General features: G+C 40.5%; 1 protein-coding gene across 3 annotated transcripts; it reads right to left on the reverse strand.

Annotated features, from left to right (window-relative positions):
- Positions 1 to 5216: 5216 nt before the first annotated feature.
- acp1 (acid phosphatase 1) lies at positions 5217 to 46442 on the reverse strand. 3 transcript variants are annotated; one of them, XM_013138442.3, is made up of 6 exons: positions 46340 to 46442; positions 33508 to 33581; positions 30587 to 30700; positions 25621 to 25682; positions 18116 to 18221; positions 5217 to 5593 (listed from the first exon to the last, which is right to left on the reverse strand). In XM_013138442.3, the coding sequence occupies exons 1-6, from the start codon at positions 46377 to 46379 to the stop codon at positions 5516 to 5518; spliced, it is 474 nt and encodes a 157-aa protein (XP_012993896.1). In that variant the 5' UTR covers positions 46380 to 46442; the 3' UTR covers positions 5217 to 5515.
- Between the last annotated feature and the right edge of the window lie 25647 nt (positions 46443 to 72089).

A 72089-nucleotide genomic window follows, 5' to 3' on the forward strand; every position in this document is an offset into this window, starting at 1 on the left:
ACATCCAACCTGAGATGTGTGCACCGGCATGCAGATATGCGTGTTGGAAACTGGGAATCCGAAGGGGTAAATGTGAAGAATAGTTGAGTGTCATCGGCGTAGCAATGATAGGACAGGCCAAAGTGACCTTGTGTAGAGAGAAAAGATGAGTGGGCTAAGGACTGATCCCTGGGGTAGACCAGTAGTGAGAGAGTGTGTGTGGTGCAGACACAGACCTGCTACATGCAACCTGGTAGGAGCGGCCTGCCAGGTAGGATGCAAACCAAGAGTGGGCAGAACCTGAGACCCCCAGCTCTGAGAGTGTGGAGAGGAAGATCTGGTGGTTCACAGTGTCAAAGGCAGCGGAAATATCAAGGATGATAAGAACAGAGGAAAGAGAGTTTGCAGAGAGCCTATATGACACAGAGAAGAGCGGTCTCTGTTGAGTGACCTGTCTTGAAACCTGATTGGTTAGGGTTCAGAAGATTGTTCAGGGACAGATAGGAAGAGAGTTTAGAAAGAAAAGGAAGAAGGGATACCAGTAGTCCTATGGTGGCAATTCATGGCCCAGGCAAGCCTCTTTTTCTTATTTTGCCATCTTAGCAATGGCTCTTTTACTGTCTCTATCAAACCTGCAGCACAATGTCCTGTGTGCCACCTATCATGCAAGGTCTTATCTCTCTGAAACATGTCTTCTGATTCTGTTGTGGCTTTGGGTCTGCCAGACCTCTTCCTGTCAGAGTTTCCTCCAGTTTCCAAGTGCCTTTTGATGGTGTAGGAGACAACTCACTGACACATTGGCTTTCTTTGCACTTTCTTTCATTTAAAGACATTCACTTTTAATGGTTCTAATGGTCTGTCTTCCTTTGTAAATTGCCCCATTCTTACCCTTATGATAGTAATACACTACTTCATGCAGAAAAAAAGTGTCCAAATAATGCTTATTTTCTACATTGCTTTCATATAGACAGAGGATTTGTAAGTAATCAACAAAAGTTGGCACACTTGTTGGAATTGGTCTCCCACGTGAAAGGCAGCCTCATTAACCACTACGCCACTGGGCCGAAAATGTGCCAGCTGTCAGTATAGCCACTTCACATTATATAATTTTGTCACTCATTAAGATTACAACATGTTTGAATATTTTGTTAGACACCATTAACTATTGTGTTAAACGTTTCTTATTAAGTTTACCTCCATCACAAATAGTTTCTATGAACTGTATGACTTTTGCCGCTGGCCATTTTAAAAGCTTATTAGCAAGTAATATGTTGCTAGATGCAATTTAGCATTGTGTTAAACTGAGTAACGTTTCTTATTACATTTACCTCCACCACAAATAGCATCTATGAACTTTATGGCTTTTCCCACTGGCCGTTTTAACAGCTTATTAGCCATTCGTGAATGACACGGATACAATAACTGCTATATATTTATATATTCATCAGGTGAAAAGACCCGAGAATCGTGTAGCCAGCGAAGTGTTTGTCTATCCTGAACAAATCCTGAGACATAATTAAAAAATCCACCAGAAATAGGCACAATATAACAGTAAACAGTTTAATTTTAGACTTCCAATAACGTAGCTCCTCAAGGTTGTAGCCAGCGAGGTTTTTGTTGATCCTGAACAAATCCTAATATCCACCAGAACTGTTTTATTTTAGGCTTCCTATTACGTAGCTACGTAGGGTCGTAGCCAGCAAAGTTTTTTGAACCTCAGGCATAATGCGTTCTGACTGTTACGGAAGCGAACGCGGGACGTGTTGTTTCTGGAGCCAGCGTCTCTAACCACCATGCTGTTTAACAAAGGTTGGTTGATCGGTCGGTCGGTGACATAAAAAAAACTAGCTCCTGATCTATTCATCTATAATTCCGATCATGCATTATGACAATGTAGACGTGTAGGCCACTAGCATGTACATGAAAATTTTCCGCAAGTACATTCAAAACCCTATACTTGATGTCCCAGGCGGGGCGGGGGTGCGGGCTAAGCCACGAATGTATTGTGATCCTAGCGACGCCTCTGAACACAATCATAAATAAAATGCTAATTTTTAATACTTTGTCGAGAATCTTGGATAATGATATGCCTACCTCCTGGAGAGTGTTTTTCACTTGGCTGAATGTTGTGAAGGGGTTTTTCTTTACCATGGAAAGAATCCTACAATCATGTTTTCCATAGACGTCCAGGCCTTTTTGTGTTGCAGAGCTCACCAGTGCATTTACTCCTAATGTTCCTGCTATCTCTCTGGTGGATTTTTATTTTTTTTTGCAGCCTAAGGATGGCCTGCATCACTTGCATTGAGAGCAACTTTGACCGCATGTTGTGGGTTCACAGCAACAGCTTCCAAATGCGACTGGCACACCTGGAATCAACTACAGACCTTTTACCTGCTTAATTGATGAAGAAATAACTTTTTCTTTTGAACCAATTGTACAATTACTTTTGGTCTCTTGAAAATGAGGGGATACATATTAAAGAGCAGTAATTCCTAAATCCTTCCTCCAATTTCGATGTGAATACCCTCAAATTAAAGCGAAGAGACAGAACTTTAAGGCCATATTCATTACTTAACTGTAACTTGAATATATATTGGCCAAAATAACAAAACTTGTGTCAGGGTCCAATTATTTCCAGGCCTAACTGTATGCTCCTTCTAAGGAGCATCTAAGGAGGATCTGAGCCCTAAGATAATGCCTCAAGACTACCTGGCATAACATATACTAGCAGCCCCTAAGTCCAAGTAGTTGAGTTGCTGTTCTACATTCTTTGACTCACTTATACCTATTTAAAATCCACCTGTTGAAGATGCTAAACTAGACTGCATGAAGACTAACCATATTTCAATAAATTAGCTGTTGTCTACAGATAATTTAAGCTAAATAAAAGATGTAAATACTTATTCAACAACTGTATTTAGTTATACATTTATTTATTAATTTGTAAACATCTGTAAAAACGTTTTTCTTAAATGCAATATTGTGTGTAGATCCATCACAAAAAGCACAATTAAATCCACTTAAAATCTGTCCAAGGTGGTAAATCTTTAAGCAATCCATTGTAAATCTTGGAAATCTTTAACCAATCCATTGTACACATTATACAGTGTCTTGAAAAAGTATACCAAACCTTAGACCAATACTTGAATATCACTGAAATTCAAATGGTATGTTGAAACGTATATATTTTTATGATAGGAAATATTTGTAAGTAAGAAACATGGTACCTGTAATATTCAGTCCCCACACATTAATATTTGATAGAGCTGGTTCACTCTCATACTTTTTAGCAAACTCCAGGAGTACTTTTCTTTACCACTCTCATGTACGGGCCAGTGTTATCCAGAGCTCTCCCAGCCACTTAATTCTGTAGCTCCTATGTGATTACATTTCTATTTCCTTGATAAACTGACAATTTATCTATCAAAAGTGGAGTTTTTAATCAAGAAAATGTGCAGGAACTTTAAGGGTAGGTAGGTGGTGTCCAGTGATAAGGTAATTATGTCCTTGTTTGAGAAATGTCTTTAATCTGTGTAAACAAGGAGCTTCCACAACCAAAGGATTGAATATTTATGCAACACATTTATTTAAGAAACACATTTGAGTTTATTATTTTTCTCAAAAGAAATTCCAACAAAACCAATGACAATTTGAGAGAATTGGTTAGGGGTATAAATACTTCTTCAAGGCACAGTATTTCATAAAGGTATGATCATGCAACACGGACCATATTCAGTCATCTCGTGGCTGTATTGGATATACACTAATGCAGGAATTCTCTGATGGCCCTGTACATACGTACAGTGAGGGAAATAAGTATTTGATCCCAAAAGCTGAGCTACTTGAATTATTGTGCCAGGACTGGCATAAAGTCACCCAACAGCAATGTGACAGACTAGTGGAGAGCCAAGGAATATGAGCGCTGTTTGATTAAAAATCAGGGTTATTCCATCAAATATTGATATCTGAATCTGATCTCTTCTGATCTCTTCCTGAGTTAAAACATTTGTTTAGTATTTGTTTATTGAAAAATGAATATGAATTAGCTTTCTTTGCATTATTTGAGGTCTGAAAACAATGCATATTTTTTTGATTAATTTGACCAGTTGCTATTTTCTACAAATGAATACTCTACATGAATATTTTGAATTTGGGTAGTTTATAGAATAAAACTAAGCTGTTCATTTTACTCAAACACATGAATAGTAAAACAAGACAAATTGTATGGGGGGGGGTCATTCTTCTGGTTGATCCACTCAAACAATCTTAATTCATTCCTAATCAACTTGATTGCATGGTTAAGTGGTTGAGAAATCACTTAGTGACTTAAGTCTTAGTGATTTAAGAAGACTTCGTCTTCTCATCCCTGGTCCAGCAATGATGCTCATTTCAGTCATATTTAGTACTTTTGTGGTCTGACTTTTTGGGCTGTACAGAAAGTGCCCTCATTAAAACTTGATAGCTGACATGCACACATTTTCTAGATAGTATAATCAGTGAATTAATTAACAAAATATGGTGCTTGCAGAAGTATTCAATTCAAAAGGATCTATTTTGAGTAAACTATTAATTTAAAAGACAATTACTAATGTAAGAATAGCAACCAATGAAAGCAACCAAACCCTTGGGAAATACACAGCAAGATTAGCATTAGGTTAGCATTAATTTTGGCTCTGATATCAACCTTTAACCTTTCTCTCTGAACTGTGAATTGTCTAGTCAGTCTACTATTACTGCATCTATATTAAACTCAATAATTATCAATGGCTAAATATCAATGGCCTAACCCTTTTTCCCACCTTGCTCACTTGTTGTTTGGAATTGCACTAGGTTGGCAAGTTAATAACAATAATAGTTATAATAGTGAATCAACAATACGGTTGTGATATTCCTAAATAAAACCTCAATATACCTTAATCTATATTTTAGAATAAGATATTAGATCAATTAAGGGGTACTGTCAGTTACTTCTGAAAAGTAAAATTTTGGCTCCATCTTGGCTTTGAAATTTCATTGAGACAAACCAAAGATATTCCCATAAGCATAAGGCTCCGTCTGGAGGCTTGTTTCTAGAACCAAATCGTTGCAGTGTAGCGTGTCATTATATTTTAGCATTTCATACCATACCCAAACAAAAAAAACTAATAATCCTACAATTCAAGGAAGCTTTCCTAGTTCGGGAACCCCTGTGTTAGAATAACATTTTACAAAACTTTAGGAAGTAGAGAGAAAGAGAGAATAGGGCATTATTGTGTTGTATTTATTCAGTTTCCTTCAGGAGGAGAGGACCTGACAGCCAGCAAATACAAATAAAAATGCATTTTAATTACAATATACTGTACAGCAAAGACTTTGTTTTACAGTTACGATTTATTGCAGAGTATACTGTGGTCCACTGACTGCTAAACCATTAATGGAAACTACGGTTAGTGCAACATGGCAGACAAAGTAACTGCACAACTGATAAGAGATGACCGTGTCTTTACAAATGGACTAGTATTTGGGTAGATGTTCAACGGTCAGATCTTGGATCATGTTACGAGTTTCTTTCCAAAAACACTTTGCAGCATCTCACACACTGTTGGTACACATTTTCGAAGTCTTCCTCGTGTCCCTAGAAGACAGAAAAAAAACATTTCATGAATATACACTACTGTTCAGAACATTTGTGAGGTGCAGACGAAAGGAAAATATCATCTGCTAAGCATGATGGAGGCAATGTGATGGTCTGGGGTGCTTTGGTGTTGAAGTGGGAGATTTGTACAGGGTAAAAGGGATCTTGAAGAAGGAAGGCTACCACTCCATTTTGAACGCCATGCCATACCCTGTGTACGGCGCTTGACTGCAGCCAATTTCCTCTTACAACAGAAAAATTACCCAAAACACAGCTCCAAACTACGCAACTATTTAGTGAAGAAGCAGTCAGCTAGTATTCTGTCTATAATGGAGTGGCCAGCAGTCAACGGAACGCAACCTTATTGAGCTATTGCGGGAGGAGCTTGACTATATAGTATGTAAGAGATTCTTTGACGGAAGAAAATGGAAATGTACTATTTACCAAGAAAATAAGGCCATTTCTAAGTGACCCAAAACATTTAAATGGTAAAAAAATATATATATATACGAATGTTTTATTATGGAAGCTGTAAATACCTTTTCTCCATCAGTAAATAGTTTCATAATTCTAGTAACTGTTATAGTTCCAAAAAACCCAATAAAGTTTTCATTTATGAATGGGCAGTTTGTCTTTTAATCAGAAAACCGCTACATACTAGCTAAACATTTTCCCTAGTCAAATGTTCCTAATGAAATATGGCTGATATTGGACTGGGGGTTTCATCAGTGGATTTCTCTTTTAACATACAAGTTGCATGTGATCAGTGCTTCTGCACTCAACCAAATAATCATTGTTTTACAAGGGCCTAGAACCCACACTATTCTGGCTCTCGTGATTCAATTAGCCAATAAAAGAATGAAAAAAAAATGCCACTCCAGACCCAAGTAACACCTATCAGAGGCATGTGAGATTAATCCAAACAGCCAAACAGGCACATACGTTTGAAACCTAGGACACATCGTATCCTTTTCAAATTCTGTCCCACTTGTGGCAAACAAGTTTAAACTGGAAATTTCCACTGTGTGGATGGTAATAGGGGTCAACCGATTAATCATTTGTCCGATTAATCAGTGCTTATAAGAGATTTTACTAACTATTGCTACCGGCAGGACTTGGCTCTGATAGAGGCCAATGGCTGCGTAGCTTCCACTGGTCACTTGCGGCTTACATCACCTTGCGATGAGCCGGAGGCTCCATAAATGAAGTCAAGGTAAGTCACTGTGTACACTACCTGAGATCATTTATATTTAAATGAAAGTTAACTTTAAGTCAGCATTACTCGTTTTTATGTGCATGATAAGGTTACTGGTTATAGACTGACATTATTAATGTATTAGACCGAAGATAACGGCTGCCCTGCCGAAAGCATGCACTCTCTATTTTGCTAGCAAGCATGGTTGTTAGAATTTGGCTAGCCCTAAACACAAGCCTAGCACAACTATGGGCCAATGGCCAACCTTATTCAGATTGGAAACATGATTTTGTAATCCAAATATTGTGCAAAGATAGTTGTCTATAAAATAATTGTGATCTGGCTCAAATTATTGCGACCAGGCAATTGTCATATTTGCAAAAGTCCTAGTTGTAGCCTATATGCACATTTCGCAAAAATTGTGAAGAGTGCATTCTGCTGACTAATTTAAATAGAAAACATTTGTTGGATCATAGCGTTTGTTTTATTACTGTTAAAATGTAGTATATTATATGGCTATCTAAAAAATATGACCGGTAGCTGTTTTATATGGCTGGATTTCTGGAATTTTAACAGCCATATTGGCTGGGGGAAAAAAGACTAACGTAAACTCTCATATAGCTCCCACCACAGTGTTATTTTGCATACTAGATTCAGTTCCAGATGTATTTGTTTATTTAGGTATTTACTTTGACTCAGGTGTTCAGGTCAACAGTAATCCTGTTTCTAATAGATTAATCCTGTTTCTCAAAGATTGTTCATTTCCGACAGTGTGGCATTGGCCAAATAAATCGGCTATTTCCTGCTCCGAATTATCGTTATTACATCGGCCTTTAAAAATCCACTATCGGTCAACCTCTAGATAGTAATACTAAAAAGGGCAACAAGACACTTGGCATTCCAGCTAAATATACTAAAACAAAGTAAGCGGTGCAATTGAGAAAACAGTATTGTCCTAATGCCTTAAAGAAAAACACAGTCCATTGTCAAGGCTAGTTGGGTTCTGCAAAATCAATCATTATACATTCATAAGCAATAATATGAGTAATACAAATATAGAAAAGGTCTGACTGACCAAGAAAGAGGCCATACATGAGAGAGATATGTAATTTCCCCAAAAATCTGTGAAGAAATGGCAATTTTCCAAATGTTTTTTCAGTCACACATTATTTGGATAGTCAAAAAAGAATCTTGATTAGTAAACTAACAAAAACAGTAAATGCTAGCTATGGTTATGATCAAGCTTAGGTTTAGAACAGGTATTAGTGAGAGGGTTAGGGTTAAAGATAGGATGAGGTTTAAGGTTAGACTTAGTATAAGTAGATTGTTAATTGAAATGTTACTGATAGCATGTAGATGGAATGAAAAGCATCTACAGATTGACTATCCAAAAAAAATTTAACCGTTTCTTCTCCTACAAATTATGTAGCAGGTGAGTGCACATTTTACAAAAACAGTTTTGTAATTTGTATGACTTTTTTTACGAGTAATTCAATGTACATGGGGTGGATAAAATTATGAAAATACCACATAGAAAAGACCTGTTACTTTGAAGTAAATGAATAACAATTACAAACGCAGCTGAAAAAGTCTCATTAGGTTCATTGCCAAAAGGCAGGACATACAATGCTTCTAGAAATTGTGAACCCTAGAGGGATGGTCATTATTTTTGTGTAGAATATTAAAATACACTTCTGATCTAAACACCAGTTCATAATAAAGGCATTCCAAATGAAGTACACAAAGAAAAACATATACATCCTGTAAGTTGCGAGGTGGGGCATGCATGGATCGGACGGTTTCGTTCAGCACATCCCACAGATTGGGTCAGCGTCTCCAAAACTGCAGCCTGTTGTCTATCCATCACAATCTGTCCTTTGTCAAAGTCGCCATTAGACGACCAGGTGTTGGGCAAAGCTGAAAATATGACTTGTCAGAGAAGATGACCTTACTCCATTCCTCTATGGTTCCATCCTTATGCCCCCCCCCCGTCATAAAAGCGATGATTAAAAATCAGGTTTATTCCACCAAATATTGATTTCTGAACTCTTCCTAAGTTAAAACATTAGTATTTTGTTGTGAAAAATGAATGTGAATTAGTTTTCTTTGCATTATTTGAGGTGTGAAAACAATGCACAGTTTTTTGGTAATTTGACCAGTTGTTATTTTCTACAAATAAATACTCTAAATGACAGTATTTATATTTGGAATTTGGGAGTAATGTTGTCAGTAGTTTATAGAAGAAAACAAAACTGTTCATTTTACTCAAACACATACCTATGAATAGTATTCATAATAGTAATTTTGCAGTGGTCTCAATTTTTGCTGGACCGTGTAAGTGGAGCCAGCCAAGAAGAGCAAATGTCTTGAGTGACTGACTGAAGAAGCACGCATCCATGCACGCTTTTTGGGTCAGGATAGAGTCTCACTAGCAATTGCTTATTACTATTCCTAGGAGGTTAGTAGACACTGGTAAGCCTATTACTGGTAAATAAGCTGTTAAAACAGCCAGTGGCAAAAGCCATAGTTCATAGACGCTATTTGTGATGGAGGTAAACTTAGTAAGAAACGTTTGTCAGTTTAACATAATGCTGAATGGTGTCTAGCGACTGGTAAAACATGTAGTGCCGTGACATTTGGGAGACCAGAGTTTGAATCTTGTGTGTGTATGTATGTATATACACACGTATATACAGCATCTCACAAAAGTGAGTACACCCCTCACATTTTTGTAAATATTTGATTATATATTTTCATGTGACAACACTGAAGAAATGACACTTTGCTACAATGTATACTTGTGTAAGTGTACATTTGCTGTCCCCTCAAAATAACACAACTCGCAGCCATTAATGTCTAAACCGCTGGCAACAAAAGTGAGTACACCCATAAGTGAAAATGTCCAAATTGGGCCCCAAGTGTCAATATTTTTATGTGGCCACCATTTTTTTCCAGCACTGCCTTAACCATCTTGGGCATGGAGTTCTCTAGAGCTTCACAGGTTGCCACTGGAGTCCTGGTGAATGTTAGAGACCTTGCGCTCCTCCACCTTCCGTTTGAGGATGCCCCATAGATAGCTCAATAGGGTTTAGGTCTGGAGACATGCTTGGCCAGTCCATCACCTTTAGCCTCAGCTTCTTTAGCAAGGCAGTGGTTGTCTTAGAGGTGTGTTTGGGGTCATTATCATGTTGGAATACAGCCCTGCAGCCCAGTCTCCAAATATTGCTCTGCTTCAGTATGTCACAGTACATGTTGGCATTCATGGTTCCCTCAATGAACTGTAGCTTGCCAGTGCCGGCAGCACTCATGGTGCACAAGACCATGACACTCCCACCACCCTGCTTGACTATAGGCAAAACACACTTGTCTTTGTACTCCTCTCCTGGTTGCTGCCACACACGGTTGACACCATCTGAACCAAATAAGTTTCTTGGTCTCATCAGACCACAGGACATGGTTCCAGTAATCTGCTTGTCTTCAGCAAACTGTTTGTGGGCTTCTTCTTCATCTTTAGAAGAGGCTTCCTTCTGGGACGACTGCCATGCAGATCAATTTGATGCAGTGTGCGGCATATGGTCTGAGCACTGACAGGCTGACCACCTACCCCTTCAACTTCTGCAGCAATGCTGGCAACACTCATATAGGTCTGTATCCCAAAGACAACCTCTGGACATGATGCTGAGCATGTGCACTCTTTGGTTGACCATGGCAAGGCCTGTTCTGAGTGGAACCTGCTCAGCCACCGTGCTGCAACTCAGTTTCAGGGTCTTGGCAATCTTCTTATAGCCTAGGCTATCTTTATGTAGAGCAAAAATTATTTTTTTCAGATCCTCAGAGAGTTATTTGCCATGTTTTTCTCCTTGACACTGAAAAACTGCAAAATGTTTAAGTGTCAAGGAGAAGAGAAAAATCACGACAGCATATGTTCAACATGGAGAAAATTGCCCAAGAGGAACAGTGGTTGCAAGTAGTGATGGCCAATCGAGGTTTCATTAGTGTTATTTAAGCAACAGGATATTGTGCTAGCAGTGCTAACTCGAATTGTCTCGAATGGCCATCACTAGTTGCAAGTAAAAGCTGACTGACAGGGTTAGAGGTGCACTTAACAGTACAGTTGGTCAACCCCCCTCAAGAACTTGCTCAAAAATTACAACAGTATTAAATCAGTACCCCAATGACCCAGACTCAACACAAAGTGTACATAGAGAGATGTTAGCTACCAGATTTTTTGCCTTTCGGGGGAAGAGTCACTGGCTTGTTGTTGATTCTCTGTTGCGCACTTGTGCAATGGGACTGTACGCTGCTGGCAATACTCGGCCCTCAGTCAGGGGGGTTGCGGTTGGTGGGTGTCCCTTTGGTTGATGCCTGGCAATGTGGGTGGATTGATATCCTGCCTGTTGGGCCCTGTCCGGGGCCTCCCTCGGGTAGGGCCACAGTGTCGCCGGACCCCCCCGTCTCAGTTCCAAGGTGTTACGCTGCTATATTATTGTGCTGGGGGGTATGAGGAATGCACTTTCTAACTTTTCTCAGTTTCCTCCAGTTTAAAATTTTAGGAGGAGATGAGGTCCTGGTCCACACCTGTGGAGTACCTGGTTTGGGGGGCCCGTTGCTGTCCCTGTCCTATTCCACCTGGTCATACTTTTGACCTAGTATAAAATCAAATAGACTCTGGATTTAGCCCAGAGAAATGTATAAATTATTCCAATTGGACCCTTAATATCTCACCTGGCACAGCCAGAAGAGGACTGGTCACCCCTCTGAGCCTGGGTCCTCTTTAGGTTTCTTCCTAAAATTAGGCATTCTTAGGGAGTTTTTCCTAGCCACTGAAATTCAACACTATTGTTGTTTGCTCCTTGGGGTTTAAGGCCGGGTGTCTCTGTAAATCACTTTGATAACTGCTGTTTTTACAACACAGTGACAACTGCTGTTGTAAAAAGGGCTTTATGAATAAATGTGATTGATTTGATTGAATAAATTACCATTAAAGTATAATTAATATATTTTTCAAGAACATTCAAAAATGTATTATTGATTAAACAAATACATGAAACTTTGGCCTTCGGTGAGTTTTCCTTGCAGTTTAAGTCTGTAGATCACAATTTGAAAAAAGTTAAGGGTCTGAATACTTTCCGAAGTATGTACCAGTCCATTGCTGGGGGCAGCATAATCCATCCCTCAAAAAATATATTTTGTAATCCATGCGCTTAATATGGAGCCTATCAACATTTAGCAACTGTGTGAATCCGGGAAGCCCAGTAGCAGCGAGTCAGTTTAGGAACATGTTTTTACACTTCTGGTTATCTTATCAATGCCCCTCTTCAGTTATCGGTTCTTCCTTAATGCAATAGTGCTTTGGTTTTATTAAAGGGGAATAACATTAATCTAAGGTCATAAACCACTTAAAGTAATTCTTGGACAGTCCCTCTAGAGAAGCACAGTTGAGCTAGTGCATGTGCAGCGTCAACTGATTGTTTCTCTCCCCCACTAATACGATTTGATAAAACTTTGTCTACATGAAACCAGATTAGGAACCAGGCAAGCCTAGTCCAGCCAGCCCGCAATGAAAAGTGATAAATGTTACTGCCATCACTGGATTTAAACCCGGGTCTCCCACGTGAGTGGCTGTGTCTTCAACCACTACACCACAGGGCTATACGTGTGCCCCCTGTCAGTATAGCACCTTGACATTAGATCATTTTGTCACGCATTAACATCACGCCAAATTTGAATATTTCACTAGACAACGTTAAGCATTTTGTGCAGACTAACGTTTCTCATTAAGTTTACCTCCACCACAAATAGCATCAATACAACGTATGGCTTTTGCCACTGGCCGTTTTAACAGCTTATTAACCAGTAATAGGCCTACTATTATCTAACTTACTACTTGAACTTAACACAGCCAAAGCTATTTCATGGAACAACATTTTATTTTATTTAATTCGTGAAATACATTGATACAATAATTATCAATGTAGGTGACGATAACTGAGTTTTTTGTCAAGTGAAAAGACAAGAGAATCGTGGAAACCTCTACTCTTTTACTGCCCATGAGGTTTTTATCTATCCTATTTTACCCCAAAAATCATGCACAGATGCATACTCCGAAAATCCACCAGAAATAGTCGCAACGTAACTGTGAACAGTTTTATTTTAGGGTTACCATAACGCAGCGACTGAAAGATATAGCCAGTGAAGTTTATTTAGATCAGAAACAAATCCTAATGCATTACTTGCTTTGACTGTGATGAGATTCGAACACGGGACCTACTGGTTACAGGTCTGCGTCTCTAACCACTACGCTATTTAATAAGGGGTAGCCAGCCAGTCAGACACTCAGTCAGTAAGAGACATTCGTTTTCTTGTTTTCTTGTTTTGATCAGTCGATCAGTCAGAGAGATCAGTCGAATCTCGGTCAACTACTTGGTCAGAGACAAACCTGCTCTATTCAATAAAGTAAGTCCTGGTACTAAAAGACAAGTGCTCAATGTTTTGAGGTTGAATGCCTTCCAATTTTCCTTTCAATGCAGGAATATAACCAACTATACCTGTCAACTCTTTAAAAAAAAAAAAACACCCGGATCCTCAATCCCACTCCACTCTCATAACCCAGTCTCTTATCCAAAGAAAATGGTCTGAGTCTCTGACACCTCCTCCCCGACTCTTTTGTAATTATCTCCGCAGTTGAACTGAAGAAGTTGCGTCTCCATTCAACAATACAAGAGAGCGCTATCTGGCTCCAGTCTTCTGAGCTGCTTTTCTGGCATACATTGTGGGGAATGGTGTCAAAACACAACCCAGCACAGTCACAGCCCCAAAGTACTTATTTATGAGCCTCAAAGAAAAAATTGCAGTCCCCTGGCTGACACATTCATAGCTGGTGTATACAACAAGTGCTTGCATGTGCGCACGCATACACCGAAGCTAAGTAGATTGAGAAAACATGCTCATGGATATACAGCTTATATATTATTCAACCAGTTTGTCTCTATTCATATTATTACGTAATAAAGAACAATTTAATGTATTTGTTTTATTATGCTTTTTTGCAATTGAAGCATCTGAAATCTAAAAATAAAACTGGATCTACAATAAGGACTAAGAAGAAAAATAAACAAGAAGAGGACCCATTCAAGCCTTGTTCGGCCAGCTTGCGATTAGAAGGGATGAATGTTGTTGCCCTCGCTGGAACCTGAGTCTTCCATGGAACAGGCTGTGTCTTTAACCACTACGCCACTAAGCTATACGTGTGCCGAGAGGCGGTATAGCGTCTCGACATTAGATCATTTTAACACGCATTAACATTAATATTTTGCTAGACACCATGAAGCACTGTGTTAAACTACAGTTTCTTATTAAGTTTACTCACTTTTGTGAGATACTGTATATTTTATATACTGCGCGCACACACACACACACACACACACACACACACACACACACACACACACACACACACACACACACACACACACACACACACACACACACACACACACACACACACACACACACACACACACACACACACACACACACACACACACACACACACACACACACACACACACACACACACACACACACACACACACACACACACACACACACACACACACCTAAAGGATTATTAGGAACACCATACTCATACTGTGTTTGACCCCCTTTCACCTTCAGAACTGCCTTAATTCTACGTGGCATTGATTCAACAAGGTGCTGAAAGCATTCTTTAGAAATGTTGGCCCATATTGATAGGATAGCATCTTGCAGATGGAGATTTGTGGGATGCACATCCAGGGCACGAAGCTCCCGTTCCACCACATCCCAAAGACGCTCTATTGGGTTGAGATCAGTACAGTGAACTCATTGTCATGTTCAAGAAACCAAGTCACATTGGAAAAACACCCTGTCCTTCGCGCATTGTGGTATCGTCGTTTTTTAAAACATGCATTTTGTTTAACTGAAAACTATTCGAATAACAACACATACTATTCGAATAATAAAATATGGTCCAATACAACTATGCAATTATACGATAACTCATTAAATGTCTGCCTTATGGGCATAAGTGACCAACACATGAATATAGTATCAAAGGACTTCAAGTAACTTAATGCCTTACTTTCTACAACAACTAAGTCACGTATCTAGTTCCTTTATGGGAACTGCAGCTACTAACTGTAATTAGTTACTTTAAAAAGTAACGTTACCCAACACTAGTCATAACAAAGGGCATGAATATTTATGCAAGTATGTTTTATATATGTGTCATTTTTTAAAACAATTTCTTGATTATGTTTTTCACTTTGATATAATGAAAGTAGTGTGTTGACTAGTGGCAATAACTGCTAATTTGATCTTACTGGATTTCATGTTATAAAGTAGTCACAGAGGGGTGAATAGGTTTGAGAGTCACCGTAGTTAAGAAATCCACTCTTGGTCTATTACAGTAGAAGATGCATTTTACCAATGCAATACATTTTAAAGGGTTCATTTGTAAAGTGTTTGACATACTACTAGCATAAATGAACAGAAGGTAGATATTTTAAGTTAGTTTTGCAAATTTTCCCAGCCTCTAACTAAAAAAGTGAATCACTTCTCAAAAGTTTTTACATTCAAAGTGATCCCAGATCTCAATGAGAGTACACAAACACATACACACTTTTGGTCAATCACAACACATTCCCCCTACACAAACATCCCAATAATAATACTTAACAGTTACGACATTCTATCAAGAGGGATTTTTTTTTAGGCATCCCTAGTCAAGACAACACAAAACATTTAACAGTGGGAATCTTCATTTTACAAGAACACCAGGCAGGTTGATCTATCTAGCATTCCTCATCAAACCCAAAATGCAATTTGTGTTGTTTTCACATTCCTGAAAGGTTTTTCTGCTATTTCATAATCTCTTCCTGTTAGACTATAGACCAGTTTTTCCCAAACCAGGTCCAGTGGACCCAAAGCTGTACACATTTTTGACCGGTAGTACTAAAAAGCTGATTGGATTGGTAAAAAAAACATGAGTATCGGAATCAGCTATGTACTGCTAGGGCCGAGGGTAAAAAAGCAGTTTGCCCAGAAAACTGCTGCTGTGTAGAGCAACTGAACATCAATTATCAAACCTAACTCACCCAACCACTCCCTCATTCACTCATCACATCTATGTAGAAATCAAATTAATTCTGCACAAACCAACTGATCTACACATCCGATGCCATTTGGCAGGAAGTCCGAAAGCATCACTTAAGGTCAGAAAGAGTTAAGTAAGCTATTAAGCATATTGTGAGAGGGCAAATGAGCCACAAGGGAAATACAGGCCGGAGGACACGGATTGAGAGGAATAGATCTAACTAGTGGTTTCCAATTGGAAAACAAATCGTCCCATGTAGGGGATTTAAGTGGTTTGCCAGGAGACAATGATGAATGACAATGACAATGAATTGGCAGTGTGAACATGGAAACTTACCCAGTAGAGAACAGGACATTATTACACACTGAATGTATTATAGTTTCTCACTAAATGAGTGTCTGGATTTAGGTAGTCTAAAATACCAAAATAATGTTGATGGGTATAGGCCATAAGCAAACAAGTTTATTTTTGATGAACAGTGCAAGCAGTAAAATCTGTTTTCTGTCTTAGCCTAGATGTAATTGGAATGGGCCCCTTCATACTGGTGGAAAAATACTACAGGCTCTTTGTTTTATATATATTTTTAGATATACTACATGATCAGTCATGTTTGTGCTTTAATAAACACAAAACATGACAAAGAAATGTTTTAGCATTTCTATTGCCAAATTTGTACATAATAATAGTAATTTTGCCAGAAATGTCTTGATAAATTGCTATAATTCAGTACAACCGGTAATGCTGCAAAATCCTTGTTGAACGCCCACAAACAAGCAACTGTTGAAGCTAGTGTCGCTGGATGAGCCCATCAGCGGCTAAAGACCAACAACTTGCATTGATTGACATATCCATTGTGATCATGAAATACGTTTTGAAAATAGGGCATTAACTATTGAAACGCCATCAAGTGATTATGTTCAAATTATGAAATATCAAATTATGAAATAGGTCATGATATTATGAAAAAGGCCATGGTTTTATGAAAAACGTAATGATGAAAATAAAAATATATTTCATAATACTTTGCATTTCATTATCATACCATTATTTTAAAAAGGGGCCTTATATAAAGAGTTCCTATTAATGTGCCACTTAAAATAATATATTTAATTACTTATATAGTCAATTATTTAATTTTGACCCCTTTGGTCCTCCATAAATACACAGCCATGGTTCAGTGTTTTGTGCCAGGTTGTAATCATCGCTATGGAGTGAATAATTGCAAATCGTTCAACCAGTTTCCCAACAATGAAGCTAAGAAGCGCTGATCAAACTGATAAGGTAAATAGCTAGGTACCTAGCTAAATGTACAGTAATGTTATACTTCAGTACACGTTACGACAATGCAGCTACGTACCTAACATTATCTACTAGGCTACTGGCTTCTTGTAGCTTGCCATCCTCAAAACCCCCAGATGAAATTAGCTGAAGTATCTGCCACATTGGTTAGCTCTGAAGAAAATTAATAGCTATGGCATTGTGATTAGTGTAGTTTTGGGGCTCTTAGAAAAAGGTAAAACAAATTTCTCAATGAGTTGAAACATTTACAACAGATTGCCACTTCACGGACATTCGAACTGTTACACTATCTTGACAAAAAATGGAACATCTACGTTGCACAGTAATATATGAATCCGTAATATTGAATATCTCTATGGCACAAAACAAAGTATATTTTACTTTCAGACCCCACTTTCCAACTTTTTGCATGTTAAATCATTTGAATACATTAGTTTTTTTATATTTCAGACTAGTTTGGTGGAAGACCTATAATACGATAAAAAAACAATACAATGCATCAGATCCTGTAATAGTAATAAGCAAGCAAAGGGGGTATGATTGAGTTTTATAAGGCAGTATCAATAACTAAACCCTTATTGTTAGGCTTGCCTGTCAATAGCTAAACCCTTTATGTTGTACACATTTTGCAAATCTGGCAAATCTGGCAAAATCCAGTTTTGTTTGGTTTTAAATATCCCCATCTAGCAATGCCTGAAATTGGCACTTTAGCATGCGTTTACAAACACTAAAATATTGACACCCCTTCTCACCTCACAGCAAGAGTGCTCATGAAACAGGAGTCCAAAACTAGCATGATCATTTCGGATTTACATTTTAAACAATTCTGTTGCTTAAAAGAAGCTGAAAATACAGCCCTAGGTGTGGTGCACAGTCAGTGCAATATACTTACATAGTATGGGTCTTTGATAATCAGCTGTTTTTCTGGATCGTAGGAGCCAAGCAACTCAATCTTGGCTTTGCTGTTTTTCACTGAGTTTGCCTTTTTTTTCAGATCACTGTACAGAGAGAAAAGCATCAGATTCAGTTTTTTTCAGATTCAAACTTTGAAGCTGTGACATAAATTCCACAATGTTTATTTTTGTTAAAATACCGTATGACCTAACCACCCATTTGATAGAAAAGCAATTAGAAAGAATCGCTCTAGAGCAAATAGAACTAAATCAAAATGTTCTGATACAAAATATCAATGATTTAGAGGTTATTTTTAACTACATTCAATCATTTCAACAGTAACTAATACATGAGTCAGAGACTACCCAACTTCTTAAAACAAGTCCTGACAATCCAACTGTGGAAGTGAGTTTCCTAAAGAGAGAATCGTACTTTTCAGGGCTTGAGTAATTGTGCAGTTGAATAAAGCACACTAATAAATTCAGACAGTAATGAAATTAGTTAGAAGTAATTCCCTGGTGTTAACCAGACTAAAGGGTTGGAAAACACACATAGCTGATACCAAAAATAATGGAACCCTTGCACTCAAATCAAATAATGCACCATTTAATTTGATATAAACACATAAGATTAAGCAGGTGATTCTCCTTTAGTTTGGTACTGAACTCATTTGTGAGTGCACTGTAATGAATTAGTTGGTTATTTTCAAACGCAATGCTGAAAAGACTATTAAAATTAAACAAGAAACCAGGCAGCCGCCCCGCTATATAAAGCATTGACCATTGTTGCCCTCCTGAGAGTCGAACCTGGGAGTCGAACACTATGCCACCAAGCTATACACCTGCCAAGTGTCGGTATAGCCTCTTGACATTATATAATTCTGTCACGCATTAACATTACATAAAGTTTGAAAAAAATGTGGACACCATTAACCATTGTGTTAAACTGAGTAACATTTCTTATTAAGTTTTCCTCCACCCCAAAAAGGATCTATGAACTGTATGGCTTTCGCCAATGGCCGTTTTAACAGCATATTAGCCATTTGTGAATGACATTGAAAATCCACCAGAAATAGCCACAATATATCAGTAAACAGTTTCATTTTTAGCCAGCGAAATTTTTGTCTATCCTGAACAAATCCTTGTTTGCCACTGGCCGTTATAACAGCTCATTAGCCATTTGTGAATTACATTGATACAGTATCTATCAATATAGGTGACGACAACTAGTGATGGCCATTCAAGGCCTCATTAGCATTATTTTAGCAGCAGGACATTATGGTGGCAGCACTCAGATTTTCTTTATCACAATAAAAGCCATCATTGAAATGTATAAGGCAATATACAGTCCCTGACAAAAGTCTTGTCGCTTATCTATTTTGTAGAAACACCTGCTATTAACCTGACTTCTTCGCCTTGAGGAACTTTGATGTGGAGATGGAAGTATGCGATGGAGCACCATCCTGCTGCAGAATTTGGCCTTTTTCATGGTTGGGAATATAAGAAGTAGCTAAGATTTCTTGGTATCTTAGACTATTGATGTTGCCTTCCACCCTGCAGATCTCTCGCACACCCCCATACTGGATGTAACCCCAGACCATGATTTTTCCGCCACCGAACTTCACTGTTTTCTGGGTGAATCTCAGATCCATGCGGGCTCCGGTAGGTCTCCTGCAATATTTGCAGCGACTGGTGTAATTCAACAGAAGATTCATCTGAAAAATCCACCTTCTTCCACTTTTCCAGCATCCATCCTTTTAGCAGGCTGTGGGCCTTGGCAAATGCCACACGGTTTTTCGCATCGCATCATCTTCCGCTTATCCGGGGCCGGGTCGCGGGGGCAGCAGTCTAAGCAGGGTTTTTCAATTGTCTTTTGTTTAGTGCTGGCTTCTGGGCACTGATTCGACCATGGAGGCCATCCGACAAACTGTTCTGGTTGACACAGGGACTTCAGGTGACCAGGTCTCGTGGAGCTCTGCTGCAGTGGAAAAGGGGCTGGCCTTGGATTTTCGAGCCAACAAACAGTCCTCTCAGTTGTCTTGCGGGGTCTGCCTGACCTGGGCTTGTCAAAAACGTCTCCAGTGTCTTCAAATGTTTTTTTTATCCTCTGTACTTGATGCTGAGACACATTGAAGGTGTCTGCCACATCAGCAGTGGATCTGATCTTCAGCCTCTTGATAATCAGAACTTTGGTCTCAGGGTGAATCTTAGGCATGTTTGCAGAGGTCTAGTTGCAGTTGATGTGAAGGTCTAGTGTACTGGGGTTGTTTTTATACACACCTGAGACCTAATTGATCCATTATTAGTCACAGGTGAAGCTCATATGACAAGGCGACAACACGTCTTTGCAAAAATTTACTCAATGGGCTTTACCAAGCTGTGAATATTAGAATACTTTTTGACAGTCTTGTTTTGCACTGAAACATTATTACAAAAGCTGTTGGGATTAAAATGAGCCATTTCTTGTAAAGACATCTTGATTAGAAATATATTTCAGCTGCACTTCAGGTCAATTTGTACACAAGCGACAAGACTTTTGTCAGGGACTGTAGTTAATCTAGTCTGTGAAAAAGAACAGACAAGAATAACACTGGAACGGACATTAAACATAAAACTAGATTGTTAACTATATTGCCTTATATATTTTAATGATGGCTTTCATTTTGAAAAATAAAAGCTGTGTGAGCACTGTTAACATAATATCCTGCTGCTGGAAGAACGTTAATGAAGCCTCGAATGGCCATCACTAACAATAACTGACTTTTTTGTCAAGTGAAAAAGACAAGAGAATCGTGTAGCCAGCCTAGTGTTGTCTATCCTGAACAAATCCTAATATCCACCAGAACTGTTTTATTTTAGGCTTCCTATTACGTAGCTACGTAGGGTTGTAGCCAGCAACTTTTTTTGAACCTCAGGTATAATGCGTTCTGACTGTTACGGAACTGTTACAATAAAATAGCATGTCCAGCGTTCTATTTCCCCCATATGTTTAGAATAGTGCAATCATACACTCACCTAAAGGATTATTAGGAAAACCTAATAAACCATACTAATACGGTGTTTGACCCCCTTTCGCCTTCAGAACTGCCTTAATTCTATGTGGCATTGATTCAACAAGGTGCTGAAAGCATTCTGAAAGCATGTTCAAGAAACCAATTTGAAATGATTCAAGCTTTGTGACATGGTGCATTATCCTGCTGGAAGTAGCCATCAGAGGATGGGTACATGGTGGTCATAAAGGGATGGACATGGTCAGAAACAATGCTCAGGTAGTCCGTGGCATTTAAACAATGCCCAATTGGCACTAAGGGGCCTAAAGTGTGCCAAGAAAACATCTCCCACACCATTACACCACCACCACCAGCCTGCACAGTGGTAAAAAGGCATGATGGATCCATGTTCTCATTCTGTTTACGCCAAATTCTGACTCTACCATCTGAATGTCTCAACAGAAATCGATACTCATCAGACCAGGCAACATTCTTCCAGTCTTCAACTGTCCAATTATGGTGAGCTCGTGCAAATTGTAGCCTATTTTTCATTTGTAGTTGCTCTTCTATCAGTTTGAATCAGTCAGCCCATTCTCCTCTGACCTCTAGCATCAACAAGGCATTTTTGCCCACAGGACTGCCGCATACTGAATGTTTTTCCCTTTTCACACCATTCTTTGTAAACCCTAGAAATGGTCGTGCGTGAAAATCCCAGTAACTTAGCAGATTGTGAAAAACTCAGACCGGCCCGTCTGGCACCAACAACCATGCCACGCTCAAAATTGCTTCAATCACCTTTTTTTCCCCATTCTGACATTCAGTTTGGAGTTCAGGAGATTGTCTTGACCAGGACCACACCCCTAAATGCATTGAAGCAACTGCCATGTGATTGGTTGATTAGATAATTGCATTAATGAGAAATTGAACAGGTGTTCCTAATAATCCTTTAGGTGAGTGTAGTTTGATGCAATCTACCGTATGTGGATGCAATCTACCTGATCTTACCGTGGTAAGAAAACTCTAGAATTAACTTAGCGACATCTGTAGGTGATGTTACCAGTTAAATTATTCTTTCTTAAGCCGCGTTACCACCAATCAGTCAGGTCAGGTCAGGTCAGTCAGGTCAGTCCAGCCACTCACTCCAGCCAAGTCAGTCCAGCCACTCACTCCAGCCACTCACTCCAGCCAAGTCAGTCCAGCCACTCACTCCAGCCAAGTCAGTCCAGCCAAGTCAGTCCAGCCAAGTCAGTCCAGCCAAGTCAGTCCAGCCAAGTCCCTCCCTCAAGTCCCTCCCTCAAGTCCCTCCCTCAAGTCCCTCCCTCAAGTCCCTCCCTCAAGTCCCTCCCTCAAGTCCCTCCCTCAAGTCCCTCCCTCAAGTCCCTCCCTCAAGTCCCTCCCTCAAGTCCCTCCCTCAAGTCCCTCCCTCAAGTCCCTCCCTCAAGTCCCTCCCTCAAGTCAGTATTGAGAAGAATACATGTTCAAAATCAAATCCAGACACCAAAACATAGTAAGCACTTTAACTGCCTAAATGAGATTGGCAGCCGTACCACTTGGACCAGGAGTCGACTGACTGCTCCACATTGTGGACCAACACTAATACCTCCAATGCTTAACACAGGAGCACCAGATCCTAGTTTTATGTATGTGTGTGTGTGTGTGTGGTGGGGCATAAGAGAGGCATAACACTGCACAGTAAATGTACAAATTTATTCCAGGTTTGTAGTCACTAAAATTAAAGTAAAGTACCATAACTGAATGAACAAAACCCAAACTGGTTACAATAAGATAAATAGTAATAATTGGTGGTGAGGTAAGGGCAATCATTTTCTCTTTCGAGCCAACCAAACACTCACAAGACCGAAAATAAAAAAGGAGAAAAGGGAAAACCTTGCCTCTAAAGAGCAAGGACGAGGCGTCCAAAGAACTCAGTAAGCTGCTTAATGACTGAATACGCCATAGGCATGTGATCTCAAAATGATCCCTGGACATTCAAAGTAGCTAGAAATATCTTCACCCCAGTCTAGGCTGCCTCTGAAAAGAGCTTAAAGGAAAGCTCCAGAAGTTGTCTTCATGACACTGCAGCATGTTTGAAGTGACTCTAGTTATACAAATTGTACAGACATTTTTAAACAAAAAAGGGGTAAAATAAAAACTATTTATTGAACTATGATGAGAAGGGGCTGCACACCTCAAAGCTAAGCTACAGCGAAACTTACACAGATCCACATTCCGCACTCTGCATTTTATTGTGAGGGACAATCAGGCAGAACAGATACACAATTGTAATGCACACATAAGCACTTATATGTTGTATGAATTGATGCCAATATATAAGAAATGCTTGAATTAAATAACTGATTCATTCCACATTTGGAAACACAGTTTTCAAGTCTTCAAAAATCATACCAAAAAGGTGACGTTGAGGTTCAGGTTATGCAGCTCTCTGGGATGTGCATTGGTGGACCTGTATCCCAAAAGCAGCAACCGAATGGTGCTGTCCAAGTCCATTTGTGTAGAACTTTGACCAGTCTCAAGCTCAGAGGACCAGAGAAGTGTGCAAAGAAGCCAGTGCCATGTTGAGAGTAGACCACTAGGAACCTACAATACTGATGACAGGGGAAAACAATCCCTGTCAATTGCACCCCTGGATGAGGCTTGGCTGAAAAAGGGGGATGGTGGCGGTAGGCTTTCCAATCCACAGATCAAGGAGACTGGAGGGAGAGCACACATTGACAACGACCCCGGCCTGAGAACCTGACAAGTATGCCAGATATGACTGGGCGATGGGGTGACCATGGTCTACTGACAATGTTAAACAGCCACCTAACTGACCGACTTTGACGCATATACTTTAACTGATTAGCGCATTCAAACTAAGACCACTATACTACTGTACACATCTCATCCTATAACAGTTGCGCTTAAACACAGTTAACATAGCAAAATGGCATTCAACTATGACAATACACATATTCTCAACTCACCAGGGAAGTAAAAGCCCAAAGTTGGGAAGCACTTAGGATTGAATGAATGGAGTGCTAGATTAACAAATTCTGCAAGCTAGCTATTTATTAACTCTTAAGCATACTTAACTCACGTCACAGTAGAGGACGCTAACATTTCTAATGTTGTTATGTAGCACACATCAAACATTGAAGCCACAGTTACAGCAGAGTTAAAAAAAAAATGGAATCATAACGGAGCAAAAGCAAAGGCAATCCCTGCGTCAATAGGACGATTCATTGCTAAAGGCTCGCAAGCCTTACAGTGTGGCAGAAAATTAGGGATTCCGTGACATGATGCATACATCCGAGCTACGGTACACAATATCCAGCTGACAGTATTTTACTTAGAAATGCATAACTGACATGTACACAAAGGTTAAGAATGAGGTGAAAGAAGGCACTACAAATGTAGTGCATGTTTCAATCACAAGTGTTTGATGGACTTAATGTGCAACTCCTACTTCATGATTACTGCACATTACATACATCCAGAATGGGAGATGAAGAGCCATGTGTCACAAACCTGAGTTCAGAATTATTGAAGGAGGCTTGCATGGAGTGGGACCTCACCAAAAGAGAACCTGCCCTGGTCATGGACAATGCACTTAACATGATTCTTCAGAGCTTTCTACCGTGCCAAATTTCGGGTGTGGGCATCTGAGCCTCGACACCTGCAACAATGTTAATAATGCACAGAGAATACTGGCAAAAGTACAGAAGGTGGTTGGGTTTTGACATCGCAACACAACAGCAGCAACAATCCATTGTGAGAAGCAGAAACAACTCTCCTTGCCACCCCATAAGATGATCCAAGACATCCCCATCCACTAGAACAGCTCCTATGATACGCTTGAAAAATTCCTGGAGAAAGAGCCAGCTGTTTTTGTCACCTGTATAGAGAGCCAGGGGCTCCAATTCCATTCTGTCCTTGACAATGTCCCTTTTGTAGGCAGCTGAGCATGGCGGGGCTGGCCCTGCTGGCATCCCCCAGAAACCTACTGTATGCCATAATTTATATATAAAATATATTTTACCTGTGGTTATGCGCTAATTGGACTGAAGAGGTGACATATATAACATATGAAAAAGTCTAAAAATGCATTTACTAGTTAGTTAGAATATTCTGGGTCATTCCTACACTCTGCATTATGTACTCCTCTGTCAAAGTTGGTGACCGCAATAATCCCATGTGGGTAAGTACCATAGGGTTAAGAATTAAACACCAGAATATTTATATATGTTTATTCTGGGGTTTTTCTACTCCAGAAAATCATTTTGAAAGGCAGCCTAGAATAGAACTGACTTGTGATGCCATGACACAGAACACTGCTCTGTGAGCCAGAGTATCAATACAGATGTTGGAAATTGTATTTTCCCCCTTCCGGAACAAAGGAAGCAGACTGAACACACATTCACACTCACACACACACACACACACACACACACACACACACACACACACACACACACACACACACACACACACACACACACACAGAGAGAACATACCTCAAATTGCTCTCATCCATGCACAGAATGTAGTCAAAAGTCAAAAAATCTTCTTTTGTCACCTAGAACAAAAAAAAGATAAAACAACCAGTGTTAACTTTTCTACTGGTGCGAGTTGAGAACACAAAACCGCATGCTGTACTTCTGATGTTTTACTAACACGAAGCAAAAGATGAGGTCTGTATAGAAAGGGACTTCCATGACAGTAGTGAAGACCTCGCCCTGATTCTCAATGAATAAAATTGACATTTATGAACAGGACACCTATTCTGGGCTCATTGAAAAACTGGAAGGTTTCCAGATGACTCAGAGGAAGAAAAAGTTGCTAAGTGAGAGTAGGATATATATACTCCTTGTTCTTGGTTATGTAACCGATTAAAAGCAGCACCTCTGTGAAGTTTGTTGGGGAAATAGCTGATTTTACTCATCAGTCATGGCTCCCGAGAAAGTGGACAGGCTTTAATCAATGATGGTTTGAAAGGGTTTTTAGGATCTGACTTAGGGGGGGGGTTACTGAATTTAGGGGGGTAACTACAAACAGAAAGAGAAACTTAACCTTAGCTGCGGTATGAACTGGATCATTACAACAGGCAAATATATAAAAGTATATAAATAAATAGGTCTACATTTTGTATATGGGTTTCAGTAAAGACAATATGTATTGGCAATGAACCCTTTCTAAATCCAGGTTTATGTTGTTAAAGTTTCCAATACCAGCCACTACTATTGACACTGTAGCTCCCCGCTTGGGCTTCTTAGGGCAAACGCACACACAGTATGTCTTCTCCCTTTGCAGTTATCTCATTATAAAATCCTCATGTAAACCTCTATCCACAAGGCAAAGATAGAGCCTGGTTGGATTTCTGGAATTTTTGACCGACATTAGGGAAGGCTGTTACATGAAGAACGGTTAGGAGGGGAGAGATTGAAGGAGAAAGCAAGGATGGAGAACTGGTCTGAGATCAGATGGATAAAATCATGTGCGGTTGTTAAGTTATTGTGTGACTCCTAGTCTGGAGTGTATGGAGCTGGAACTATATGCTCACAAAAACCATACTGAGCCGCAACAAGAGCTCAGCCGAAAGGTAAATTACAGTATGTCAAATGTGAAGATGAAAACTGGGATGAAAACCAAACAAAGACATTCTGCTTGATTTTGATCATTTACATTCAGGGCAAAAAGTCACAAAGCAAAAAAAATAAATTGCAAGACCCCCCCTCCAATCAAATCCATTAGTAGGGGTTTCCAGTGATAACACTAAAGTAACATAATCTTTCTCTGTAGATTCATTTGCTCAATAAAACAAACAAAAAAGTCCCCATTCTATATCCTCGCTGTTGTCTCTCAAGAAAAACAAACAAAAGCAAACAAAAACTCAAGTTTCTGATTAAACAGATGCCCTCTGTCTCCAAACTGACTTTTCTCACAGGCAAGTTGAGACTGAAGCAGGAGACAGAGAGTTACAGTACAATGAAGTTTGCAGGAAACAGGAGAGAAACCCAGTGCTTATCGAAGATCACTGTGTGGAGACTTTGGTTTCTCTGAGCCAAGACTGTGCTCCCACCCCTACTTAGAGATATGAACAGGCTTGGCCTCAATCTTGACAGTCTAAATCGATGGCACCACCACAGTGTTAGGTCAGGGAGGGCCCCAGTCAACTGACAGGAGAGAGGGGAGTGCTGGAATTACAACTTTGGGGAGAAAAATATGGTGCAAAGGCCCAAATGCTGACACAGTTGGCAAGGACCTACAATATAACACATACTTATTTCAACTGACAAGATCGATTTACAAGGTATAACATGAGCATACTGGATTTCAAAACATATTTATGTAGTTTGGGATTAATCAAGGTATTTTTTGTTATACTTTACTTTCCACTGTGTGTTGTAGCATAAGCGTTATTAGAATATATGGAATCCCAGGAATGACAAAAAGGTGAATTTAAATAATGTAAATGGAAAAAACTAAAAAGCTTTTGAAGAGTTTGTCCAACCTTCATATTTTCCAGAAGGCCTAGGGGTCATTTTTTCAAACAATCCATTATTCAGCTCTGTCCAAGTCTGTAATTAGCGTTATTAGCATCATCCAAATTCATGAATGGAAACGGTTTGTACCACTATCACAAAGATGCATTGCAAGTGGAAAACAACTCCTGAAAAACTATTTCAAACTACATTCAGTAATCTGTCGCAGTAGCATAAATTTTTTTAAACGGTACACTGAAAAAACAGCCGGCGTAACTGGCTGAATTCAAACTGGCACTAGTGAACTATTTCCTATAGCCACCATACACAGTTTCTGTTCTTCAGCAAGGTGAGTGTGAAGTTTAACCTCAACAATCTTTGTGAAGATAGTTTGCTTTGCCTAGCTTTTTTGCTTTATATATTTCTTAATTCTTACTACGTAGATGTGTGCCATGTCACAATTTTATTGTGCATAATGACGCTGTGTCACTCGGTACATTTGATAAATAACCTTTGAACGGGATTCCCTTTGATTGTAAGTATCAATGTCGACTTCTGCCTGCTCGTGGATCTTGAGTTAATAAAATTCTACCCACTCTGCAATTGGGACAATACCTCTGCCACTCTGACACTCACTTCACCAAAAAGCCATATAATTCTTGCGAGAAACATTTTAATACAGACAATTGTACCCCACGTTCACTCAGAAGAGGACTAAAGGCAAATGCAATTCCATCAAGTTACCCAGTTCAACCTGTGGAGACAAGACAGATTGTAAGTAATACCTCCAATTGCTATGTTATAATACACAAAGCACACATTGCCTCCAGATATTCTGGGCAAGGTTTGGGGACTAACATGTTCACCATCTCCCCAAGCTTCTATTCGGTCAATTCATCATCTGTGTATTATGTTTAGAACAAGTAAGGCTATATCCCCAGAAAAATGTTCTTCCTGCTTGTGTTCAGAGTAAGACGTAATATATATGTATTTTCCTTTCTCCTTCAAGCAAATAAAGTTTGACTCCCCGAGGTGAATATCAAAAGACATAATAGTTAACTTGCTTTCTAGCTAGAGAATACTAACTTTCATTTACTCTGTATACACGCACTCTTCCCGAACAAAGGCGTGGATTGATATAACTGTGAACAAAACTGACGGGTGAACACAGGTTACAAGTACCCGTTTATTTTAAATGAGAATTATATTGCGAAAACTAAAACTTTCGAGGAATACAACATTGTCATGTTCTTTGAGGTAAACACCACCACTTGTCTTACTTTGGAGTGTTTTAGAGTAGTTTTTACACTTGCAATGCAGCTTCGCGATAGGGGTACATACGGTTTCCATTCATGAATTTGTATGATGCTAATAACACTAATTACTGACTGAGACCAAGCTGAACAATGGATTGTTCAACGAAATAGGATTTTTTGATGAACTATCCCTTTAATTATTTCCTTTGACTGCTAACAAACACAAAACTTATTAAAAAAAATCTTAGATTTTACTATTCCATTTATAATTTACAGACACCTCACTTTTACTATTTACTCAGTCCTAGCATAGTTCAATCATTCATCTATTTTCCCCGGTCCTAGCACAGTTTAATAATTGATCTATTTCCCATTTTCCCCATGCAACATTCCCTATTTTCCTTGTGTCATATAAAGAAAATGGTCTAAGATGCCTGGGAGGTATCTGATACACCATTGGCTAGTCATTGTACACAACATGCACTCGACTACTAGTGTCTGCCAGGACCAATACTACCATATTCAGAGATGTCAGAGAGAATGTTTCAGTCTAGTCTATCAGTTCTGTTTGACTTTTCTAATATTGGGATTGTGCGTTGTTGCAACCAAACTATCAAATTCTAATGGATAAACGGATTCCAAAGAGGAAAAAGAGCGGCTAACATTATTAAGGCATGTTATTTGGGATTGTGCGAACGTATTTGTGAAGTGAAGGCTTTGACTGATAATGCCATCTAAGATGTAGCATGGCAACATATTGTAACTCCATGTGAAATTCCATGTTCAGCAGAGGCAGCTTGTTGGGCGAGGGCAATCTGGTCAAACGCAACATGACATTCCCCAGACAGAGCTGCGATGCCAGGTGTTTTCTGGATTGATGGCCCTGGAGATGGCCCTGGATTCCATTTTCAAATTGCTAACTGTTTAAAAGCATGTAGCCAGATATTGACCTTCATTTACGGTTTAGATTTGAGTAACAAAACCTGTTACAATTGCTCTAGTCAGTATTCACCAATAACGTAAGATACACACACACTGGACCAATCTATTCCCTGAATTGATTTAGGCACGTCGTGTTGATTATAATATGGCATGAGGAAAAGAGATGTTGCATAGGAAAAATAAAAAGAAATTATTAAACAGGGCTAGGACAGATGAAAATTGGAAATTGATAAATAATTTCGAAATTATTTTGAAACAGGTTATAATTAAAAGCATTTTTTTTTTTTTTATCTACGTCAATTATTTAACCAATCACATAACTTTTACTGACATCAGTCATTATGCTCCAGAGCATAGAGCTCTGGAGATATTTCGGCGCTGTTTGCGGTATGTTTTTGCAGTGAGTCAAAGATTAAAGCTAAAATTAATTTTAAAAAATGATCTCTCTACAACAGACACTGACCGACTGTGGAAAGAAAAAGCTGTACTGGGCATTTAATAAAACTTACACACACCAACATACAAAGTAAGAAACCATCAGGCAGTTTCCATTCATGCTGAATGTACATACTCAATGTGGGGCGACCCAGTAATAATCCCCAGGGCGTCTGTTGTATCATATACCTGTCGGGCCCTGTGTTTTGTCTCAATGCCATGTTTCCTCAGGCACGCCAGACCACGGGCGTCCGGGGAGCTGCCAGTGTTCCAGTCAGATGTGGCACCACTGTCTATGACCCACTGCAACAACAGAGAACACAATAGCTAGCCGCTAATGCAAACAGGAAGTAGAAAGGTCATACCTGCCTGGCTACATGCATCATGGGCACGCCGTGTTTCTTCAGGCAGGCTTGACCACGATGGTCTGGAGGGTTGCCTATCTCATAGGTGGAGGTGGCAGCACTGTCTATCCTCCACTAAGCAGAGCAGGGGAACAACAACACAACAGCAGGACGTTTTCATACGAGAACTCACATGCAGCACATTGGAGCAATATTATTATAGTCTACCTGCTGAGAAACTTAAGGTTATTTGTATTGGGCTTGATGAGAAGGTGCAATTTAAAACAATGAATTGCTAAATTAGTCCAGAAGCTGAGCGGCGGTCTTTGGATAGAAGAAAATACATTTGTCCAGGGCACTTTGATATCCGTTTTAGATTTCAGGAATAAACTTATGTAAATGTATAAATGTAATGCACACAGGAGCTTCTACTCTTAAGCCATTTGAAGTTGTACACCAGTCCACCCTTCAGTTTCTCTTCTATGAACTTTAGGACTCATCACTGTATCTTGTATGAAAAGGAGTATTGGGCATTTCTGTAAATAAGAAGAGCGCAGGAGTCTCTTTTGTTTTTTCACAGAAGATACTTCCAGCAAATTTGATTTCACTTTTTGAAAAACAATAGTTTAGCAACATAAAATCTGATTGGATAGATGCAACAAAGAAAATGTATTAATACTAAATACTAAAAACAAATCTCATTTATTTAAGAATTCAGACCGCTCTTTCAGTACTTTGTAGAAGTACATTTGGCAGCAATCATATCTTTGAGTATTCTCTGGAATTGGGCAGTTTCTCATATTTTTCCATTGGAGATCTTCTCAAGCTCTGGCAGATTGGATAGGGAGCGTGGGATAACTGCGATCCCTCCAGTCGTTCAGATGGCATGTCATATGCCATTTACTCAGGAGCAACTTTGGTCTAGCCGCTCTACAATAATGGCATGATTGGACTGTTGCAAAGACAGTTGTCCTTCTGGCAGTTTCTCCCATTTCTGAATGAGAAACTTCTAAGTTCTGTAAGACTCTCCATTCTTGTATGACCATAAAGCCAGCTCTAGGCATAGTCTTGGTGGTTCCAAACTTCTTCCATTTCACAATGATGGTGCCACTGTACGGGTAGGAACTTTCAATGCTTTAGCATTGAATATACAATATACAAGTGTGTGCCTTTCTAAATCATGTCCAGTCATGGACATGAGAGAAGTGGACTCTCATTTTCAAGGATGATTAAAGGACACATGAAGCACCTGAGCTCAATGTAATGGCAAAGGGTCTGAATACTTAGTGGGGAGAACAAGTAATTGATAACCTGCAGAATCGACAGTGTTTCCCACTTACAAAGCATGTAGAAGTCTGTATCATAGGTACACTTCAACTGTGAGTGACAGAATCTAAAACAAAAATCCCGAAAATCACATTGTATGATTTTTAAGTAATTAATTAGCATTTTATTGCATGACATAAGTATGATACATCAGAAAAGCAGAACTTAATATTTGGTACAGAAAGCTTTGTTTGCAATTACAGAGATAATACTTTCCTGTAGTTCTTGACCAGGTTTGCACATACTGCAGCAGGAATTTTGGCCTACTCCTTCATACAGACCTTCTCCAGATCCTTCAGGTTTCAGGGCTGTCGCTGGGCAATACAGACTTTCAGCTCCCTCCAAAGATTTTCTATTGGGTTCAGGTCTAGAGACTGGCTAGGCCACTCCAGGACCTTGAGATGCTTCTTACGGAGCCACTCCTTAGTTACCCTGGCTGTGTGTTTCGGGTCGTTGTCATGCTGGAAGACCCAGCCACGACCCATCTTCAATGCTCTTACTGAGGGAAGGAGGTACATGGCCCCATCAATCCTCCCCTCAATACGGTGTAGTCGTCCTGTCCCCTTTGCAGACAAGCATCCCCAAAGAACGATGTTACCACCTCCATGCTTCACGGTTGGGATGGTGTTCTTGGGGTTGTACTCATCCTTCTTCTTCCTCCAAACATGCAGAGTGGAGTTTAGACCAAAAAGCTCTATTTTTGTCTCATCAGACCACATGACCTTCTCCCATTCCTCCTCTGGATCATCCAGATGGTCATTGGCAAACTGCAGACGGGCCTGGACATGCGCTGGCTTGAGCAGGGGGACCTTGCGTGCGCTGCAGGATTTTAATCCATGACGGCGTAGTATTTCACTAATGGTTTTCTTTGAGACTGTGGTCCCAGCTCTCTTCAGGTCATTGACTAGGTCCTGCCGTGTAGTTCTGGGCTAATCCCTCACCTTCCTCATGATCATTGATGCCCAAGGAGGAGAAATCTTGCATGGAGCCCCAGACCGAGGGAGATTGACCTTCATCTTGAACTTCTTCCATTTTCTAATAATTGCGCCAACAGTTGTTGCCTTGTCCTGTAGCCCATCCCAGCCTTGTGCAGGTCTACAATTTTATCCCTGATGTCCTTACACAGCTCTCTGGTCTTGGCCATTGTGGAGAGGTTGTTTGATTGAGTGTGTGGACAGGTGTCTTTTATACAGGTGATGAGTTCAAACAGGGGCAGTTAATACAGGTAATGAGTGGAGAACAGGAGGGCTTCTTAAAGAAAAACTAACAGGTCTGTGAGAGCCGGAATTCTTACTGGTCGGTGGGTGATCAAATACTTATGTAATTATTTATAAATCATAAAGTGTGATTTTCAGGATTTTTGTTTTAGATTCTGTCTCTCACAGTTGAAGTGTACCTATGATAAAAATTACAGATCTCTACATGCTTTGTAAGTAGGAAAACCTGCAATATCGCCAGTGTATCAAATACTTGTTCTCCCCAAATGTGTGTGTAGATTGATGATAAAAAGCATTTATTTAATCAATTATAAATGAAGTCGATAAAATAACAAAAAGGTAGAGAAAGTGAAGAGTTTTGAATACTTTCTGAAGTTACTGTACATGTTAACCCTTTACCTTGTCAACAACACTGGCATCCGTCGCCATCTTTTTGAAGACAGCTTCGGCAATCGGGGACCTACAGATGTTCCCTGTTTAAAACAAAAATATATATTAGTTCCATAACACGAGTACATGGGTAAAAGATGTGATGCTGCTGGTTAAGTGACTACTTCCGCCCAGCACACAGGTGACCAACCTCCTGAAGCATCTTACCTACTAACAGGGTCAGTTCTAGGCATAAGCGGTCGCTTAGGTTACAAATAAAATGTTGCTTTGGGTCGCCAAAAGACTAAAGCTGGCACTGGCTGTTGACACCACTGAGATTACCAAATACTACACTTGCTTAAAAAAAAACAACAATAATAACAACTGAACGTAATAAGACTCTAGTAACCGTGTGAATCTAGTGAAAAATGTCCACAATCACCCATCAGAGGTTCGAGAACCACCGATGTAAACAACTGGAAACATCATATGATTCATTCATGACTTTTTATTTACCTTGATTTGGAAAGGAAAGTGATTTTTTACAATAATGGCCTATTACGTGTACATAAGATTAAACACTATGTGCATATGATTAAAGCATAACGAAGTAAAATACATGAATATAGCAACATTTATTGAAGTCTGTTGAAATATTTAGCTATGGACATGAGAAAGTTGCTTAAGTTGCATTAGCCTAATATTAGATCATGAACAGTATTATGTTTGCTATATAATTTCAGTTTGGCTACAATATATTATCAGTTTCTTCTATCCAATTAGAAAGCGGTAGCTTCCCAGGTAACTATCTGAAGGAAGATAATCAGTGAACTCTCACACACCCCTAAGCATAGGCGCCGATTTATGTTTTCCTCCGTGGGTGCTCATAGGCGCACGCCATTTATACACACACACACACACACACACACACACACACACACACACACACACACACACACACACACACACACACACACACACACACACACACACACACACACACACACACACACACACACACACACACACACACACACACACACACACACACACACACACACACACACACACACACCCCTATATATACCTATATATACACACCTATATATACATATATAAACGCACTACGCACACCTATTCATTTACTTATTAATAAAGCCGTAAAGTAGATCTTTCAAAATTTACCACTTATCACAAATACAGGATTGGAGATGAAAAGTTTAACTGACACGTAGGCCTAAACGCGATCAGTTCGTGGGAAATTAATGTTTTGCACTATTATCTAAATATCGATAAAAAAAACGCCACATACAGTTTCTGGGAGTTTCTCCCTAATTTCTGCTACGAGTTTTTGATAGTAGCATTTTATTTTTTTAGGTTAGAATCCATTATTCCTATAGGCTAATTATTGTTTATTTTATGAATTTAATAAAGAACTCGTATTAGCATATGTCCAAACGATCCAGCTACTTTTGTGTCCATTAGTTTTTCCTTTTTTAAACCGTAATTGAAAAACGAAAAATGAACGGTTGTTGTAGACTAAAACGCAAAGTTGAACACCAAAATTTGCCCCTTTATTAAACATTTAAAATATTCACAATTTAATATGCAAAACATGTCGATTTTACTGGTTTTCTAAGGCCAAATTAGAACCTGGATTTGATATTTTTCCCGCAGTGCTGAAGAGGGCGGATTGATTACAGAAAGCAGTATGCACAAACACGAACGTCGCACGGCACTGTATAGTGGGGGATGGGAGTGGGGTCACTAAAAAAAGAAGCGTTTTCATCTGAGAAACGCTGTGATTGGTGTATAGGGAGCACCCGGAGCAGACGACTGGTTATGTCGCTGTCACTAACATCGACATAACCAATCACAGTGTGACAGACGCTTTACATATCACCAACGGCAAGTTTAATTTTAAATGAATGTAGCCTACTGGCGGACTGGCGGTCTGTCACACGTGGGTGCTCGTGCTCGGTATTTTCGTGGGTGCTCGCTATTTTCCGTGGGTGCTCGAGCCCCGGAGCACCCACGGTATCGGCGCCTATGCCCCTAAGGTAAGGTGACATCCATCAAAGCCCTCTCAGACATAAAAGCAAATCAAATTTCTATCTCCCTTTCATAAAAACCCATTACATTTCCAACATCTGCCTTCAGATTTTGACAGTAGGTTATTAGAAGTGATCTAACATTACGATAACACAAAAAATACTGTTGGTCTAGCACAGGGCTGGCCAACCCTGTTCCTGGAGAACCACAGTCCTGTAGGTTCTCTCTTCAGCCTCATTTGTAACTAACCGGAGTCTGCTTTTCATCCAACTACTAATTAGAATCAGGTGTGCTGAATAAGAGTTGGAGAGAAAACCTACAGGACTGTGGCTCTCCAGGAACAGGGTTGGCCAGCCCTGGTCTAGCATATTAAGTTAATAGGGAATGTTTGAAGGAGGAGAGCTGTAATAGTTAGCTACAAGGTCAGGAAGTAAATGACAAAAAAAAAAGTTAGATTTGTCCATAGCCTAATGATTCAACAGATTCTAGCTGTAGACCTCATCTCTCAGGCTTGCCTAAATTACAGACTGCAGGGTCCAACACTATGTTTTTTTTCCTCCCTGGCCCTAATGGGCCAGTTGGTCTGAAATCTACTGGCCCAGACTGTTATTTTACTGGCCCAAACTGAATTTAAAAAACACAAGAAACCAGGCAAGCCTAGTTCAGCAGGCCCACAATAGAAAGTGTTGCCATCTCCAGATTCGAAACCGGGTCGCCCACGTGAAAGGATGTGTTGTTAACCACTACACCACGAAGCTGTACATTTGCCTCGTCTCTATCCTGAACAAATCCTCTTTTGCCACTGGCTGTTTTAATAGTTAATTGGCCATTTGTGAATGACACTGATACAGTTAAACTGACTAATGTTTTTCACCAAGTTTTCCTCCACCACCAATAGGGTCTATGTACAGGGCAAACACTGGCTGTTTTAACAGCGTATAAACCAGTAATAAACTTTACCAGTATCCGGTATCATTTATTCAATAACTATCAATAAAGGCGACAATAACTAACTTTTTCATTAAGTGAAAAGACGAGAGCATCGTGGAATTTACCAAAATTAATAATAAATGTTGTTGCTCTCAATAGATTTGAACTTAGGTCTTCCATATGAGGCACTCTCTTTAGCCACTACACCATGGCATTACACGTTTCAGCAGTCGCTAGACTCCATTAAGGATTGGGTTAAACTGACTAACATTTCTTATTAAGTTTACCTCCACTATAGCGTCTATGAACTATATTGCTTTCGCCCCTGGTCGTTTTAACAGCTTATTAGCCAGTAATAGGCTTACTAGTATCTATTAACTTGCTAGGAATAATCATAAGAATGGAGCATTTGCTAGCGAGACTGAAGATGAACCTTTCCATGCCAGAAACAGTTGCAATACAGTTACAGTTTCAGTTCAGGCTTACTATAACTTTATATTAGTTCCATCCTGACCCAAAACACATGCACAGATGCGTACTTCGAAAAATCCACCAGAAACAGTCGCAATATGACCGTAATTTTTTTTATTTCAGGCTTACTATAATGTTGATACTAACAGTTTTAGCCAGCAAAGTTTTCGTCTATACGGAAATAATTAATAACGTGTACTTTGCTTCACCTGCGAGGAGATATGAATTCGGGACTTATAATTCACTTATAACTCACTCTGCATACACGGTCCGGGAAAAACATGGGCAATTCCAGCGTTATGGACGTGACATTCGCAGTCAAAACATAAAATATAAATTCTCAGAAAAAGCATTTAATACCAATATATTTAAATGTCTGTTTATATGTCCATACTCCCTTAATAAAGGAGTACAGACATTAGAAAAATATCAATCTACACATGCGTTTTATATTTAATGTGAGGGAAATACACATGCGTTATGGACGTGACAAAAAAAAGACAAGTTTGTGGGAGACAATATACTTTGTTGAAATTCTGTGAATTAAAATGCACAAGCCAAAATAAATAATAACAGCCGAATGGATGAGTGTCGGCTCTCTATAGAACATACATTATTTATTTTATTTTAGTTTAAAAAAAAACAATTTATGAGGAAAAACGGACGTTACGGACGTGACGTCTTTCCGTTATGGACGTGACCGTTCCGAAATCATCACTTGGCTGACGCTGGAAAACTTGAACAGAGATCTTTTTGTGTGTCTCTTTTTATTTGAAACAACAAACAAGTAAGGTAAGTCTGCACAATTAATCAAATTTAAACTGAAATCACTGTGTTATAGATTAGTTCACTTATATCTCTCAGTCTGCTAAACTGTAACCGGCACGTGAGCATGTTCAAAACTCAATTCGGGCATGATATTGCTTGCTTGATAATTTGTTTTTATCATCAAGGTGTTTACTTTAGACCCCGAAAGATACGGAATTGATAATGCTAAGATACATAATCATTATATATGCAGTTTATCATATCGATATTCTCCGGAGTTAAGAGCACCGGTTTCCCCTCAGTGAATTGAAACGCTGTCTGATTGTAACAGTGTGTTGGCCTGTGTCTATATAGAACAGTCTGGAGAGCTTTTTTTTTTTTTTTTTGCATGCAAAAAAGCAATCGTGTCACAATGATCGCAATATTATGTTTTGTGTCAAACTAATCGCAATGTTTATACCCGTTTTGCGTTGTTGAATGCGCAAACGTGCTTTAAAATAGCCACATTATTGCAAAATTAGCCAATGCATTGAAATAATAATTTAAATGTTATTGTCTTAAGTCAAAATCCCAATGATTACTTCATTTCATTAGGCCCGATGGGTTTTTGCCACGTTTATATTGGTTTGGATGTCAGGAGGATCAAGACGATCTGTGTGAAAGAGACGCCCAAAAAAGGTAAGCATTTAAAGTGAATATACAGTATTTTTATTTATTGTTGTTAACTGTGAACATAAATAATAGCTTTTTTTTTTTTTTTTTACAGGTCAACATCTAACTGATTATTGCTAAACATTCTGTATGCATAAACATTCAAGAGGTAAGAATACAGTATTGATCCCTTATGAACATGAATCATTATAAATTTAAGATAATAAAATAAATAATTTAATTCCAGACAGAATCTTAACTTTTTACATCTCATTAAATATTGAAAATATGTTCTAATCATCTAATTTAAAATCATTTAAAGCATCAATCAAGGGAAAACAACAAACAATGAAAAATGTCCCAAACGAGGACTTTTCTTTTTCTATTCTGCAACGACTGCCTCTCCAAAGTGATACCTCCCTCTGTTGTCTATTCTTGGGTTGAAAGTCTCAATCACTTGGTCAGGTGTCACCCAAGCCTTATCTTCCATCACAGGTAAGATGTAGACAAATCCAGTACTGTCATTTCTTCTTAAAAACCTTATTTCCAGTGCCATCTGGTCTTGGTTGTTGACAAGTCCAACAAACTGTCTGACAGATTTGTTTGCCCTGAATTGGACCAAGACACAGTCTCCAGTTTTGATGTTCCTTGCAGCTGCTGGGTGGAGCTCAGAGGACTGCTGTGCGGGACTTCCAGCAGATGTGATTTCTGAGGGCAGAAATCTATGGACACTTGACTGTTCTGCCTCCGAGTATATTTTGTGACGCACTTCTCCCCAGGTGACTGGCTCAAAATGATGAACTGACTGAGTGCCTGAAAGAGCTGTGGTAATGGCCCATCTATCAGCCAGCCTATGATGCTCTATAAAATCAGAGATTTCGGTGGATGTAATCATCTTAATTTTAATGTTTGGGCAACTCTTCTTTGCAGAATCTGCAAACAAAGCAGCATCTGTCACAAAGATAGCCTGTCTGCTGAGGACATCAGTGTTAACCGCACGCTTCACTGTTGCTCCCACACCATCCACTGCACCTTTGCCATGGCTTGTGGCAAAGAAGTGCCACTGCACTTTTAAAGTTGGAAACAACTCCTTGAAGGTGGTTGACATGAAACACCAGATGAATTTGTTTTTGAACTGAGAGGCAGCTCCATCGCTAAAAATGTGCATCACTCTCATTGCAGGATGTTTTTCTTGAACGTCCAGGACAATCTTGGTGAGGAACGTTGCCACGGACCTCTTGTCATGTTCCAAGCTGTCGCTAACTATGGCATATGACTCTGGATCTCCATCAGACCACAGAACAGAGGGAAACACAGTGATCTGTTTCTGATGCCAGTATGCTGACTGAAGCTGATCTTGGTAAGCAGCCGTATAGTTTTCTGCAAAATCTACCTGCAGCACCACAGTTTCCTTTTCAGTTTTTGACTGCTTTCTTTTGGCCTGAAAAAATGTGCTTTGATTTCTCTTCACAAAACAGTGATTCAGAAATTGTGTAGCTGCTGTCTTTACGGAATCTAGGACATCACCTAGTGTGCCACTCTTCTGGACCTTATTTGGCAGCCCTCCGGTAGCTTCCCATGTGTACCAGGTCACCTTAATTTGTTTGTCTTCCTCTGGAATGTGACTAAGAACACTGGTTTCCAGCAGCTTTCCACTCCTGCATTCAGCACACCGGCCTAACATGCAGTGAGGACTATCTGGATTGCAGGCCACAGCTTTTATAAAATCCTGTGTGCTCTGGAATGCTTGCCTTGGGATGACACGTTGCACACAGTCCAGGGCTAATTTAAGATTCTCATGGTAACGGCACAGGCAAACATTTCTCGGAGTATCTGAACACCGGAGAACATGAGATGGTCGAAGCTCAGCAAATTTAGATTTCCCAATTATAAACTCCGGATGTTCACTCTTAAAGCCGCAGTAGGCCTCTAGAATAGACATTGTTAATTGTCGTTTCTGGATTTTCTTTTTTACTCCTCCCTCTCTGACTGTGAGCACATCCCTCATCCCTGGTGCTTGCCTTGAGATGTCATCTCTCTCATAGAACTCCTTGACTTGACCATATGTAGTAGTTGTGGTATTATTCTTTTTCTCCTGAAGAAGGCACAGTGATGTTGCAATTTTTTTTATAACTATACATTTTTTTCGAGGGCTGCTAGGTAAAGCTTGGAGTGCTCGTTTTACAGCCTTGCCTAGTGACTCTCTTGTTTTAAAAGGTGAATTTTGTGGAGACTCCTGCAAAGCAGGAACCTGTGACTTCTTTAGAAGACGCCTTTTCCTCTGTCTTTGTCTAGCAAGCTCCCTGACTCTTTCTGCCTCTTGGTTTGATTGTGTTTCTTTCTTTCTGCTTTTTTCCTTATCCTTGAAATTTTCATTGTTCCTCTTTTTCTCTCTGAATGTACATTGTCTTTCAGTATTAGTTTTTGCCATTGCGCTGTAGGATGAGATGTATACAAATTGTATTTGTTATTGTATGTATATGTTATTATTGGTTGTTGTATTAATTACTGCTATTCACATTGAAATGTTGTAATAAAAAAATTGTTAAAGCTAACTAAGCTGATTTTTTTCATTAGCCATTCCATGGCCAGTGTGTTCGTATTTATATATGTAAATTATACAAAAAAATTATACTCTAAATTAAAATGTACATTTAGATATCAAATTACTTACCAATTACTGCAAATAAAGTAGAGATTTTGTCCAGAAATCGCAGATCTACAATCACCACAGAAATAACTGCCTTTGACCACAGAGGGCGTGCGCGGGAAAGAAAGTGAGTCATCACAGAAGCTCTCTCCGTAACGGTCACGTCCGTAACGCATAATTAGGTTGTTTAGAGCAATTAAGTGAGATGATTTGTCAATCATAACTAGAATGGACATATTTTGGCTTTGTACATAGTTTCAAATTAATTTTAATAATAATGATTATACAATATAAACTTATTCTTTAAATCGTTACGGACGTGACACAGCACTTAAGCGTTGTGACTTCCTAAATATAGCCTTTATAAATTTAAAGGGAAATGCAGTTATAACAAAGTGAGTGTATTTATATCTCAGTCATGCCCCCGTCTTTCTGCAAAATCCTTACTATCAACATAAAGTATAATTAAAGGAGTCTTTGATCCCTCTTTTTAAAGCATGAAATAGGTTTGTATAAAAAAAGCAATTTTAGTATCTGTGCACACCTTATTTCCTTAAAATTTACATGACAGCACATCAATACAATAACATACAGATCCAAATGGACAACTTAGAAAGGGTTTTGATTTTTTTATGATAACTTTAATTTTAAGGTTGACATTTGCATGGAATTGCCCACATAATATGTATTTTATAGAAATAGAGTATGTACATTTATCATCAGAATATTGATCTATACCACAGATTTGCATGTGATATGAGACATGAGAGCTGATACAAGCATTTGTGGTTTACATAAATATGATGCAACGAACATCATTACTTTAATAAATGGTTATCAAAATATTAGCTACTATAAAAATCATGATCATCTTTTCATTCGTAGCAGGCAGAGGTGCATTGTTGCAGACAGAGTTGTCAACAGCCCGTTTGGCTTCAGTACTAGTGACATGCGGCAGGGACTTAAAGCGCAGGCTTTCGGTAGTTGTTCATTCCCTTAATAAACGACCCTGCCTTATTGGCTTTCGTCCAGAATGCACAACATGAACGGCAGTATGTGTCCCTTGCCATTATGGTTTTCGACCAATGGAACCTGTTCTTTCACAGAAAACAAGTTTGGATAGTATGATACCATACTTGGGTACAGCATCCATATTAGGAACGTTATCATTCCTCCCCAGAAACTCTGTTTTTCCTCCTACTCAGTCATCACCCCTCCCCCGGTCAAACGACACCCCTCCCTTGGTCAAGTATCCGCTATCGCCATATCAAACATCACCTCGATTAAGCTTTAATCCTCCCCTAGTCAATCGTCGGCCGTCCCCTAGTCAATCGTCGGCCGTCCCCTAGTCAATCGTCGGCCGTCCCCTAGTCAATCGTCGGCCGTCCCCTTGTCAATCGTCAGCCCTCCTCCAGTCAAACATCAGCGATCCCCTTAGTAAAGTATCAGTCAAAAGCGATTAAAACAATTAGAAAATTGTTTTAATCGCAAAATTATTGAAATACTGTGGTATATTAGCTTAGCTAGATTCATTATTTTCAGTTTAGCCGTTCTGCTCAATAATGTTGTTATCTTAAATCAATATTTTTACAATTTATGGCTAGCTATTTGGCTGGCTAGCTAGCTAACTTGTTTAAGCTGGCTGCTGCTAACTGGCTGGATGCCTGGCTAATGGACTGGCTGGCTTAAGCACACCCAGAAATAAATAGAACTGTAGCTATTTATTTTTGACATTGCTAATTTATCCAGCTAATTACCAACTACTTAACATTCCAAAATCCACAGTTAATTATTTCATATTCCGTTTTGTGGTGCCTATTACATTTAATGCTTTAAAACAGTACTATTTAAACAAATAGTTTATTATCAATTGTATGTAATTCTAAGGAAATATGTTGTTGTCTGACTTATGATTCTCCCAATTAATAAAATGTTGACAACCTGGGGTTAGATCTATTTTGTTAAACCAGTAAAAAAAATTATTTATGGGAGACCCAAAGCTCATTATGAAGCCCTAAAGAAAGAGCTAGATGAAGGTAGGTTAAATCCCACACTTATGTCTCCTGGAACCTGCACCTCAAACCCTTTTCAGAAACCACCACACTCACTTGCATGTATACTGGTAACATTAGTGTAATACTAGAACACCCACCAAGATGATAATTTTTATAATGGAAACTCTTTTATTAATTACAATTACAGGATGCTGATACAATAATAGCCCATCAACAGGTCTTATTTAGGAGAATACTCTCTGAAACAAAGAGCAAGTGTTCAAAAAGTTTGAATGAAAGACATTTTGAGACAGTTATTCATAATGTCTAAATTAATCACTGATGTTGGGTATTTGGTCACACATTCTTTGCATAGCAATAACTGCTTCATTCCACCAGGTAGCCTTCTTCTCTGGCGGTGCTCCAACAACAGTGTTGCAGCCATCTTCAGTTAATGTTTGGAATATATTTGCTTAAAGAGTCATCTACAGCAAATTAATGTTCAGTAGAAAATAAAGGATTATTTGGCTAGTCAAGAACTTGCTAGATACTAAATCTCTGCAAATTGTTCTGCTTTTAATTACACTTCATTCCAAACAAAAGAGAAGTTTATTATTTATGTACAGTAGTCTACAACTATTAATGCTATTATACTCATGTAGTATCCTCTCTAAGCAGATGATAATGTAACATTAAAGTAAAACAGCTGAATGTTTTCTTTCCTACAAGGCTTAATCACACAGAAGGGCTTTGATGCAAGGGTGAAAGAACTTTTGCAGAAACCGCCACAAGACTGCCAAGGTAATAAACTATTGTTTAATTCCCTTAAATTGGGTGTGGTCTATGTGTAAAACCATGTGTTCGATAGTGTATAGTGGAATATCATGCTATACAACAATAATTGAAATATTTTTCTATATGTTAAATTCATATTTTGTGGAATAACAACATTTTCAGATATGTTTACTTTTACAGATGCAGCAGCCATTTTTAACTTAAGGGCAAAAGTAAGCGCAAACATGTTCCCCTTTCCAAAGCCACAGACGATTGACAAGGGGAGGGCTGACGATTGACAAGGGGAGGATTAAAGATTAATCGGGGTGATGTTTGATAAGGTGAGAGCGGATACTTGACCAAGGGAGGGGTGACGTTTGACCAGGGTGATGACTGAGTAGGAGGAAGAACAGAGTTTCTGGGGAGGAATGATAATGTTCCTAATATGGATGCTGTACTTGGGTCATGCTCTAGAATGTACTATGAACTATGATTGGTCAAAACAGACGAGCCATCAAAAATTATTGGTCAAAAAGACGACACTGGTACTGTACCACACGGAGGGGAGAGTAGCACCACAGAAACATTTTAATGCGAGAACATGCGAAAATCAAAGTGGGAAGAGTGACCAAGATGAAAAGCAAACGTTTTAATACGATACTATTAATTTAAATTGAGAAATTGAGCCAGTGATTGTCTTTGTTTACTGGCCCAACTATAGGTCTTACTGGCCCAGGGCCAGCGGGCCATCGTTAATGTATAACCTTGGACTGTCATGGATAATCTTGCATAAAACATCACCTATGAGGCAGAATGTTAAATACATTTATATTTCAAGGTACCGTAGTCTTTTGTCAGGTTTGTCCTTTGAGAGGCACCTACCAAAATACCCTCGACTTCTATTTCTGGGTGGAATTTACAAACTCCCAATATGATGCACAATATTTAAACAATTACTAAAATACAACCAAAATAGTTTTAGTTTGTGAGGTTTGTTTTTTATAGCCTTTGTTTGGAAAAAATTTGAAAGTGGGGTTGACAGCCTAACACCAGTAATATTTTGTATTGGATTGCATCTTGCATAAGAATATACAACAGGTCACAAACACTCATATTCAATTAATTCAATATTCTGACAACGGGAATTTTCATGTTAGATACAAGTCTTAAACTCTGCAATTCTGAAAGGCCCTAAACTAAGTCCTGCCGGCATTCAAGCAATAATGGTATATGTTAGTACAGAGGTTCCCAAACTAGGCGGTCACGAACCCAATGTGGGGTCACCTGATATGAAAATGAGGTAGAGGGAGAATGTTTTACAATTGACTCTCATAGCCTCAAATAAAAAAATAACGATGATATAATTTTTCTTCACATGGTGGGGTCATGAGAATTTTTACATACTGAAACGGTTTGGGAAGCCCTGCGTTAGTTACTGTTTTAAATAATGATATAATGAACAAGGAAACTTGTGAAATAATTAACTTTGAGCATGGTATGATCTTCAGTACCAGGCACACTAGTTCCAGTACTGCAGAAAAGGCCTGTGTTTTCAAACACAACAGTCCCTAGGGTTTAATAAAGAGGATAGTGTCAAAAAAACATCCAGCCAGCAGTAATCATGTGCAAGAAAATAACATGTTCCAGGAGAATGGCCTGAATTGAACAAACAGACAAGGCCTCAAACTGGCGAATAACAATACAGTACTACAGTAGTGATCCGAACAGCATCTCAGAGAGAACTCCTCAGTCCTTACATCTTCACTTGGCACACACAGATGAGGATTGGCAACACCTCAGTCTTCTTCCTCTCAGGGTTTTTTCCAAACTTTGGACCCAACTAGGGAGTCTTCCTAGCTACTGTGCATTAATGTTATTACTTGCTCTGTGGGGTATCAAGCAGGGTATCTGTAACAACAGATAACTGCTGATGTAAAATGTAAATTAAATACATCAAAATTGTAATTCAAAGGGCACTAATCACAAACACTGGACAACTGTGGGGTGGAAAAACATCACCTGGTCCAACGAATCCTGGTTCAGTTTACTGAAGTGGCCTCCTCAGTCACTAGCAGTCAACCCATAGTGACTGGGATAATACGGAATGGGCTGGTAACAGCATGAATAATTTGCAACAACGGAGTAATGACAATGCATCAACATAGTGCAAATTTGACGTTGTATGTTTCAGACACCTTGTAGAATTTATACCAGGAAGTAAAATTATATTACCCGGCAGATAGAATTATCGGGACCCTCATCCTAAATCTGATAAGTTCACATTGTAGTTATTGTGGCCTAACTGCTGCATGCTCTGTGAACATATTGTACATCAATGTATCTTGGCAGTGGTCATTTTGGTATTCAAGTGCTAATCTATACAGCTAACTATGGCTAACCTAGCTACTGCAGCTTTCAGTTTACACCGTAGCTAGCAAGCTTAGCATAGTATCCCTTGCCATTATTTTTAAAAACGGCAGTCTTATTGACACTTTATTACAGAGCTTTGAAACACAGTTACCCTGTCGTGCATCAAACCACAGAAACAATGTCGTGTTTGTATGTTTCTTACCCAGACAGACGAACAGAACGGACTTTCTGCTGGATGCCATTTTTTTTTGCTGTTATAGGTCTTTTGTTACGTCACGACCACCGGCTGTTGACCGATATTGTGCCTGAGAAGAAAAAAAATTACGTCGGTTTACGCTCACCGGCCAATTTGACCGTTCTAACATCCAAGTCGATATCAATCCAAAACAACAATTTTAAACTGTGCTAATTGATTGATTTTCATACATGTCTATTAATAAGGAATTGAATACGAATTACACAAAATCAACATCAAGTCACGCACATAAAATAGTCAGTTGGGACTGGGCACCAATTACAAAAACAATTACAATGCTCGAAATGTTTCACTTTTTTTAATCAAATTCATGTTTATTATCTCACATTCATGTTTGTTATCTTTTCATGCATTGCAGCCTGCATTGGTACCACTATTTTTGTCATGCTTGTTTATCTCCTACTCTGTAAAGCAATGTTTGAAATTATAGATGTTTTGTATTTCACAGCACTTATTTAATTCACCAGTTAAATATATCAAAATAATACCAGTTATGCTGGGGTTTTACCCAAACGGCTCAGACTCTCTACAGCAGGGGTATTCAAATCTTTCCCTACAAGGTCTGATGCCCGCTGGTTTTCTGCTCTACCACATTAATTGCGCCCACCTGGTGTCACAGGATATTATAAACCCCATGGCTTTAGATGTCTAGGGTGGATAGTAATGAGACTGTAACATACATTATGCGAATTATAACAGTGAAAAGGAACCGTGAGAACAAAATACACACACAAACCGTATATTATATTGGTAACCGGTTTGGGAAAAGGGGCTGACCTGGACCCAAGGAAATAAATAATACATATTAAAAAACTAAACTGATGTTGCTTGCCTCAAGAACCACTTAGCTGTCTAACTACTCAAAAATACAGTGGGTGCTCAGTTCTAACTAATGTTTTTAGACAGTTTTCCTACAGGTTGTGTATGCCTAAGGGCAAGCTAAAAATCCCATTTTCCCAGGTACTAACAACACATAGGTTAAACAAGGACTAGATAATTAACATGGCAAGCCAAGTGAGTCACAATCATTAGTATGAGTATGAGGGGTGATTCATGCATTTAATAGGCTTAGGGAGGCAGTCTCTGCGTCTATGGGCATGTATAATGGAACGTCTGAATAACGTGTTGTCTGAACATTGCGTCTATGGTTGTATATAATGGAACATTTGAATAACATGTCGTCTGAACATTGCATCTATGGTCGTGCATCATAGTATGGAAGGCCAAGTGAGTCAAAAATTATGGGGGGGGGGTGGATTCTGCCATAGAGATCTGGATAAGCGACCTAGCATCAACTTGCTCCCATTAAACGTCGCCGTGAGTGAATCACTTACGCCGTGCAGGACGATCAGGGCGCCGACGATGGAAGTCAGCAACGCTCCTCCGGGCCGTACCCCTCCCACTCCATCAGGTACTGCAGGCCCCCCTCCCCGGCGCCTCGACTCGAGGATGGAACGGACCGAATACGCCGAGCCCCCCTCAATGTCCAGAGGGGGCGGAGGGACCTCCCGCACCTCAGATTGCTGGAGGGGACCCGCCACCACTGGCCTGAGGAGAGACACATGGAACGAGGCATTAATCCTGTAATCAGGGGGAAGTTGTAATTTATAGGTTACCTCGTTCACTCTCCTCAGGACTTTGAACGGCCCCACAAACCGCGGGCCCAGCTTCCGGCAGGGCAGGCGGAGAGGGAGGTTCCGGGTCGAGAGCCAGACCCGGTTGCCCACTGTGTAGACCGGGGCGTCGCTACGCCGGCGGTCGGCAGCGGACTTCTGGCGAGCCCCGGCGCGCCGGATGTGCCGATGAGCTACGGACCAGGTGTCCTCGGCGCGCCGGAACCAGTCATCCACCGCCGGAGCCCCGGTCTCGGGCTGGCTCTGCCAGCGTGCCAAGACCGGCTGGTACCCTAGGACGCACTGGAAAGGGGTCAAGGAAGTGGAGGAGTGGCGGAGCGAATTCTGGGCATACTTTGCCCAGGGCAGGAACTTCCGACCACTCCCCCGGCCGGTCCTGGCAATAGGACCGCAGGAACCTCCCCAGGTCTTGGTTCACACGCTCCACCTGCCCATTAGCTTCGGGGTGGAACCCGGAGGTGAGGCTGACCGAGACCCGCAATCAGCCCATAAAGGCCTACCAGACCCGAGACGTGAACTGAGGGCCCCGGTCAGATACAATGTCCTCCGGCACCCCGTAGTGCCGGAACACATGGGTGAAAAGAGCCTCCGTGGTCTGCAGGGCCTTTGGGAGACCGGGGAGAGGAAGGAACCGGCAGGCCTTTGAAAACCGGTCCACAACAACCAGGATCGTGGTGTTGCCTAGTGAGGGGGGTAGATCGGTTAAAAAAATCAATGGACAGGTGAGACCACGGTCGTTGTGGAACAGGCAAAGGATGTAACTTACCTGCCAGAAGGTGGCTAGGTGCCTTACACTGAGCGCACACCGAACAGGAGGACACGTACACTCTCACATCCTTGGCCAGACCAGGCCACCAGTACTTGTCGGTAAGGCAGCGCACAGTACGGTCTATGCCTGGGTAACCCGTGGAAGGGGACGTGTGGGCCCAGTAAATGAGACGGTCATGGACATCCAGCGGGACGTACTGACGACCCGCAGGACACCCAGGAGGCCCAGGATCGCCACGCAACGCCCGCTGAAGGTCCGCGTTCACGTCCCACAGAACCGGCGCCACAATGCACGAGGCGGGAAGAATCGGTGTCTCATCTACCCGCCTCACACCCGCGTCGCACAACCGAGACAGCGCGTCTGCCTTGGCGTTTTTCGTACCCGGCACGTATGACAGCGTGAAATCAAAACGGGCAAAAAACAACACCCACCTGGCATGACAAGGGTTCAGTCTCCTCGCCGCCCGGATATACTCCAGGTTTCGGTGGTCGGTCCAGACTACAAACGGGTGTCTCGCTCCTTCGAGCCAATGTCTCCAAACAGTCAAGGCGCTAAACACAGCCAACAGCTCCCTATCACCGACACCATAGTTGCGCTCTGCCTCACTGAGCTTCTGCGAATAAAAAGCGCAGGGGCGACGCTTAGGAGGGGTACCTGATAGTTGGGACAACACAGCACCTATCCCTACCTCAGAGGCATCCACCTCCACTATGAACGGCAGTGACGGGTCGGGGTGAGCCAAAACCGGGGCAGAGGTGAACATTCTCTTAAGGGTGCGAAATGCCTCTGCGGTCCAGGTGATCTGGCTCGGCCCACCCTTCAATAAGGAAGTGATAGGAGCTGCTACCTTGCAGAAGCCCCGTATAAACCTACGGTAGAAATTGGCAAACCCAATGAACCGCTGTTCCTACCACGCCTTAACCGGTCTGGCTCTCGACCCGGAACCTCCCTCTCCGCCTGCCCTGCCGCACGGCTGACACACGATCAACTTCCATCTCCACCCCATCGGCGGAAATTCGAAACCCGAGGAAGGAGACGGCTCGCTGGAAGAACGCGCACTTCTCTGCTTTAGCGTACAGGCCATGCTCTAACAGCCGCCTCAGTACCCTGCGAACGAGAGACACATGTTCAGCACGCGTAGCGGAATACACAAGGATGTCGTCGATGTAAACCACAACTCCGCGCCCCAGCATGTCCCTAAACACATCGTTCACAAAGGACTGAAACACTGCCGGGGCATTCATCAACCCATACGGCATCACCAGGTACTCGTAGTGCCCCGTGGTGGTGCTGAAGGCCGTCAACCACTCGTCTCCCTCTCGGATTCTCACCAAGTTATACACGCTCCTGAGGTCCAGTTTTGTGAAGAAGCGCGCCCCATGCATTGACTCGATGTACTGGGAAATAAGGGGGATGGGATATGAATAACGGACCGTCAGTTTATTCAGCGCCCTGTAGTCAATGCATGGACGCAAACCCCCATCCTTCTTCTTCACAAAAAAGAAACTCGAGGAGGCGGGCGAGGTGGAACGGCGGATCTGCCCCTGCCGCAGGGATTCGGCTACGTAGGTCTCCATCACTGCCGTTTCAGCCTGCGACAGGGGATACACATGACAATAAGGCGGCACAGCGTCCCGCTTTAGATTTATAGCACAATCCCCGGGCCGATGTGGTGGCAAACGACTTGCCATGGCCGCTAAATCGGCATATTTCCACCGAGGTCGCACCTACGGAAACACCTAGACACCTCTCCTGACACCCCTGAGACCACCCCGTCAATACTATCTGCGAGCAGGAAATAGTCGGGTTGTGTACCGACAACCAGGGAAGACCCAGCACCACATGGAAAGCAGGTGAGTGGATAACATGGAATGCGATTAGTTCAGTATGGGCATGCTGTACGGTCATTGTGATAGGGACCGTGACGTGCTCAACGAGACCAGTGCCTAGTGGTTTGCTGTCTAAGCCCGTAATGGACCTAGGTTGAGACAATGGCACCAGCGGAATGCGCAGTTTCTGTGCGTAACCGCTGTCCATAAAATTCCCAGCTGCGCCTGAGTCTACGAGCGCCTTACACTGAGAGTTAGCAGGAAAGTCAGGGAAGGCCACCAAAAGTGTAATGTGCTTCGCAGAGAGCCCTGACAGTGTGTGTTGTCTACTCACCTGACTCAGTGTAGGGGTGTCAGGCTTCCTCCGCTCGACCCTCTCTCGCTGGAAACAGTGGGAGGCAGAGTGTCCCTTCCTCCCACAAAAGGAACACTCCCTAGGCCGCACCGTCTCCCTTCGTGCGGCGCCTCCCACTTCCATGGGTTCAGGTCCGGCGACGGGGTGTACCGGAGGGGGCTGATCATTCCCGGTGCGTCCGCGGGTGGCTAGAAGATTGTCCAGCCAGATCGCCAAGTCGACGAGCTGGTCGAATGTCAACATGGCGTCCCGGCATGCCAGCTCCCTACGGACGTCGGACCGTAAGTGGCACCGGAAATGATCAATAAGTGCCCTGTCGTTCCAGCCCGACCCCGCCGCCAGGGTCCTGAACTCCAGGGCGACGGCCTGTCCGCTCCTTGTCCCCTGCCTCAGGTGCACGAGACGCTCGGCGACCTCCCTGCCGTCGGGCGGGTGATCGAACACAGCCCGGAAGAGGCCGACAAACGCCCCGTAATGGGCCAACTCCGGCCCGTTAGTGGACCAAACAGAGTTGGCCCAGTCCAACGCCTTGCCTCTCAGGCAGGAGACAAGGGCCGAGACCTTCTCCCTATCCCCCGGGTGAGGGCTATGGGAGGCGAAGTAGAGCTCCAACTGGAGCAAGAACCCAGAGCACTGGGCAGCGTCCCCGCCGAATCCCTGGGGAAGGCTCAGTTGTATGGTCCTCCTCGGCGACGGTGGAGTCGATGGCAGGGGCACTCCAGCAGGGGTTGCTGCTCAGGTGGCAGCCTCTCCTCCAACCGCCGCATAGCGTGGACCACTATCGGTAAGAAAGCATTGGTAAGAAAGCAGTTGTTATTAAAGCTGCGAGCAGCGTTTCAGGGGGCCAAGTGAGGCATAGGAAGCATCTCACTGCATGCTCTCACTAGAGAAATGTTTTGCAATTTAAAAATGCCCAATGCCGCTAGTAGTCAGGATGTCCAATCGAAGGAGAGGAAATCAAAACAAAACAAAAAGACCTTGAAACCAGACAAGGACCCAGGCAATCCTAGTTCAGGCGATTAGGAGGGATGAATATTGTTGTGGCTAGCAGGTATCAATCCCTGTTTTTTTGCTATGTGGCAGACTGTCTTTAATCATTACACTATTTAAACAGCAGAATGCAACTTTTACCTCAGCCATTACATTTTTGTTGAAACAACGTGGACAAAATAACATTTATTAACGGAACTAAAGAGTAGTCTTGCACAAAGACTATATAACTAATAGCTATACATCCTACTTATAACGAAAACTGTGATTCCAATCACTTCATGGCTGATTTGTGTCTTTGGAAAACAATAACAATATATAAGGGTCACGTAAAACAATTGTTCTCCTAAACATATGAGAATCATGGTATTACAGAGGGGATATACACTCACCTAAAGGATTATTAGGAACACCTGTTCAATTTCTCATTAATGCAATTATCTAATCAACCAATCACATGGCAGTTGCTGGATGCTAGAGGTCAGAGGAGAATGGGCCGACTGATTCAAGCTGATAGAAGAGCAACTTTGACTGAAATAACCACTCGTTACAACCGAGGTATGCAGCAAAGCATTTGTGAGGCCACAACACGCACAACCTTGAGGCGGATGGGCTATAACAGCAGACAACCCCAATGGGTACCACTCATCTCCACTACAAATAGGAAAAGAGGCTACAATTTGCACGAGCTCACCAAAATTGGACAGTTGAAGACTGGAAGAATGTTGCCTGGTCTGATGAGTCTCGATTTCTGTTGAGACATTCAGATGGTAGAGTCAGAATTTGGCGTAAACAGAATGAGAACATGGATCCATCATGCCTTGTTACCACTGTGCAGGCTGGTGGTGGTGGTGTAATGGTGTGGGGGATGTTTTCTTGGCACACTTTAGGCCCCTTAGTGCCAATTGGGCATTGTTTAAATGCCACGGCCTACCTGAGCATTGTTTTTGACCATGTCCATCCCTTTATGACCACCATGTACCCATCCTCTGATGGCTACTTCCAACAGAATAATGCACCATGTCACAAAGCTCGAATCATTTCAAATTGGTTTCTTGAACATGACAATCAGTTCACTGTACTGAAATGGCCCCCACAGTAACCAGATCTCAACCCAATAGAGCATCTTTGGGATGTGGTGGAACAGGAGCTTCATGCGCTGGATGTGCATCCCACAAATCTCCATCAACTGCAAGATGCTATCTTATCAATATGGGCCAACATTTCTAAAGAATGCTTTCAGCACCTTGTTGAATCAATGCCACGTAGAATTAAGGCAGTTCTGAAGGCGAAAGGGGGTCAAACACAGTATTAGTATGGCGTTCCTAATAATCCTTTAGGTGAGTGTACATATCTGAAATACAATATTTGGAACATCTCAGAGGGGAATTGAACCAGGGTCAGAATATTGCAGAACAGGGATGTCCCCACTACACCACAGGGGCTACAGGTTGTCCCTACAGCTCTCTATCCTCTCCAAATGTAAATTTTACCCCAGCCATTACAATTTTGCTGAGATAAAGTTGGCAACAAAACGTTTGTAACGGAACTAAAGTGTACGGTAGTACAAAGATTATTATAGATGGCTAGCTATACATTCTACTTATAACAAAATCATTGACTCCAATTACTCCATGGCTGGTTCCTTTCTTTGGAAAACAATAACAGCATAAAGACTATTCTGGCTGGCTGACAGACTGAATAGTCTCACCAGGTTGTGATCTATAATAACCGAAATACCACACACAGATGCATATTTTTAAAATCCACCAGAAACATTTACAATAATATAACTTTTAAAGACAATGGTCCAGTCGTCCTTTACACCAATTGTCAACCAAATCTGTTCAGTGGTTTCGGAGGAGATATCGTTTAAGTGTGTTTTTATTAACAGCAAAATCGTGAGAAACATTGGTGATGTTTATAGCGCCCCCAAGAGCTATTTCTGTATGAGACTTTTTCTGTCCATTCTTGAGAGACACATGTACTAGTATGTTTCGTTTCATAGCTGTTTGATATTCCATTTGGGATTAATGGACGTCCAAGATCATAGACCCGCCCAGCTCAATTTGATTCGCTGATTTCGGCCGTACTATTTGAGATATCAACTTTCCTTTTATAACTTTTAAAGATAATAGTTCAAAAGGTCCTTCACACCAAACGGCACGCAAATCCGTTCAGCGATCTCGGAGGAGATGACGTTAACGTGTTTTTCACCAAATTCAAAATGGAGGAAAATCCAAGGGGCGAATTTGAAAGACCCCAGAGACTTTTTGGTCAGCATGAGAAGGGGTATATCTGGAACTTGGTTGCATGTCTCTACGACATTCGGTACATGAGATCTGAGCTTCACTTTTTCCATTTTTGACTGAGTGCTACAGCGCCACCATGAGGAGTATGGGTACCATGATGGCCAAGGTCCTTTGGACCTTGGCCATCTACAATCAGGCAAAGTTTGGAGTGTTTTGAGCCAGAGCTATGGACCACTGAAGTTGGCCCTGGAGAATAATAATAATAATAAAACGTACAAACATAAAAGGGTTCCAGCAACTTCGTTGCTTGGCCCCCTAATAACAAACCTTTATCGACAAATGGTTGAGCCTATTTCGCCGTAGATTTGCGCTGGATGGGGGACCATCTTTACACAGGTAAAAACCTTTAATCGCTTCTACTCCAGATGTGCTACTGTCATTTTAAGTATTAGTTCTAAAAAATATTTTATAGTTAATTCTAAAGTCACTCAGCCCCTCCAAATTCACCCATAAAAGTATTGTTTGTGCCGTTATAGTTTTGTGCTGCTTTCATCTTTTAAATATTAAATAATATTTTATAGGTCAAATTCACTCATAATAGGCTCAATCGTTTGTGTTTCGTTTGGGTTTTGTTTTTGCAAATGTCTTTCTTACAGATAATGAGAGCCACAGCTCCTGAGAAATAAACCTTCTGTTCCTCACTCAAATCCTTTTCAACTTTTTTTGGAAAGGAAAGAAAGGTGCAATGCTCTCTTAATTTTTTCCGGAGCTGTATAGCAGAGCTATAGGACTATGGGAAAGAGAAATGTAGACTATTTACCAAAAACTATAGCAGCACAAACAACATTTTAGTGAAACGGAGCACAAACGATTGAGCCTATTTTGAGGCAGTTTGGAGCAGGTTCGGGGGCTGGTAACCTAAAATGAAATGTGTAATATATAAAACATCAGTACAAATGAAAAATGTAAATGCACAAATGGAGAACAAACAATTGAGCCTATTTTGATGGAATTTTTAGCATGTTGGGGGGGCTGGTGAATCCATACCCTATAATTAAAAATCTATTTAAAACACCGAAGCAGCCCAAATGAAAGTTGTAACGGCAAAAAGTGCTGCTATAATTTTTTAGATATGAAATAATATGTTATAGGTCAAATTCAATCAGAACAGGCTCAATCATGTGTGTTCCTTTTGTGCCGATAAAGGTTTGTTTTTGCAACTGCCTTCTTACGGATAGTTACAGAGACCTGCGTGAAGTTGCCCCACCCCCACAACGCAAAACGTCGTCAAACTATGCTCAATCGTTTGTGCTGTAAAAAGTTTTGTTTGTGCTGCTTCGGTTTTTTAGATATTAACATAATATTTTTAGGTCAATCTGAGGTCACTCAGCCCCCCCACGTGCTCCAAATTCACCCAAAATAGTCTTGTTCGTTTGTGCTCCATTTGTGCCGGTTTGTGCCGGTAAAAGTTTCATTTGTGCTGCGTTGGGTTTTAAAATATTAGACATTGAATTATAGAAGATGATGTCAGCAGCCCCCACACGCTCCAAATTCTCGTTCGTTTGTGCTCCGTTTGTGCACAACTAACTGAATGGGAAAGACACTGAATGAGAGAGATTTATAGATGGTGCACCAGCCCACTTTTTTTTAACAGTAGGCTAGCTGAAGTAACAAGGTAAGACCTAAAGGATCGGCAAACCAAATCACAATATTCACTTATAGGTTACTGTTATCCTGTGTGTTTTCAACTTTTAACGAACTGATGCGGATCACAGGATGTGTGGATGCAACATAAACTTCAAGGTAAGTGTTTTTACTTACTGTATGCTGTGTTTTGTTAATAATATAAAAATTGTCACAAATACACGCACCATAATCGGTTTGCTGTGTTTATACACGTGTGTATTGTAAAGGCCATAGGCCTATATGTCTCTTAAGCTCACTATGGCTTTTTATTTTTTATTGAACATACTAATATTGTGAAATATTATTACAAGCTATTTGCTATTTTGTAGCTATTTTTGGTTATATATTATATTATATGTATAATGACAATGTCATTTATTCCTGTGATGTAAAAGCAGAATTTTCTGTATCATTAGACCTACTGCAGTTTTCAATTTCACATGATTCATTAGAAATCATAGTAAAATGTTGATTGTATGCTCAATTATTATTGGTGCTCAGTTAAGAAAGGTTCTTAATTTTGATCAATGTTGATCAACTTTTTATTAATTTATTACATCCTTGCTAAATAATATATATATATATATATATATATATATATATATATATATATATATATATTTATATAGGCTACATTACCAAAATCTTTGAATTGTTGTATATATTGGTTTTCAGAAGAAGAAAATAACAACTCTTTTCAAAATTGATAATGTTTCTTGAGCATCAAATTGATAACATCAGTAGGCTAGCTATTTTAGAAAATGTTCTGATGGATCGTGTGATACTGAACTAATGATGTTAAAAATCAGCTTTGATTACAGGAATAAATTACACTTTACTATATATTCACATATAAAACTGCAGTATTATTGGAATAATATTTCACAATATTACTGTATTTTTGATAAAATAGCCTTAGTGAGCAGAAGAGAACATAAAACTTTGAGAAACACTTTTAAAAAAACTTTTCACTGGTAGGCTACTGTGTGTGTATTTATTTTTCTGTGTGTATATATAATTTAATTACTACTACTACTACTACTACTATTATTATTATTATTATTATTATTATTATGTATGTGGAAACTCATGACTCAATTAAGTCAAAATGATTTAACTTTTCAAATATAATTATGTACTATCGAACATTCCATTAACCACAAAAAAATACCTTTAAAAACTTAAAAAACACTTAATACTGACAAGTTACAATCTGTCTTCAAAAGATACCACACAAAACAATAGACTTGAGTGCAAACTTCCATAAAATAGCACACTACTTCTCCTAACAGGAGTAGGAAAACAAGAGTTTATGACATACAAAATGTTCAACAAAAATAATTAAATAAATAAAATACAACCAGGAGACACTGAAGTGAAGATAATTGTTTAGTCAACAAATTATGTGATGACAGAACGTCTTCGTCAATTCTACTTTAAAAGTGTACTCGCCTCGAGGATAGTTTAGCTGTTTTCTTGCTCAAAATGCTGAAGTTACATTTAAACTACAAATTGATGGCACATGCGCACAAATCCATTTTGCTCAGAGAGAGAGAGTGGCAGGAAAAAAAAAGTGACATAGGCCTAATATCCATGAAGTTTTTATTAAACACTACAGGACTACAAAAAAGACTGATAAGAAGTTGCATGATGTTCTATTAAATCATCTTTATTAGCATCTAACATTTTAGAGATTGAATAGACAAAACCGAAATAAAATGCTCAAGGCTATAGGCTACTGACTAACTTCACACAAAAATACAGAGCTGTCTATAACTATTTCTGATCTTGTGACCATTGATTTATCTATTTTATTCAGTCAGCCTTATTTGTAGCCTATAGGTCTAATAAATATTAACATTAATTTGATTTAATTTCTGATATTTTAAAACCCAACGCAGCACAAACGAAAATTTTAATGGCACAAACCAGCACAAACGAACAAGCATGTGGGGGGGCTGAGTGACCTCAGATTGACCAAAAAATATTATTTTAATATTAAAAAAACCAAAGCAGCACAAACAAAACTTTTTACAGCACAAACCAGCACAAACGGAGCAGAAACGAACAAGACTATTTTGGGTGAATTTGGAGCATGTGGGGGGGCTGAGTGACCTCAGACTGACCAAAAAATATTATTTTAATATTAAAAAAACCAAAGCAGCACAAACAAAACTTTTTACAGCACAAACCAGCACAAACGGAGCACAAACGAGCGAGACTATTTTGGGTGAATTTGGAGCATGTGGGGGGGCTGGTGACGTCATCGTCTATAATTCAATGTCTAATGGCCATGTAAAGCCAAAGGGAATCACTGACGGCGACGTTAAATGGGAGCAAGTTGACGGTATGTCGCTTATCTGCATCTCTGTGGCAGAATCCACCCCCCATACAATAAGCGACGTCATTTACGGCGTCCAAAAAGCGTTGCCCCTGTACTACACGGCGTTTGCGACAATAAGCGACAGTATCACTCAATAAGCGACAGTATCACTTAACGCTGTTATTAACACCTGTTTGGTTTCAATTCCTTATTTGTATTTTGCATCAATCACATGGCTAGATTTCAACCATTCGCTGAGGAGAACAACTTTAAACACTGAAAAATAACAAGAACAGCAGCAAGTAAAACTGCGCAATTTGTACGTATGTTGCCTGCTGGACATTTTCTTATGACTTTGGCTTACAACATGTAATAAGATTTTTTTAGTGCTGTGTATTACTAGATTGATGTGGTGTTAGTAATGAAGCTAAAATGAAAAAAACATGACACGTTACGATTAGCGTCATGCTGGCAACATTACAGATTCCGTAGCAACAATAAGACTTCCGGATTTCTGATTTTGCCTTCAAAATAGAAGTCCGCGGTAAAACGCAATTTTAATAAAATTAAATGATTCGATTTTGACACTTTGCTTAGTTTATATTATAAAAATATATTTTAGGAATTTTTTTTAGTAATTATATGCAAAGAAATCAAGGGCCACTGTGTATTTGCAATTGTTGCTGGTGTTTTACTCCGCCCATACCATTGGCCACAATGTAACTCAATGAATATGAAATATATATTGACTCATACAGAAAAAACTATTCTATACGCTGCAGTGAATGTATTGTAGGAAAAGTTCAGGAGAGTGGATAGAGTAATTATATGCAAAGAAATCAAGGGTCACTGTGTATTTGCAATTGTTGCTGGTGTTTTACTCCGCCCACCCCATTGGCCACAATGTAACTCAATGGATATGAAGTAATTTTTTGTATGAGTCAATATATATTTCATATAAAATTTCCTACAATACATTCACTTTGGCATATCAAATATTTTTAGGGCAATATATTTCATATCCATTGAGTTACTTGACTTTGATCACTGCTTTTTATTATGACTAGTCTAAGAAGTGTAAGGGTTGTTACTCCACTGGATCTCCCTTGGCTACCTCACCAGGCTATGTGGCCAAAGATGCTTCTGCAGTCTAGGCCACTTCCTCCAGTGCACATGTACTGCTGAGGAATATGTTTTAACTTTGAACCAGTCTCATTACTCTTTGAGCAGAAAATAACTTTGAAAAATGTTCTGTTAAATAAAGCATAATCATGGTGGTGTTGCTGGTAACCACCAAAGAAGAAATGAGGCTCAGAGTGGGGTTGTGGTTAGGGTTAGGGTTAGGGTTAGGGTTAGTGCAATCACTCTTGTCGCCGTTAAAGACGCCGTCCAACGGCTGCATTACCACCGTCATTTACGACGTCTTCTATCACTCTTGTCGCCGTCCATCTTCTTCTTCTGTGGGGTTTAACGGCGGTTGGCATCCAACTCTATTGGTTTATTACAAACTAGCTGCAGCGTGGATTCGAATAGGGCCAACTTTCCATATATATTAATACTGTATACATATTATTTATTATAAATATATAGCTAATAAAATAAAGCACACATACCATCTAAACATTTAAAAAGAAGTATTTTAAAAAATGTAATAGTGACACGGAAGTATGTAGGCGTTTCCTGTTTGATGAACGCCAGACGCTGTCCGCGTTCTCCTGGTCAGTGAACAGCGTTACAAACGCCGTCTTACAACAGCAAAAACGCAGTTTTGAATGCCAACCGCTGCTTGTTGCTCCACTTGGACGTCGGTTTGATTAGAACTAACCAAGAGATTCACAGCAACAAGTAAGTTCCCTCAGGACATTGTTTAAGTGTATTTATGAAATACTTCAATAAGCTTGAGCGTATTAAAAGCAATTGTCTTTTTAAAATATGAAGAGTATTTAATTCTGAAAATTCTATGAGCATGTGACTTAAGGCCAAATTGTTTCAAATGATAACTACATAACACTGTGTTAAGAATTTTACGTGTACCAGAATTTCTGAAGAAGGATGAGGCTCCGGTCCAAATGGAAATTTAGCATAAAGATTTATTAATATGAATTGATAAGTCAAAATACATGAAATACACTGCAGCGGTCAAATATTTGCTCAACCCTCGAGCTTCCACAAAATATTTGCGCCGAATCAAGATCGAACATTGGTTTTAATACTCCCGCCACAGGAGTGAGTAAAACCCATCCTTATTGGCTCTTCGTTGGCATGGTTGGACGAATCTCTTGGTTTTCGCCATCCAATGAGGAAGGACATGCTCTCACTCTTGGTCATAGATCAACAGGTTCTTTGCATACAGGTGTGAAATCTTAATCAGGTTACAGTAATTTACATTCTATTGTCCTAACCTAGACTAGATCATCAGGGGGCTGGAGACAGAAGGTCTCTTTGTGCTGTATAGGGGGCAGTTTCATTTGTATGTTAATTGTGGGGTTTTAATCCTGTCTCTCTATCTGAGCCAGGTGTAAAGTCTGAGTGAGTGTGGCTGAGTGTAATGTATTGGGTTTTAAACTTTGATGGTTATTGTATTCAATCATATCTCCCTAACCTGGCTGCAGCATACAATTTAATAAAACAAAAACATAAGAATACATGGTTATTAAATCAGCATTATTTAAACTACATTTATCTCAACAACTGTAAATATTGCATTAAGTATTTAATAATTTCAATGTTTTTAAAATAAATCCGGAATATGCAGTACAAAAATAATTTCCAATGTAATAAGTGGGTCTATTTTAACAAAATTATAATATTCCTATTTAAAATGGTACATTATACAATGTTTATACACGTTTAGTGTACTTAAGGACATTGTTTCTAAATAGTAAAGGCAAGTATACTTTTGGCCAGGGGCACCCTGATAGTGTGACTTTGTATCCTGTACCCAAAATCAGCATTTGAGAATTAACCACTGAAGGTACTGGTAAATACTGCAATCCAAATATGACTGGATTGAGCCCATTAGTCCAGCATGTTAAAATATCCCTTGGTCCAACCTGTACTGCATACTGTGCTTTTTAGAAATACATGATCTGCTCAGTAACTAATTTTCAATATTGAACCTTTTCACAATATTCTATATTTTCTGAGATACTGATTAGTTGTCAGTTATCATTAGTTGTCAGTTATAATCATTAAAATTAAAAGAAATAAACACTTGAAATATCAGTCTGTGTGGAATGAATGTATACATTATACAAGTTTCACTTTTTGAATGGAATTACTGAAATGAATCAACTTTTTGATGATATTCTAATTATATGACCAGCACCTGTACATTTCTGTGATAAAACAATACATTATGGTGTCATTATCTTGGTCTTCATTATCTTGTCTCTTTACTTCCCGTATTACTCCATCGCTCTTTTTTTCTGTTGAGTATCCACAGGGGTCACTGTGCTGTAAAAAAAGTGCTCCTGGTGTCAGTCACATCATCCTATTTATCATCTCCATTATCAGGAAATGCATACAAACCAGGGCTGGGGTTAATCTCAATGAATACAGTACATTAGTTAAATCATCAGTGTACTTCAAAATAGAAAATCTTCTTGAAAGATGTTTTTTTTAATTACAGTTCCTGAATTAACTACGTTTACTGTCATGACCCCCAGCCCAGACAAACGCATACACTTTCCATCTTCAGATTTATGAAAAAAACAATTCAAGTAACTAGTCATAGTAAAAAGCAGTGAACAAAGTACTCTGGTGAAACATGGGGAAGTACTTTTATCACCTTTGGCTACAGTAACCTGTGTTCAATTGTGATGGCAATTTCTAAAATCCAAAGTTCTATGAAAATGGTAGGTAAGACAAGAGAAATCAATTACGCAATAAACGGTTTTAATCTTGCTTGCAAGGAGAAAGTATACAGGTTACAAAGTAACGGTGGATAGTTTCTAAATAAAAACATCATTTCGACAGTATTTATTACATAGGAAAAAGGGGTGTGGTAAGATGCTGCCATCTGTTTCATGTCAATCAAACACCTTTCCCTTTGTTCTATCACAAACGTCAAATGCTATCTTCCCCCACCTTATCCTTCCTGCCATAATGTTTACCCAAAGGGTCAACTGACCTTACTGCCCCCTGTTGTATCTTCTCCTATCTTGTCCTAAAACCCATTGATCTGCATCTGGACAGACAATAGATGTCCCCTATGCAAATACCAGGTCCCACACATTCCTGTACCTATCTTAACAGTGGGACTCAGTCCTTTATACAATCAGAATACATTGTATAAGAAATTTCCACAACACTATACACAAGAATCTTACATATTACTGTATTGCATATCTCTTGACATTTACATTGCGGTCCGAGACAACTTCGGTATTGGTTGTATGTTTGTGTTATTTTTTTGTGTGTGTTATCAATCCAACAGGCACATTTACTGAGACACAAGCTGAAGGCTATCATTGACTTAAATTATCCTATAAATGTTTGCAAATTGTCTTTGTATGATCATTTTGATGATGCCAAAAACATTACATTTTAACTTTGGTATGTATAGAAATGTTTAATGGTGAACGAGTGCCATTTTCTTGCAAGTAAATTACTTTTACAAATGTTTTTTCCTCAGATTTACAGAGAACATGTACCCCCTTGCCATGAAGACCCTATTTTCTCTTGATATCTGAAGATGTGCAGCAGAATTAGTCTCAGGATAAAGATGCCAAAAGGTTGTTCTTACATATCAACACCTGGGGACTGCTTCTACTGTGTTCAATATTCAGGAGCAATGCACAGAGGGAGCTGGCCCCTATTTAAGGAATACTTTATTCTGGAACTGTTTAACATTAAGAATTGTATTAACATATCTAAACAGTATAACAGCAAGACACTGCCTTGACTATTTACATCATAGACCCCCATGCCTGTTAGTTGATTCTAATGATTTAAGTTCCAGTGCCCATAGTTGTGAAGACAGTGTTGATTCTGTGTGGCCAATGCATCCTGCTAAAAATCAGAAGTAGTTGTGTGTGTCATTTAAGAACTCAACAGGATTTTCAAAAAGAAAAATAGAGTTCACTGAAAAATGTGTGTGTGTGTGTGTGTGTGATGTCTTGGAGCTAATGTTAAAAGCTGTGTAATTAACAAATATTCCGCTTACATTCTGTCTAAACAGCAGAGCGATTCAGATTCTATTTGATTACAAGATGAACAACTCTGATATTAAAGGACTTCAACTTATTTTTCATAGCATTGGGTTTAAAAGGTGCTGTCAACTCCGCTTTAAATTTAAAGCAATTTAACAGAAGAATGATAAATGATAGAGACCCATCTCCTACTGTAAATAACCTGCACGTTTTGTGTGTACAGCCAGCCAGATAGAAAAATGGCAGAAAAGACTGACACCAGGGCATTTTTCATTTACGCAAAGTAAGAACACTAGTAACCTAATCTCAAAGACTAGTTGATAAAATGTTCATAAAAATGTGGTGAAATGCTAATGATGTCCTTAGGCAGAGCAGGCACCAGATGGCACACAGACAATAGAGCTGGGGACAGAGGCAGGGGCAGAGACTGGGAGTCCCAGGTAAGTTTGTTGAGTCTCTGGCAACATGACTCGTTCTCTTCTTTAGACTTGTAAAATAGGGACAAAATTGGACAATGCCATGGATACCTCCACTCTCTACTTGAACTGGTTGACTGAACCAAGATTTTTTTTGAAGCAATGGTATTGCTGTTGTGATTGTGTAGTTTTGGGTACTGGTAGTTAGGAGGATGGCAAACCCATTATTTATTTTCTAGGTGATGGACTTTGAGTCAGTGAGGGTGGTGAAAGGGAAAGCGCCAGGGAGAGAGACTTCATATGACACTGTCACAGCCATGGTAGGACCAGGTTTCAACCTTTTTGCCAGCAGCACCAGTATAGGAGACAGTGGCACAGAACTGTCTAGTTACCTCAGTGGTGGCACAGAACTATACCTGTCACACCCACAATTTTTAGACTCTTGCCTACAAAGTGTTGACAATTCAAGAGAAATGATTTTGCGAATTCCCCTGGCTACATAATCCATCAATAAAAGGTGTTGTGTTTTCACTGTAGCTGAGGGTTTTCAAGCTAACCAACTTTTGGCCAAAGAGCAGATGCTGCCTTCATTAGTGCAGGATTTAGGAACTGGAGAAAAGCCATTGTAAAATTCACATCCTATCAAACCTGCCAAACCCATTGCCACTTTGTAACTGTAACAGCATGCCAGCTAAATCCAGTCAGTGCCCAGTTACCCAGCATGTGGAGTAAGCAGCAGGAGAACGCAAGGCATTGCTTGATGAAAATCGTTAAGGCATGTTGCAGGACAGGGACATGCCTTTAGAGGCGACACGGATGACAATGGGAATTTATACCAGCTATTGAAACTTAGGGCAGAGGAGGATGATCCCATTTTATGGAAATGGTTAACATGGCGTACCACAATGTACACATGTCTTGGGTGCATCAGTAAGGTGTTCTCAATGGCCTGTCAGGAAAGTTTAAGAGCACGTTTGAATCAATTGCCATGAACGAAGATACAGATCTGACCACCCTGAAACCCCTATGTCCAACAAGGTGGACTGTGTGGAATACTGCAATTAGAGATGTGCTTGGGCACTATGAGCAGATACTAAACAGCTTAGAGGAGATGGCAAAAAGTGCATCCAAGACAGCCTCAACTGCCAGTGGCTTATTTGAGCATTTCAGCAAAGGCAAGACTGTGTTGGGCCTCACACTTGCCTCTGCTGTTCTTGGAGAGCTTGAATGCCTAAACATTTTACTCCAGAAGAAAACCCAGACTGTCTCTGGTATGCAGGCTGCAGTCGAGTGTGTGCGGAAATCTCTTAGGGGTAAGAGAAATGACGAAAGCTACCTTGCACTGTATGAAAAAGCAACAATGTTGATTGACTCCAATGAATTAATATAGTCCACTGAGACAAACTGAAGACAATTTGCTGGGAAAGCAGTGGAACAATATAGGCCAGAACTTTTTAGTGATGGATGGTGTGGAGGTTCAGTTCAGCAGCCGTTTTGTCTTGACAGACTCAAGAGGGAAAATATCTGCTAGCAATTTATTGGATCCATTGAAACCTGCAAACATATGTTCGGTTCTTTTGTTCATTAGTTCAGTAGTGTGTATAGTATGATTTGTTTATTAGTTTTCAGTTTTTAGTATGTGACAGTACACTTAACAATTATTTTATATGTATATATTTTTTTTAATTGCATACTTTGTGACATACTTGTTGTTTGAAGAGTTGACACTGACTGAACAACAAGTATTTTTGGTTGATTTCTTTTGGCTTATTCTTTGAAGTAATTATTTTGCTTTTAGAAGTGTTCTTATTTAGAGATTTTTGTTCTTGTAAAGCTATTGTAGTGGCACATATGTTATGACTATAAATGTATCAGAAAAAGTAAAAATAAAAGAGGGCAATTCAATTCCGAGCCTGACTTTATGATGGTTCAATGGAGTTTATTTTAGATGAGACTGCACCATGCCCATTGTAATGACATAAACTACACCCATGGGCGTCGGACTGGGGGTAAAACCGATACTGATTACCAGGGCCCAAGGCGAGAGAGGGCCCTTGAAAAGTCTGGAATACATTTTATTTCACCTGAATATTTTCATTTCCTAATAACATTTCATAATGCATGTCAGATGAAATGTAAAGTGTATTGGCTGAATTACTCAGTTGATTGACTGACTACATTTTCTACACAAAAAGACTATCTAAGGTCTCACCCACCCCTTGCTAATGCGCCAAATGGTTTAGTCCACCTGCACGCATTTTATTTAGTTCAGTTGAGCATCTGGTGGAGACGTGGAGCGCAAACTTCTAGTATAGAAATGTCTTTCTCAAAGAAAGCCAAATCAGGCTGCCAGAAAAGAAAGGAAAGGCAGGATAAAATAGAGAACTAAATGAGGGAAAACAATTGCTGACTGACTTCTTTTCAAAGAAAGGTGAGCACAAACTAGAAAACGAAATGGTGCTAAACTACTTGAATATCTCCGCGACCGTTAGTGCTAAAAACGGACTGAGACAACCCATATGAATAGCAGAACATACACTTTCAAATGATAATTTGGTTATACGTGTAATCTGAGGTAAAGGCTAAATAAATAAACTACACTAACAATGCTGTTTGCATACAACACACCATTATAATAGCCTAATTTGAAACAGGTGTCATTTTAAATTAATAGGCTATAATGTCTATAATTAGCAATAATAGGCTAATCAGTGTCATAGGTAGCTTGGTAGCTAATCAGTACGTACATATCATGTCAACATTATAGTTATGTCAGATTCAGTAGAAGCAGATGTTAACATTGTGAAATACATGGCCCTCAGTTTCAGAAACTATCACAGCAGGGACTGGAGTAGCAACAGACCCCTCAGCCTCGTCTTTGGATTTGATACAAGGTGAGTTTATATCAATATTAAAACAAACCATGTTTAGCCATTTTGACTGAAATGTGTTAAGTAACACTAATATCTTAATGTATTTCATTATACAACATTACAATTAGGATAAGTTGCGACAGGTGGCAATAAGAGGCCGGAGAAGTTAAATGTACAGATAAGGAACAGCTGGAGGACCAATTTGCACCTCGCATCGCATCGCATCATCTTCCGCTTAATCCGGGGCCGGGTCGCGGGGGCAGCAGTCTAAGCAGGGATGCCCAGACTTCCCTCTCCCCAGACACTTCCTCCAGCTCTTCCGGGGGGACACCGAGGCGTTCCCAGGCCAGCCGGGAGACATAGTCCCTCCAGCGTGTCCTAGGTCTTCCCCGGGGTCTCTTCCCGGTGGGACGGGACCGGAACACCTTCCCAGGAAGGCGTCCCGGAGGCATCCGAAACAGATGCCCAAGCCACCTCAGCTGACCCCTCTCGATGTGGAGGAGCAGCGGCTCTACTCTGAGCTCCTCCCGGGTGACCGAGCTTCTCACCCTATCTCTAAGGGATCGCCCAGCCACCCTGCGGAGAAAGCTCATTTCGGCCGCCTGTATCCGGGATCTTGTCCTTTCGGTCATGACCCAAAGCTCATGACCATAGGTGAGAGTAGGAACGTAGATTGACCGGTAAATCGAGAGCTTCGCCTTACGGCTCAGCTCTTTCTTCACCACGACAGACCGATACATCGACCGCACCTTATTATGTCAATTGGCAACATGATTGGGTATAAAAAGAGCCTCTCAGAGTGGCAGTGTCTCTCAGAAGTCAAGATGGGCAGAGGATCACCAATTCCCCCAATGCTGCGGCAAACAATAGTGGAGCAATATCAGAAAGGAGTTTCTCAGAGAAAAATTGCAAAGAGTTTGAAGTTATCATCATCTACAGTGCATAATATCATCCAAAGATTCAGAGAATCTGGAACAATCTCTGTGCGTAAGGGTCAAGGCCGGAAAACCATACTGGATGCCCGTGATCTTCGGGCCCTCAGACGGCACTGCATCACATACAGGAATAATACTGTAATGGAAATCACAACATGGGCTCAGGAATACTTCCAGAAAACATTGTCGGTGAACACAATCCACCGTGCCATTCGCCGTTGCCGGCTAAAACTCTATAGTCAAAAAAGAAGCCGTATCTAAACAGGATCCAGAAGCGCAGGCGTTTTTCTCTGGGCCAAAGATAATTTAAAATGGACTGTGGCAAACTGTTCTGTGGTCAGACGAATCAAAATTTGAAGTTCATTTTGGAAAACTGGGGTTAGGGTTAGAGAGGGGATGCCACACAGTGGTAAACATGGCCTTGTCCCAACTTTTTTGCGATGTGTTGATGCCATGAAATTTATAATCAACTTATTTTCCCCTTAAAGTGATACATTTTCTCAGTTTAAACATTGTATATGTCATCTATGTTTGAAACTTCCATCATTGCATTCTGTTTTTATTCACAATTGTACAGTGTCCCAACTTTTTTGGAATTGGGTTTGTTGATTTAACATATTACAATGTAGGCTATGTGTTACAGCAGTAATTTTGGTGTCCCCTTCAGAAATTGCTCTTGAGAATATGTCATATAAATGTCCCCCCCAAAGTTGATAGCAGATTTTCGCCACTGGTTGCCCCTGCATCAGAACCAGCTCTCTGTGCCTCCGGTGCCACTGCATCAGAACCAGCTCTCTGTGCCTCCGGGGCCACTGCATCAGAACCAGCTCTCTGTGCCTCCTTTGCCCCTGCATCAGAACCAGCTCTCTGTGCCTCTGTAGCCCCTGCATCAGAACCAGCTCTCTGTGCCTCTGTAGCCCCTGCATCAGAACCAGCTCTCTGTGCCTCTGTAGCCCCTGCATCAGAACCAGCTCTCTGTGCCTCTGTAGCCCCTGCATCAGAACCAGCTCTCTGTGCCTCTGTAGCCCCTGCATCAGAACCAGCTCTCTGTGCCTCTGTAGCCCCTGCATCAGGCTGAGAGCAGTTTTATATAGACTAAATACTACAAAAGTATTTTTATATTCTTATGTTGTATTTTTGCATTTATTGTTTCATATGTTGAGGTTTAATTTTATTGAGAAATGAAATTATTTCTGATAGGATGTTGAATCTGGCCAAGAGCGGCGTGTGTTGAGGACATATGACCAACGCTGTGGTTTTCTCTTTTCTAAAACACTGACCAGACACCCAACAGCAATAAATGTCCTGTGCCAAAAAAATAAAAAACTCTAAAACAGGGTCAAAAGAGACTGTGATCTCTTATTGATGGAATTAGCCAATCCCCTGAACACAAAGGGCGTCTGAACCATTGTCTCGACCAGACGGTTGACTCTCCTAACAACTCTACCAGCACGCGTCTTGACTACACCATGCGTGCTTGGTTGTCTAGGGTCTGAGTTATGTCAACTGGACTTTCCCTATCTAAGGCACCGTCCACATCAGTCTGAGACTTGAGAGAGTCCTGAGTTTCACTGACATTGTCACTTGCCTCTCCACTCTCGACTTCAACATCTTCCTGACACATCTGGGCGTCTTCTGTTTCATCACCCACCAATGATCTGCGACTGACGGTATCTCCTATTCCACTCAGTACCCAAGCACTTGTCCTATCCTGCAAATCCTCTTCCTCCATAGAGCCGTCAAGATCCACTGAGTTAGACACCTCTTCTGAATAGCCAAAAGAGCCCACGAGCTTCAGTTATGCCTCCGTCAGCAGACTCAATGGGCAAGAAACTGATATCGAGGATAAGATTGCGATATACTACTCTTGTGTTCCGCTTGTCATCTTCCAACTTATATATGTGTGTCTGTGGTTTTTTATCTATGACTGTATAGACCGTCGCCGCCGATTTGTCTGCAAGCTTTGTTTTTCCTCTCTCACCTTTGTTGGCGAGGAGTACTCTGTCTCCTTCGTTCAGGTAAGTTCCTTTGACATCTTTGATTGTAACCTCTGGCCTGTTTTTGCTGCTCTTTGATGGCATGTTCCTGTGCAATAGCTGCTGCCTCTTGGAGGTGGGACATGAGTGTATTCACATAGCTGCTATAGTCAACAACCACAGGGTCCTGCAACACCTGTTTGAACATGACATCGACAAGGAGCCTCGGTACACAGCCGAACATAAGATGGAAGGGGCATATCCAGTTGTCTCATGCACGGTTGCATTATATGCAAACGTTAGAGTCTGTATTTGTTGGGGCCATTTGGCCTTCTCTATCAAAGGTGACGAACGAAGCATACTACCCAGAGTCCTATTGAACCTCTCAGTTCCTCCATTTCCCATTGGATGATATGCTGTGGTGTGCGACTTAGAGACTCCTGACAGCCTCAGCAGTTCGGCAATGAGTTCACTCTCAAAATTCGCCCCTTGATCTGTGTGGATGCGCTCTGGAAAACCATACACACAAAAGACGTTATCCCATATCCTCTTAGCAACCTGCTTTGCCGTTTGATTTGTGCATGGAAATGCATGGGCCAACTTGGTGAAGTGATCTGTTAAAACGAGAACATCCACTGAACGCTGTTTGCAGTCTTCTGCACTCCAAAAATCCAAACACACCAACTCCATGGGGACAGAGGTCCTGATATTTTCGAGGGGAGCTCTGGCGGAAGGATCAGGTGTCTTGGCCAGGATACACCTCTGACAGCATTTGACATAGTCTTTGATCTGATGCTCCATCTTGGGCCAAAAGAATCGTTGTCTTGTTAGTTGAGTTGTTCTTGCCTGCCCCTGATGTCCGGCTAAATCATGGACACCCTGCAGAGCTTTTTCTACCAGACTTCTTGGTAATACAAACTGGTGTCTCTTTTGTCTACTTAAGGGATCTTTGGTTACCCGGTAAAGCACTCAGAACCCTCCAGAACCCTCAACCTCTCCCACTGCTTGATGAGCACCAAGGCCCCTGTGTCCAAACCGACCTTCTCTCTCCTTGAGGGCCTCCTCTTCCGGCTGAGAAATGGCATGATCATTGAGATGCTAGCATCCAGCTCTTGGCTTTGTCGGAGCTCCTCCAAGGAGAAGGTAGGTAACAGGTCTTGTCCTGGTGGTACAAGGCGCTGAGCCGATTGGACTAGCTGAGCTGCTCTACACTCCGTGGCAGTATCCCATCAGTTATGAGCATCAAGGAGGGCCTCCACAACTCGGTTACATGAGAATGGGAGAGGATGAGATTTAATGGTAGGCTTTTGTGTTAATCTCTCTGCCTGGAGACACTGTACTTTCAGACGAAAGAGATCTTGCACTCCATCTTGCTCAAGTTCCTCTGATTCGGTGAGTAGATTGTCATAACACTCTGTGATAAGCCTCTGACCAACTCTCCTAGTGAACGGGTCCCGGCTGAGAGCGTCTGCCACTATGTTCTTGGTTCCTGCAATGTGCTTTAGATTGAAGGTGTATGGAGCGAGCTTGGCGACCCAACGCTGTTCGCAGGCATCAAGCTTGGGCTTGGTCATTATATATGTGAGTGGATTGTTGTCTGTCCACACTGTGAACGAGTTGCCCTTCAACCAATGACTGAACTTTTCACACACACTCCACTTTAATGCCCTCAAGCCTGTGTGCTGGATACCTCTTTTGTGAACCACTCAAGGTTTTGCAAATGCAATGGGTCGTGCCTTATTCTCACCAACTGGTATCTGTGATAAGTCTGCTCCAAGCCCATCCAAGGAAGCATCGATTGACAGGATCAGTGGACGTGAAAAAACAGGGTGGGCAAGAACCACACAGTTCAGTAGACTGTCTATCAGACTGACAAGTGCTTCGTCACATGTTGGACTCCAGTCATTAGATGTAAGTTTCCTGTATGTCCCTGCATTTTCCTTTACTTTCACTTTTCCTCTTCTCTTCTGTCTGGCAGTGAGAGCAAAGAGTGGTTTAGTGATGGAAGAGCAGTTGGGGATGAAGTGCTGATAGTAGAAGATCATCCCCAAAAAGGATTTGATCCTCCGCACCGAGGGTGTACATCCATCATTTTCCATGAGATCTGTTTTGGACATTTTGGATATGACTTCAACCTTTGCCGGATCCATAGCCACCCCACTGCCATTGATGATATGGCCTAAAAACTTGACAGACACTCTAATGGCACTTCTTAGGACTTAACTTGAGATTGTTTTCCAACGACTGCGAGACCACAATCTCCTGCCTCTGAAAGGCCTCCTCTTCAGTTGGTGCGAAAACGAGCAGGTCATCCAAGTAGCATAACAAGCTGCTGAAGTTAAGATCACCAAATATACTCCACATCATGCGCATGAATGATGCAGGACTATTGCACAGTCCCTGCGGCATCCGGTTATACTCATGTAGGCCTAGTGGTGTAGTGAAGGCTGTATATTTCTTGTCCTCTTCAGCCAATGGAACGTTATAGAAGCCGGATGTCAAATC

This window comes from Esox lucius, chromosome 18, assembly GCF_011004845.1.
Source record: "Esox lucius isolate fEsoLuc1 chromosome 18, fEsoLuc1.pri, whole genome shotgun sequence".
Lineage (NCBI taxonomy): Eukaryota > Metazoa > Chordata > Actinopteri > Esociformes > Esocidae > Esox > Esox lucius.

What these genes read in the sequence shown, in the direction of transcription:
- acp1 (XM_013138442.3), bottom strand. Translation starts at nt 46,379, where the DNA reads ATGGCATCCAGCAGAAAGTCCGTTCTGTTCGTCTGTCTGG. An exon ending in TGATGCATGTAGCCAGGCAG is followed by an intron (nt 25,683 to 30,586) that starts GTATGACCTTTC and finishes TTTTTGTTCTAG; the next exon opens with GTGACAAAAGAAGATTTTTT. An exon ending in TTATCAAAGACCCATACTAT is followed by an intron (nt 5,594 to 18,115) that starts GTAAGTATATTG and finishes TCTGTCTTCTAG; the next exon opens with GGACACGAGGAAGACTTCGA.